The sequence below is a fragment of the Symphalangus syndactylus genome, chromosome 20 (assembly GCF_028878055.3).
Source record: "Symphalangus syndactylus isolate Jambi chromosome 20, NHGRI_mSymSyn1-v2.1_pri, whole genome shotgun sequence".
Lineage (NCBI taxonomy): Eukaryota > Metazoa > Chordata > Mammalia > Primates > Hylobatidae > Symphalangus > Symphalangus syndactylus.
In genome coordinates this window covers 15,205,264-15,256,242 of record NC_072442.2, presented here as the reverse complement: position 1 = coordinate 15,256,242, position 50,979 = coordinate 15,205,264, and the positions used below count along the sequence as shown (strand labels likewise).

General features: G+C 46.9%; 2 protein-coding genes across 5 annotated transcripts; one reads left to right on the top strand and one right to left on the bottom strand.

The window, feature by feature from the left end:
* Nucleotides 1-23,666: 23,666 nt before the first annotated feature.
* MKS1 (MKS transition zone complex subunit 1) lies at nt 23,667-36,881 on the top strand. 4 transcript variants are annotated; one of them, XM_055257029.2, is made up of 18 exons: nt 23,667-23,716; nt 24,451-24,560; nt 26,131-26,201; nt 26,626-26,781; nt 28,033-28,130; nt 28,484-28,612; nt 29,005-29,109; nt 29,823-29,931; nt 30,479-30,535; nt 31,892-31,934; nt 32,190-32,255; nt 33,742-33,812; nt 34,139-34,208; nt 34,312-34,419; nt 35,094-35,227; nt 35,770-35,852; nt 35,938-36,035; nt 36,148-36,881. In XM_055257029.2, the coding sequence occupies exons 1-18, from the start codon at nt 23,667-23,669 to the stop codon at nt 36,237-36,239; spliced, it is 1,650 nt and encodes a 549-aa protein (XP_055113004.2). In that variant the 3' UTR covers nt 36,240-36,881. The 4 variants fall into 4 exon arrangements, with proteins under 4 accessions (XP_055113004.2, XP_055113005.2, XP_055113000.2 ...); XM_055257027.2 differs by lacking the exon at nt 23,667-23,716 and adding an exon at nt 23,888-24,027; XM_055257025.2 differs by lacking the exons at nt 23,667-23,716; nt 35,770-35,852 and adding an exon at nt 23,883-24,027.
* Nucleotides 36,882-37,146: 265 nt separating this feature from the next.
* Nucleotides 37,147-49,272, bottom strand: EPX (eosinophil peroxidase). The gene is made up of 13 exons (XM_055257023.2): nt 49,076-49,272; nt 48,867-48,960; nt 48,422-48,597; nt 48,137-48,254; nt 47,872-48,001; nt 46,794-47,000; nt 44,716-45,034; nt 42,771-42,931; nt 42,194-42,449; nt 41,593-41,763; nt 38,674-38,911; nt 37,885-38,097; nt 37,147-37,585 (listed from the first exon to the last, which is right to left on the bottom strand). Exons 1-12 carry the CDS (start codon nt 49,149-49,151, stop codon nt 37,896-37,898), a joined length of 2,148 nt encoding a protein of 715 aa, XP_055112998.2. The 5' UTR covers nt 49,152-49,272; the 3' UTR covers nt 37,147-37,585; nt 37,885-37,895.
* Nucleotides 49,273-50,979: the final 1,707 nt, after the last annotated feature.

Sequence of the window (50,979 nt, the reverse complement as noted above, 5' to 3'; positions counted from 1 at the left end):
GCCTCCTTCACCCCTGCCCACCTCCAATTTTTCCCTCTGCCCTTTTGTGGTCCCCCTAATAATTTGTATCTTGTTGTACTTTTTGCCAGCTAACTCTAGAGAAAGGGCAAGGCATGAATAAATACCTCTCTGGCCAAGATTCTCTCTGTTACTTCCCCCCACCCCAAGATGAGTTCTCAAACAGCTTGACCTCTCAGTGGGCTCTTGTCCTTATACTTGTATGGCCCCAAGGAGGAAGAAATTCTGTGACCTCCTTCCCTCTGTCACCATATTTTGCAACTTCAGGGAACCCATTGCAGGGTTCATTGAGTTGGCAGAAATCTGCCCTTCAGACAAACAGAGATGATGGTTTTGGAGGAAAAGGTATCATTGGCTTTAAAAAACAAACTATGGTAAAAAACATGGCCAGGTGTGGTGGCTCATGCCTGTAATCCCAGCACTTTGGGAGGCCGAGGTGGGCAGATCACTTGAGGTCAGGGGTTGGAGACCAGCCTGGCCAACATGGTAAAACCCTGTCTCTACTAAAAATACAAGAATTAGCCGGGCATCGTGGCAGACACTGGCAATTCCAGCTACTCGGGAGACTGAGGCAGGAGAATCGCTTGAACCTGGGAGGTAGAGGTTGCAGTGAGCCAAGACTGCACCACTGCACTCCAGCCTGGGCGACAGAGTGAGACTCTGCCTCAAAAAAAAAAGAAAAGAAAAGAACAACAACAACAAAAATCCACATAGCATAAAATTTAGCATCCTAGTCATTTAAACTATACAGGACTGTAATGTGAGGCATATTCACATGTTGCACAATGGATCCTAGAACATCTTCATCCTGTAAAAGCTGAAACCCTATACCCATTGAACACAAACTCCCTATTTCCCCTTCCCCCCAGCTCCCGGCAACCACCATATCATTGATTTTTTTTTAAAGAGGGCTGTGGGCACAAGAATTCATTATATTGTTCTTTGAACAACTAATGCATTTCATAATAAATGACAAACACAAAGTAAAAAATTAGTCCATTTTTTAAAAAGACATCATCTGAGACAGCCTGAGGAAGACAAAATCATAGAAGAAGACGTGAAAGTTGAGAAATTTGAACGGGAAACAATACTTAAATACTCAATTCTCCTCTCCTCTTCTTTGGGACCCCCTTCATGCTCTCCTCACTGGAAAGTGGAGGAGGGGGGACTTCAAGGCCAGAAATAAATTATTTTCCCATGTCTTGGGCAATGTTCCTGGTGGGTGTGAAGGAAGGTTGTGAACAAAAATCAGAGCCAGGTAAATACAAGGTCATGTCACTGAAAACGGGGTGTGCAAAAAGATTCTAGAGGGACACTCTGCAGCCAGAACCACACAGGGCAAGAGGGCATGGGGCTTTCGAGTGTAAGAGGCCAACAAGAGGCTTCTGTGATGTGTAGATATTTATCCATATTCTTATCAACATGGTGAGTGCAGAAACCATTTCCCAAGCCCTTTGGTTTGCAGCAAAGCCTGGAGCCTTCCCTGGGACATGAAGCACTATCTGGAGACAGAGCCACAGCCTTTGCCCCTCAAATGCCAGGCTGGTCCACAATCCCATGCCTCTACTCATGCTCTTCCCTATACAATACCCTCTCTGTCTAATAAACTCCCATTCATTCTTCAAAACCCACACCAAATGCCACCTCCTCTGTGAAGTTTACCAGTTTTCTCCAGGAAAAGTTAAATCGTCCCTTTTTCTGTCCTCCCACGGTATTTCATCCATATCTCATATTACTGTCTTCACATCTGTTTCCCCTATCAGACCATGAACTCCTCAAGAGCTACATCTTATTTATTTGTTTTCCCAGGACCTAAGCATGTCAATACATAATAGGTGTTGGGTGCATGCTGAATGAATAAAACTCCTAGAGCAGAGAAGTTCAGCATCTGGAGGTGGCAGAGGGAGAGGGCAGAGATGCTCCCTTGGCAAGCCTCTCACACTGTAATGTGCCTACTAATCATGTAGGGATTGTGGTAAATGCAGATTCTGACTCAGAAGGTCACAGAAGGGGCCTGAAAGTCTGCACTTCCAGTAAGTTCCAGGTGATGATGATGTTGCTGGTCTGCAGACCACACTCTGAGTACCAAGGCCTTCCAGACTTTGGTTCTCAATGTCGCTGAGCAGTCACCAAGGAGATAGGGGGAAGGCCTGAGAAGGGATGAAGTCAGAGAGATTCTCTTCCATGACTGTAAAGAGCCCTGTGGAGGGTGGTGGAGCGAGCCAGTAGGAAAGCCATAATTCTTGCCCCATCCCCTGCGGGAACACTCTTTTGATCTTTTGAGTGACTCCAAGATCAGGATGAGAATGAAGAGATAGCTCTTATCAAGCCCTCTAGAGGAGAAATAATCTACTTCAACCAAAAGATTTGAGGCACACGATTGCATAAAAAACAAATATGATTTAACCACCCCATTCTCCCAAAATGAAGCCTGCCTACTACTGCTGCATTCGGGTCACACACCTGCTTGAGAGCCAAGTGTCCACAGGGCACTCAAGACAGCTAGGACTAGACATTGAGGGCAAACCAGACGGTTGGATCTGCTGCAGATGGCAGGCATGAGATGCTGGAAATGAGATGAAGACCTGACACCTCTGGCTTAGGGAACCCCTTAAAATACTGCAAAATCTCCACTATAGTGGAGAGGCCAGATTTCGTCACACTGTCTCAAGAACAGTACGGGGAGCACCATTCTGTCACTGTTTTCCCCCAAATTCCTGTGTGACTCTGGACACATTAAATTGCTTAGGTCTCAGTTCCTAAACAAGGTGGATAAGAGAGGTCTATGGTACCTTCCAGCCCTAAGAGTTCATGATTCTCTGACATAGTTTTCAGACACAGAAAAGCCTTTTTCCCCCACAGTGGTGGGGGGAGGCTTAATTACATTCTGTCTTATACCAAACAAGGGGAGTGTGCCATGGGGTGGCTAAAGCTGGCACCAGAAAGTGCCTGATAGAGACAAGTCCAAATCCAGTGTTAAGCTTTCTGAGAAGACGTTAGGAAATTTCATCATCAACTTTGCAGAAACCAGGAAAGATGAAAGTTGACGAGTCTTACCTGCCCAGTGCCTTGTCTTTTCACAGCAGCCAGGGAGTTGCTCTGCTTGGAGGAGCTGGTCTTTTATACCTTCCAGCAAGAATTTATTTCTGGGAAAGGCCCAGAAAGAAAGATTTTGATGTGGCTTGGAGGAGACGCTGAGGCTTAGCAGGAAAGACCGTGTGACTCCGGGCAGATGCACCAGGAAACTGCAGAATGGCAGGGATTGGTTGATGCAATACCACTGACTGTGGGTGAAGCAACTCCTCTTTCCACTTTCCAGCTTAAATGCATGATCCTGATCTAGTCCTGGAAGGCAAAACTGCGCGCCCTGAGCACATTTGTCCCTCTTAAGCTCCTAATGGGATCCGAATAGCTTTTAGAATTCTGGACAATTATTAGGTTGGTGCAAAAGTAATTGCAAAAACTGCAATTACTTTTGCACCTAGCTAAATGGTTCTCCTCCCCATTCATATATTCGCTGCCCTTTGATCCCTCTCTTACTTTCCACCCAATTTACTATGGAATCCAGTGGATTCATCTTTTGGATTTAAAATGATTAATAAACATTAATTTTTTTGGTCAAAATTTCAAAATACTTTTGGCCACCAAAGGGTGAGAAGAGCCCTAAGCTTGTCATTAGGATAGTGGGTTGCAGTCCCTGCCTCTGCCATTGTATGGCTCTAGGCAAGTCCCTTCACCTTCTGGTGTCTCAAATTTTCTAGTATTGAAATCAATGGTTGGTTCTGGTGATTATTAGATTCTATGACTTCATGCCTTCTAAAGGGTGACCCATTAAAAAAACTCCAGTATCTGGGAGGCCGAGGTGGGTGGATGACTAGAGGTCAGGAGTTCGAGACCAGCCTGGCCAACATGGTGAAACCCCGTCTCTACTAAAAACACAAAAATTAGCCAGGCATGGCGGTGCATGCCTGTTAATCCCAGCCACCTGGGAGGCTGAGGTGGGAGAATCACTTGAACCTGGGAGGCAAGGGTTGCAGTGAGCCAAGATTATCCCATTGTACTCCAGCCTGGGTGACAGGATGAGACTCTGTCTCAACAAAACAAAACAAAACAAAACCACCACTATCCTATAAATTATTGACCTAAAGCTCAAGTATAATGTTACATACCTTTCCTACCTCAATGGCTTTGGAAATTCAAGTTCATTAGATTCATACAAGAAGGAAAAAGGAAGATTCCAAGAAAACAAAATTTCATGAAAGTATATTTTACAGACAGACAATTTAAAACATAATAAGCCTCTTTATGAAATTATACTTTGAGTTGAAAATACTCTGGGAGCAACTGTCAGAAATTTATCAACCCCAAACCAGACTTCTTGGTTTGCCTTCAAAAAAGTGATGTTTCCTTTCTCTAGAAGATGGAATATTTCTAAAAACTACTTCTCTCGTGATGAATCCAGGCAAACGAGCTGGGCATCTCGGAAGAAGGCAGCTGTCCAGGAGAGGTGAATGAGACATCAGGCTCTTCTTGTTTTCTTTGAAACACACTTCAGCTCCTTAGCCAAGCATTGTTTTTCTTTGTCTGACCATTCCCTGAACTTTGGCACATGTTTCTCAAGGTTCTTGCCTCTGAGTTTTATGCTTAAGATGTTCAGGAAGCTGTGTTGTTAGGCAGATCTTGACCTAGTTGGTTCTGAATAATTTGAAGATGGAACTTCCTTTTAGAAGACCCTATGGGATAACATTGCTTCCTATGTACAAAATACGGTGAGTTACTGGTCAGGATAACAGCAAAATACAGGTCTGGTCATTCCTGGGTTTTATCATGTTATGACATGATATGATACGTCCTAGATTTGGTCTTTCTGTAATGGGTCAAATAGGATGGGGCAGTGTCAGCTCCAGCCCAGTAAGGTCCTTCCTTGATATTGGCCATGAAGCACACCTGGAGGCAGTCAATCTGAGAGTGACATGCCTATTGTTCTATAGCTAATTTTTATTTGAGAGCTTTGCTGACATGTGATGACATGTTTTCATGGGTTTAACTCAGTCTAGTCAAATCTGTAGCACAGGTAGACCGTCTTCCCATGTGGGAATGGCAAATTGGTCTGAGAAATGGAGAGTGGAAGGCAGAAAGTCCAGGAGAAAGCTAAAAAGGCCAATAGCTTCTCATATGTCAGTGCAGAGTCCAAGATATTTTAGCAAAAGCAGCAGCAGCAGGGAGTACCCAATGAAGATAAGGTCTATCGCTGGCACATGGCAGTACACACACCCACACACATACACAAACATGCACGCACACTTCCCAGGAACACACAGTTTATAAATGAGCTGATTTTGGACATAGCTGGCTCACCTCTGTCGCCTTCTAGAATTAGAATGCTGCATGCTGCATACACAACCTTTGGTTGATCCAAAGGATACTCATGGTCAGTAACACGGTGACCATTCTGTTTGTGTAAGGTGATTGTAGCTCTCACACTGGGCCCGTTTCAGGTGCTGTCTCCCATGGGCACATAGCTAGTCCCTTCCTTAGCTGTCTGTTTTCACCCTTGTCCGCTGGCTTGGCTGTCATTCATAGCTGGGCAGGGTTTTTTTTTTTTTTTCTTTCCTGGCTAAAATGCATTTCCTTTTGTTGGTTTCCCAGAACACCAAACAAACAGACTTCTTTTCCCAAGGATGGCTCTATACGCCCATGTTTACCCCTTTTGGGATTCATCCACTAGTTCTACCCCAGAGAAGGGAGGAACCCAGGCACTCTGGCTTAAGCTGTCCCTGGCCTCTGGAGGGGTGTACAGATGGCAGAGCTTCTCTGAATGGTGTCCCAGGGCGGCATGAGCTGTTGGAAGGGATGGGGACATTGCCAGGCAGCCCCCTTTGGAGAGAGGAGGGATTTGTAGATGAGAAAAAGAAATACTTGGGATGGGTTGTATGTCTCCCTAGCAGACAGGAGCAGGCTCCATTATCTTCTCCTAGCAACTTTGTTTTTTTTTTGAGACAAGATCTCACTCTGTCACCCAGGCTGGAGTGCAGTGGTGCGATCACCAGTCAGTGCAAGGGCTCAAGCCATCCTCCCACCTCATCCTCCCAAGTAGCTGGGACGACAGGTATGCACCACCGATCCCTACTAGCTTTTAATTTTTTGTAGAGACAGGGTTTCCCTATGTTGCCCAGACTAGTCTTGAACTCCTGAGCTCAAGTGATCCTCCTGCCTTGGCTTCCCAAAGTGCTAGGATTACAGGCATGAGCCACTGAGCCCGGCCTCCTAGTATTTTTTAGTGGGAGAACTGATCTGATGCTTGGTGGCTTCTGAGATTGGCATAACACAAAGGTTCCAACTGGAAAACCTATGATCAATGAATTTTTCCAATTAGCCACAGCATGCTGAGACTGAAGGGCTTCCCTGGGAACCGGCCTGGTGGGCGGGCAGAATGCTGTCTCTTCCTTCTCTTCATTAATGGAAATTTTTTTTTTTTTTTTTTTTTTTTCCAGTTAATGCCATTCACCCATTTCCCCTCGGTGTTGTCTTTCCTTTCCTCCCTCTTTCCCCGTTCCTCTTAAATATTCACTGAGCACCTAATAGTACGTGCTTCTGGTTTTTTCTTACTCCTAATCCTCTCTCTTCCTAATTAGTTGACAAATTATGAATTTTAATAAGTTTGCTTAAGCAAAAAATCTGTCAGATCGGTTCCCTGCCTTGGCAGGGTAATGTAGGCATAGGGCTGGGGAAGGAGACAGACCTCAATGGAGCAAGACAATCTTACCCTGAATAAATCCTGAGTTGCTCAGGGTACAGATGGGGCAATAAACCAACTCCCACTTAAGCCACAAATAAAGAAACACAGGATTTTAAACGAAAAACAATCTTGAATTGCTATTGTTATTCCGTGAGCAGTCTGATGATATGCTTTGTGATAAGTCCATAAAGAAAATATCATGCCAATAAAATGCCCTGTTTCTCAAGCAAGCAAGCATGTGTATGTGTGTGTGTATGTTTGCACATGCACATGCATACAGATGTGAAAAAGCAACTAGCGAAAATGCAAGGAGCACTGGATTATTAAAACTCAGCAAGCCAGGCTCTAGTCCTAGCTTGCTAGTCAGCAGCATGTGACATTGGGAAAATTACTCTTTATTCAGAGGTCTCAGTTTCCTTCTCTGGAAAGAGAAATGGGTCCACTAAGTCATTGTATTGGCTCCCTTGGGCTGTGATGTTTAGAATTCAATTGTGAATCAGTAGATCTTGTAGGTCCCAGTGCCAGTGAGCTTCTGCCTCATTGTACAGTCTTGTACACATTACATACCCTCAGGTTCTCTTTATATAAAAGGGGGATGAGAATCCTATGTTCTTACTCTTAGGACCAGCTGGGATGGGGTAGGGGGACAACTATCCCAAAGGCTGTTTCTCCTTAGTTCTGAGGGACAACCAGAAACAAAAGAACAGGAAGAATCTTGTTGAGAAAGAAGAAAAATTCTGCTGGGAATGTGATCATTCTCTGTCACTCAAGTTGGAAACCAGGGAGACACACTGAGCACTTTTCTTTTTTCTTCCCCTCTTTTCTCTTCCTCCCCTTCCTCCCATCTTCTTGGTCACCGAATCCTGTCCATTTGTCCTTCATAAATCTCTTACCTCTGTGGCTTCCTTGACTTCCCCATATTCTGGTTCTGTCCTGCCCTGAATTACCTCCCCCATTTTATTTTATTTTATTTTATTTTATTTTATTTTTTTTGAGACAGAGTCTCACTCTATTGCCCAGGCTGGAGTGCAGTGGAATTATCTTGGCTCACTGCAGCCTCTGCCTCCTGAGTTCAAGTGATTCTCCTGCCTCAGCCTCCCAAGTAGGTGGGACTACAGACTTGCACCACCATGCCTGGCTAATTTTTTCTATTTTCAGTAGAAACAGTGTTTTACCATGTTGGCCAGGCTGGTCTCGAATTCCTGACCTCAACTGACCCACCCACCTCAGCCTCCCAAAGTGCTCGGATTATAGGTGTGAGCCATTGCGCCCGGCCCCAGTTTCTGTAATTGCAAAAAAATTACAATTATTTTGCTCCAATGTCATAGCCTTCTCCCTGGTCTTCCTGACTCTGCCCCAAAACTGCATGCCCCTTTATGCTAAAGTTTTCTGTACACAGCACCCCACTACCCATAGGACAAGGTCTATACTGCCTAAGCCCGTATCTATCCCAGCCTATCACATATTGTGTCTTTACCCAAGCTCTTTGTTGCAGCCAAGTAAACTATTCATTCCCTGACATGCCATGCACATTCCTGATCCTCTGTTTGTTCGTCTGCCATTCTCCATACCTGACTCATTCTCTCCCTTCTTGTCCAAGTCCAATATCTAGCTCAAGCCTTGTCTTCTCCATGAAGCTATCCCTGTCTGCCAAGCTCCAGAAAGCATTGCACACTAATTCTTTTCCTCCCCTTTGATTTTCCTATTTATTGTCTCTTTATGCATCTTTCCTCTTGCCCAAATTAAATCAGAAACTTCTCAAGAGCTATAAATTACATTGTACAATCAATAAGATTTGCTTTGATGATAAAGATGATGACACTGGTGTAAAAATTACCTTGGCTTAATTCAGTCATTCAAGTCCAAGTTCTTGACTGTCAGTTCTAAAGCTGTCTCTGAAGACCATTTTCTAGCCTGAATGAAATACTGCACTAAAGTGTAGCTAGGCCTGGGTGTGGTGGCTCATACCTATAATCCCAGCACTTTCAGAGGCTGAGGCAGGAGGATCCCTTGAGGCCAGGAGTTCAAGGTTACAGTGGGCCATGATAGTGCCACTATACTCCAGCCTGGGTGACAGAATAATTCCCTGTCTCTTAAAAAACCTTGAAAATAAAATTTAAAAAAACGTAGCTAGAAGGAATAATTTCTGAAGTTTTCTCTTTTCTCTTCCATTTTCCTTGATTTAGAGCCCCCACTGCCCATCAGAAGCTGGAAAGAAACAGAGAGAGCAAGAGATTGTAATGAATGACTAAATCTTGGCTCATTTACAGTTGGGAGAAAATAGCAGTTCAAGCCTCCTTTTCCAGCCTTAAGACAGAACTTCAATGCCTATTTCCCAGATGCTGAAAGAATCTTTCAGAAGCAACAGAACCCATGCTTGCTTCGTGCCCAGGCTTGTGAAGCTGCCTTCTTCGGTGTCTATGCTGGAGGGAGGCTGGGGTCCTGAGTAGGTGCCCTGAGAAGGCGTCCTGCCCTGCTTGCTGACTAACCCACGGGGTGGGGCAGGGTGCAGGGTGTGTGCTCCCCAGGACTTACTGTAAATGGTTGAATTCTCACTACTTCCTTCCTGGGGCTCTGCCCTGATGATTTTGGGGTACATGAGGATAACAGATGCTCTGGAAGATTGTGCTGGAGGCCGGAATGGGGTGAAATGCTCAAATAGTCTGTCTGTGATGGAATCCCTTCCACTCTGGTGGGAACCTGGGGAGGGTGAAGTGGTTATTGCCTCTCACTTTTCTCACAGTGCTAAGAAGGGGACAGAGGCCGGGGAGAGGAAGTGAAAGAATCTTCATGTCCCACTCTCTTTTTCTTCTCTTAATGAATACAGGCTTTTCAAGAGGCTGTAAGCGTGCACTGTAGAATGTCCTTCTACTCAGCGAGGCCTCTGATATGGCTCTAACAAAAGATAATCATGACCAGGTACCCCTGAAGGAAACTGAGATTCTAAAATTTATTTGATATCTTACTTTTTTAAAGAGAAAAGTTTTTATTTGGGAACAATTTTAGATTTACCATATTATTACAAAGATAATACAGAGTTCCTGTACACTCCACACCCAGCTTTCATCATGATTATCTTATTTTACAATGATACATTTGTCACAGTTAATAAAGCAATATTGTTACATTATTATTAAGTAAAAGGTCAATATCTTACATTTTAACTTTCAAATTCATGCTTTTATGTCACACTCAAGAAATTATCTGTTTGTTTTTATATAAAAATTTAAAATTTACTTCACAGCAACCTACAATGGACACACCAGGAATGTGAGCCAAATGTAACCTGTGCTCTGTGTTTTCTGGGCCACTACAGTGTTCCCTGGGGGAGGTGCCCACCTTGGGCCTACGAGAGTGAGTTCAGAGCGGAGTCGGAAGGAAATCTCATAGGGCCCTGATGACCCTGCTCGGTGGCTGCGTAACCCCAAGGGTTACTCAGTCTCTGAGCCTCGGCTTCCTCTTCTGGCGAGTGGGAGTAGGAGCAGCAGCCTGCCTCACAGGGTGCCATGAGGATAAGCTCGGCTCAGGCATGCAGACATGTACAGCACGATTCACATGAAGTCAGTAGCATCAGGAGCATCCCTGAGACAGGAAGGTGAGCAGCGACTTCAGCAAGAGCTGGTTCTTGAGACGTCACGCTTTCACCCTCCCAGCCTCTGAATCTCCACTTCCAATCCTGAGGAGGGTCAGAAGCTGAAACTGAAAAAGGAAATGGCTTCAACCCCACGTCCTCATAGCTGGGTTGCATGCCGCAGACAGGGGAGACAGAAAGGGAAAGTTTCTTTTTTTGGCTTCTGCTGCTGGACATTCTCTCTGTCCTGGTGACCGTGTGGCTCTCCAATGAGCTGCTTGCTATCTGATGGGAAGAAAAAAGGAGAAGATGGGGGCCATGGCACCACCCTGTCCCCAAGAAGCCAGCTCTAGTTTTGCCCTCTTTTGGTCACATGGATGTGAAACAGTCCATCTTCAGCCTGAGGACAGCAGCTGGCCCAGGCAGGGTTTCTGCTCTTGAACTCGGCAACCTAGGCTAGTTGCTCCCACCTCTCTGAAGTCCCTGTGGACCTGGATACTGCATAGCTGATGAAGTCTGTCTGCTGAAATAAAGACTAGCAGAATTTCCCAGCCTAACAGCTGAAAACCGGCCTGCATTGCTTATAGTAACTCGTGTTTTCTCTTTTCCCTTCTTGCTACAGATTTCAGGAGGCCCATTTTGACTTCAGTACCTGGCCCCCCATGAGGTGATGGACCCACTGTTAGCTTTCCATGTCTAAACTCTGAAATTTTGCCCTGAATTTCGATCCAGTACCCGAGATGCTGCCACTCCTGGCAATTTAATCCTGGTCCTTACTGGATTTCACATCCTACAAATTCAACTGGCCCTTCTAACCCCTGCAATGGGGTAAAAGTCCAGCCTCTCCCTCCAGCCCCAAGTTCTAAAACCTGGCGCCGGCCCACCTTCATGAACCCTCCCATTTGTGGCCATGTCAAAAGAGAAAATGATGAATGAGAAAGAAAAACAGAAATTGATCAAATCAGTCTGAGATTCTGCCCTCCTAGAACTTATCAAATCTGTAGCAATAAAACTTTACAGCCTCAGATTAGGGATCTGCAATTCCCTGCTCACAGCTGCAATGAGAGCAAGAGACCATGACCTAACAGACTCAATTGGGACGATTCCCGTTTGTGGGATGTTTTCAATGTGTCACACAATTCTAGATTTCCTTGCTATTTTTATCTTTTGAAACATTCTCCAAGAAACCTAATGTGGAAGTTCTCTTTTTTAACATAATTATGTTGTTTCACTACAAGTTGATGGGGTTCAAGAAATCATTAATTGGGCTACTTTAAGAGCACAACGTAATTCCAATCTGCAAAAATATAGGAAATGTGATATTCTCTAGAAATGGAGTTAAGCATAGATCTAGGACTCATAAATAACAGGGCAGTGTTTTGACCCTGGTGATATTTGCCAAGTAAATACAGCAAGGGGATTTTAGTCAGCCTGGCTTTGCCTCATCCTGATTTATATTTGTCTGATTCTTTTAAAAAGTAAGCTTAGAGTTTGAACAACATTTAACAAAGCCTCTGGTTCAGTGATTCCCAAAGGTTGCATCTGAATCAGTGGAAAGCTTGGGAAAAATACAGGCATCCAGACTGCTCCTGGTCTACAGAATTCCAGCTATGGCATTGGAGTTGGAGAACCTTTATTTCTAATAAACCTCCTGGGTGAGTCTGACATACAGGCAGATTTGGAAACTACTAATCTAGCTGAACTTTCTACCCTCTGTAGGATTCCCCACTACATCCTTGCTCCTCAAGGTATGATCCAAAGTCTTACAGCATTGGAATCTTCTGGGAGCTACTCAGAAATACAGAATCTCAGGCCCCATCCAGATGTACCAAATCAGAATCTGCATTTTCACAAAATCCCCAGGTCATATTTATTTACATTAAAGCTGACAGATGGTCATCAAGTCACTGCTTGAACACTTCTGGGGTTGGGGAGCTCAGTATTTACATGGCAACCTGCTTCATTGCTGGGAGGCTCTAATTGTCTAGCTCTTTCTTATAGCAAGTTCACTCACTCATTCATGCATTCATTCTACAAATATGGGCAGACTCTAAAAAGTTGACCAAGATGACATAGTCACGTGATCACATTTCAGCCATTTTTAAATTGCAGTTCATAAGCAGAGAGAACCTCGTTTTTTTTTTTTTTTTTTTGATGGAGTCTCACTCTGTCACCCAGGCTGGAGTGCAGTGGCGCAACCTTGGCTCACTGCAACCTCCGCCCCTGGGTTCAAGCAATTCCCCTGCCTCAGCCTCCCGAGTAGCTGGGATTATAGGCACCTGCCACCATGTCCAGCTAATATTTGTATTTTTAGTAGAGACGGGGTTTCACCATCTTGGACAGGCTGGTCTTGAACTCCTGACCTTGTGATTCACCTGCCTCGGCCTCCCAAAGTGCTGGCATGAGCCACCGTGCCCCGCCAAGAGAGAACCTCTCTTAACAGAGATGTATTTTCTTGTCTTCACATAGGCCAGTGTGAAACTAAGGGCCTGTCTCTTGTAGAACCTTACTGAGGGCTGTAAGAAGTTGGTAACACAATCCAACATCCTGAATTTTCCCCACCACCCTCCTAATGCAACAGCCTGCATAGTATGTGGTCCCCATTCCCAGACACATCAGTGTAACTCCTTCCTATCCAAAGTGTTGTCCATGGCTCAGCAGCAGTGGCATCACCTGGGAGCTTGTTAGGAATGCAGACTCTCAGTTCCCACCAAATCAGGATCTTCATTTGAACAAGATCCCCAGGTGATTTTTTTTTTTGCACATTAAACTTCAACACGCAGAGAAACCAGTTCTATTTCACAATCCCTTAAATAGGATTCCTAACTTTCTAGCTCAGGATCGAGCCCTATCTCTTCAGCCAATTCCATCAAGTATAAGCCTGTTAATTGCAGCATGCCTACTTCCAGGCACACATTCTGTATTACTTAGCATGCGTTTGCTGGGTCCAGGTCACCAACAAACTAGCTCAAATTGGCTTAACTAACAAGGCAAATTTCAAATTGAATGCTGGGCACATGGATGGTGATTATACGATTTGTTCCATATTTGTGTTGCTGTTGTTGGTGTAATTTTTTTTAGTTGTGGTAAAATACACATAATATAAAATTTACCATCTTAACCATGTTTAAGTGTACTGTTCAGTTTTGTCAAGTATTCACATTGCTATGCAACCAATAATTGTTCCATATTTTTTGATCATTTGGAAAAAAAAAACCTCTAACAAGAATCCAGGGATAGGGCTGACTTCAGGGTTGACTTACTTCAGTGGGCCTGGCTTCCTTCACCCTGCAGTTCTCCTGGCTTTGCCTCCTCTCAGCTTCAACTCCATCCTTCTCTTGCAGGCAAAATGGCACACAGTCCCCTGCAGGGGAAGGCAGAGAATCTCACAGGAGAGAAAGAATAGCTTTCCCAGAAATCCTGGCAAGCCTTTTCTTACATCTCACTGGCTTGAATTGGAACATGTGCCTGTTCCTTAATTGGCAAAGACATTTTAAGGGTCATCAGATTATTGCTCTAGAAAGATCACTTGGCTTTAGGGTGGGGAAGAGGTGGAGGGTAGGACTGGAGAGAGGAAGGTCAGGAGGCACCCTATGGCAATGATGAAGGTAGGAACTAACGGTATCCTGGAAAGAGGTAGTGCCTGGTGGTCCTGGAGGTGGAGAGCTGGGAAAGGATTCCAGAGATGTTAATGCGATTGAAATCTTAATTTTCTTCTGTTCAAAGCCTAAAAATACCTTTCCCTTCACCCTCTCTCAAGAGAGCAATTAAAGCTTTGTGTCCTGGAGGGCAGAATTTTCTTTGGGAAGATTAACAAGCCTTTGTTGTGAAAAAACAAAATAAACAACAAGCAAATAAACAATAGACCAAACTAACCAAACAAATAACAACAAACAAAAACACAAGTGACAAACAAACATAGCTCACAGGGCTAGGGAGCTCAATTGAGGTATGGTGGGGGGCGGTGGGGGGGAGGAGGGAGAATGGAGAGGAAACTGGTAGGTGGCTGAAGCCTACAGGGTTGGAGGGATTGGTAGTTACCTTGGAGATGCAGGACCAAGAAACAGGGAATTTCAGCTCTCTTGCAGCATTCCTGCATGGGGCAGGACCTCTGACAGGGTGGCACATGGATATCTGGGACTGGACTCTATAGGCTTTGGTCTTTGGAGGCCAAGTTAGTCACAAGGAGGAAGATGGACATGGTAAGCAGAGAGCAGCCTGCTCAGCTGGGAGCTTGGGGCATGACCACCCCAGCACTGACCAGCATGGATTGGAGGCCCCTTTCTGGGACATAGGAACTCTGCACTGAGTCCAGGAAGTGGAAGGGGCCACAATAACAACATTGAACATCGCATCAGCTCTGCTGAGGGGGAGCTTGGAGACAGGTTTAATTTAACAATATAAACTATTCTAATTATGCATATATAATGATAGTGACAGGAGGTAGCCAAATGCCTGCCAGACAGGGTTGGGTACCCACCTCCAAATCAAAGACAATTTAAAGCCTGAAAGCCAAGCTACAAGTTAAATCCTTGGACTGGATTGAGAAGTTGTCCTCCTGTTTGATGTGCTTTCCTCTGATTGATCCCCATCCTTCACCTATTTCACATATATCTAGCTTTTCCTAATTGGTTTTCTACACAGTCATGCCCACCTTTGAGTGGTGTTTTCACTTTAACTTTTTTTGCATACCCACAAACCAATCAGCACGCACTCCCCATCTTGTGCCTATAAAGACCCCAGGCTCAGTTGGTAGAAGAGGAGACTCCTGACTTTGTGAAGAGACAACCTGACTTTGGGGAAGATGACCTGCCCTTCTCATTGCCTCTCCTGTTCCCCTCTCCACTGAGCCATTTTTTTTTTTTTTTTTTTTTTTTTTTTTTTTTTGAGACGGAGTCTCGCTCTGTCGCCCAGGCTAGAGTGCAGTGGCGCAATCTCGGCTCACTGCAAGCTCCGCCTCCCGGGTTCACGCCATTCTCCTGCCTCAGCCTCTCCGAGTAGCTGGGACTACAGGCGCCCACCACCGCGCCCGGCTAATTTTTTGTATTTTTAGTAGAGACGGGGTTTCACCGTGGTCTCGATCTCCTGACCTCGTGATCCGCCCGCCTCGGCCTCCCAAAGTGCTGGGATTACAAGCGTGAGCCACCGCGCCCGGCCTCCACTGAGCCATTTTTATCACTCACTAAAATTCTCCACCTTTGCCATCCTTCAACTGTCCACGTGACTTCATTTTTCTTGGACTTGGGACACTTTACCCGGAAAGGTTGTCACACTGGCCCTTTGCCCTCGCTGGTGGAGGGCAGCTGCCCCATGTGATGAGGCAAGGGGCCAACTGAACTGTTAACACACCGCTATTCGTGGACAATGGAACTAAAGGAGCACTGTAACAACCCCTCTGGGCCTTTGGGATTTCGGGCACCCTTAGCTGGGTGCCTCTGCAGGCCCTGCATGGAGCTTGCTCCTGTGTTGGCACTAGGAGTGGCTGGTTGGACCCCACACTCATTCGCTCATGTGCTCCCTCCTGCAAGGGGTTGAGCATGGTGGGCTGAGTAGAGGGGGTACCCCTGCTGTGAGTCCAGTGAAGGGGCTGAGAAAAATCTTGCATCAGTTGTAAGACAGTTGAGACAAAATACACCCATGCCCCAGCACCCAGCTTTGCATTCGCTGTTTCATCCGCCTGGAATGCTCATTCTCCAGATATCCACATGGCTCATTTCCTCACCATCTTTGAGTACTTGCTTAAATATCAGTCTTAGTGTTTCCAGATTTCCCTTTTAAAAAATGTCAAACTCTTCTTTTTCTACAATTCTTTTTTTTGCTTTTTTGAGACAGGGTCTTGCTCTGTTGTGCATGCTGGAGTGCAGTGGCACGATCACAGCTCACTGCAGCCTTAAACTCCCGGGCTTAAGCAATACTCCCACCTCAGCCTCCTGAGTAGCTACAACTATAGGCATGCACCACCATGCCTGGCTAATTTTTTTTTATTTAATTTGTGTAGAGACAAGATCTTGCCATGTTGCCTAGGCTGGTCTTGGCCTCAAGCAGTCCTCTTGCCTGGGCCTTCCAAAGTGCTGGGATTATAGGCGTGAGCTACTGTGTCTGGCCTTCCTCCTGTAATTCTTATTACCTTTGTTTTCTGTTGCTTATAACAGAATGCATGAAACTGGGTATCCCTATAAAGAAAAAGAGTTTCTTTCTCACAGTTCTAGAGGCCGAGAAGTCTAAGGTTGAGGGGTCACTCTGGGGAGGGCCTTCTTCCCGGAGAGGACTCTCCTTAGAGTGGTGCAGGGTATCACACGGCGAGGGGCTGAGTGTGCATGTGCCAGCTCAGGTCCTCACCAGTTCCCCTCCCATGATAACCCATTAATCTATCAGCTCATTAATTCATTAATCCACATTGGGGATTAAGTTTCAACATGAGTTTTGGAAGAGACATTCAAACCATAGCATTATTCTTTCTTGCTTTATTTTTCTTCATGGAACTGACCACCATATATTGTACTATGTTTTACTTTTTCGTTTGTTTACTGTCTACCTACCCCAACCATAATGTAAATTTCATGAGGTCAGAGACTGTTTAGTATACTACATATTCCAAGACCATCAAAACACAAATTTTTTTAATAAATTAAGTGAATTAATTAATGAATTATGGCACAAACTCTTAACTACCATATCTTGTAGTCTCTGACAGGATTGCTGAGAATTCTTGTTCAAAGCAATTTCAAGGAACTATCTAATTTCAGTTCTAATAGCTGGAGCCAAATGATTCTTTTGAGACAAGAGCCAAAATCTTGACTTAAAATTATTGGGTAAATATGAATGCATACTTTCAAAAGCTCACTGATAATTTGGAAAAAGTCAGTGGGCTATAATGAGATCAAACTTGAAAGAATCTTATAGTTGGTGGAAAGTTCTGGAAAAAGAAAAGGAGAAGACTGGCTTATTAGAATTTGCTGAAGAGATTAATTTCTTTGTGATTTCCAGGAGAATACCAAGAATGGGAGGAGCATGGAAGGTGGACTGTAAAGTCCCTGTATTTCTAAAAAATTGAATCCTCTTCTTGGAGGAGGAGGAGCCATAGGAGCCAATATTATCAGTGTCCTACTGTTTAGAATACTCCTATTGCCCCAAGTCTTGACATGTCACTGGAGACCTGAGCTAACCTGTTGGACACTGTAGGGAAAACAGGGCTGCTCAGGATAAAGCAATTAGTTGTCAGAAGCTTAGTATGTCTCTTTGGAAAAGACATTTAAGATCTGGCTAGGATATACAAGCGACCTGCTTCAGAGGCTCAGCTCCTGGGTAATGCTGAACTATTTTATTCTCCTACTGACTCTGGTAATATCAACATGGTAATACTCATGTAGTCTCACTTGTTCTACCTGTTGGCACACTGCCTGGAAGGGGCCTGGGAAGAGGCGGGGATACTCATGATTTTGGTGCCCTAAGTAAGTTGGCCTGAGTTTAGCCCCACTCCCATCCAATGTTCCCTGGGGTCACCTCCCCAAAACGTACTTGTAGCAGATGCTGTTGGTGTCCTACCAAGATCTTCTTTGCCAGCTGCTAAGTATGTTGACTGTTAACAGCACATACCTATACCCATATCAGGATTGTTCTTGGCTGATGGGAGTTACCCAGCTAAGAAGTGTCTAAGAAGTTTCATTTTGCTGCTTCTCTGGGAATCAATCAATTCTCCAAGGAGCCCTGATTCCTTTGTAGTGGAGAATGGTCTTTAGAAACCAAGGTCTGGGTACTAGGTATGCTCATTTCTGTTGAGGAGTGACTGCTTCTGGGCTCTCTCAGTAGACAGAGCTAGAAGTTACATGTGTGGATACTAACTCATGCATACACACACACACACACACACTTCTGACTCTTTTACATATATTTTTAAAATTCCTTTTTCTTTTTTTTTTGTGATGGAGTCTTGCTCTGTTGCCCAGGTTGGAGTGCAGTGGTGTGATCTTGGCTCACTGCAACCTCCACCTCCTGGGTTCAAGTGATTCTTGTGCCTCAGCCTCCCCAGTAGCTGGGATTCAGGCATGTACCCCACACCTGGCTAATTTTTGTATTTTTAGTAGAGATGGGGTTTCGCCATGTTGGCCAAGCTGGTCTTGAACTCCTGATCTCAGGTGATCCACCTGCCTCAGCTTCCCAAAGTGCTGGGATTACAGGCATGAGCCACCATGCCTGGTCTATTTATTATTATTATTTTTTATTTCTTAAAAAAAAGACTCAACCAAGTGGTATTTATACATATGTTTTTAAACACCCATGAATTTTTACTGCTACCTCCAACTCTGATCCAGCATCACAGGGTCCATTCTTGCCTTCACCCCTTTCCTTATTTATAACTTCCTTCTCAGACATGGAAGTGGTACTCATTATCTACCACATATTTACTTATTTGTTTAGTGATAGTACATACATAAAGTAGCTTTAGAATTGCTAACTCAACTCCTCTGAGGAACAAATTTACCAACTAGAGTATAGTGTCTGTGGACAGATCTCTCTGTCTTCATCCTTCAGCTTTCAGCCAAAATAGTTTTCCAAAGTTACTTAGGTTGGCTCTTTGCTTCCTCACCCCCTTCAGTGTGGTTAGGTGAGTCATCTATAACAGAGTCATTTGTCATAGTTTGCATTCCATTTTAAGTACCCCTCACAACCTGGTAAATAGCTTAAAATTTACATACAGTAAAATTCGCTCACTGATACACTTCTGTAGGTTTTTAACAAATGCAACAAGTTGTTTAGCATCACCACAGATTTAGAACGGTCTCATCACCCCTAAAATTCCCTCACACTGACTGCCCTTTATACTCAATCCCTATCCCCACACCCAATCCTTGGCAACCACTGATCTATTTTCCATCTCTATAATTTTTCCTTTTTAAAGAATGCCATATCAAATATATTGTACAGTATATAGTCTTTTGTGTCTGGTTTCTTTCACTGAGCATAATGATTTTGAGATTCATCCATGTGGTTTTATGTATCAGTAGTTACTTTGTTTTTATTATGGAGTAGTATTTCATTGTATAAATATTATACAAATTACACAATTTATTTAAACATTTACACATTGATGGACATTTGGACTGTTTCCCATTTTTGCTATTATAAGTTGTTATGCACATTTACATACAGGCCTTTTTGTGGACACATACTGTCATTTTTCTTGAGTAAATACTTAGGAGTGAGATTGCTGGATCATATGGTATGTAAATGTTTCACTTCATAAGAAATTTCCAGTTTCCCAAAGTGGCTGTATTATTTTGCATTCTGATAAGTAATTATGAGAGTTCCAGTTGCTCCACGTCCTCACTAGCATTTAGTATGATCTAACTTTTAAATCTTAGCCATTGTAATAGGTGTGCTGTGGTATCTTTGTGTTTTTAATATGTAATGTTCTGATGATTAATGATATCAAGTATCTTTTCCTGGGTTAATGTCATTCATATATATTCTCCGGTAAGTTGTTCAAATCTTTTGACTATTTAAAGAATAAGATTGTTTGTATTATTATTACTGAGGTGTAAGACTATATATTCCAGATATAAGCCCTTTATCAGATAGGTGTTTTGCAAATATTTTTCAGTGTGTCTTGTCTTTTTATTTTCTTGACAGTGTCATTCAAAGAAAAGATGTTTGCATTTTGATGACAATTGATTTTTTCTTCTATAGTTTGTACATTTTGAGGCCTAAGAAAATATTTACCCAACTCAGGATCTCAACGATCTGTCCCTATGTTTCTGTCTAGAAGTTTTATTGTTGTAACTATTATTTTTTAGGTCTATAATTCATTTTGCTTCAGTTCATTAAATTGTGTAGGGTAAGGAGTTGAATTTTGTTCATCTTTGTATTTGTTTCGCTTATGGATTTATTATTCCAGCATTATTTGTTGAAAATGCTGTCCTTTCTCCATTGAATTACCTTGGGACCTTTGTCAAAAATTGATAGACCATCTATGTACAGATCTATTTTGGACCCTTTTTTTTTGTTTTTTTCTTTGAGACAGAGTCTTGCTGTGTCGCCAGGCTGGTGTACAGTGGTGTGATCTCGGCTCACTGCAACCTCCGCCTCCCGGGTTCAAGCGAGTCTCCTGCCTCAGCCTCTGGAGTAGCTGGGACTACAGGTGCATGCCGCCAGGCCCAGTTAATTTTTGTATTTTTAGTAGAGACAGGGTTTCACCATGTTGGCAAGGATGGTCTCGATCTCCTAATCTCTTGATCTGCCCACCTCAGCCTCCCAAAGTGCTGGGATTACAGGCGTGATCTTTTTCAAAATTATTTTAACCATGTAACTCCTTTGCATTTCCATATAGATGTTAAGAGTCAGCTTGTCAATTCTACAAAGAAACCTGGTGGGATTTTTACTGAGATTTAGATAATCTTGAGGATAATTTCCTTAATGATAATAGACTCATCCAATCCATGGACATGTTATAGTACTCTACTTTATCCAGGTCTTCATCTTACCAATGTTTTGACATTTTAAGTGTACAAGGCTTGCACATATTTTGTTAATTTTATATTTTGTGCTTTTTGATGTTATTTTAAATGGCTGTGATTTTTAAAATTCAAGTTCAAATGGTTTGTTCCTAGTATATAGAAATATCATTGATTTTTGTATATTGACCTTGCATTCTGTAACCCTATTAGTTCTGCTGGCATTTTTGTAGATTCTTTAGGATTGTTTAGGTTCATATTGTATGTAGATAAACACAATTTTACTCCTTCCTTTTAAATTATGTTCACTGCTGCCTCGACCTCCTGGGCCCACGTGATCCTCCCACCTCAGCCTCCCAAGTAGCTGGGACCACAGGCATGCACCACAAACCTGGCTAATTTTTTTATTTTTTATTTTTAGAGACAGGGTCTCCCTATGTTGCCCTAGTGGGTCTAAACTCCTGGGTCTAAACTCCACTGTGTCTGGCCCAAGCCATTCTTGATATCAGGGTACAAACTCCTTTGAGAATCTGATAAAAGCTATGAACTTTTTCTAGAAAAATCCCCCATTCAGAATTCTAGGGAAAGGATTCATAGACTTCTTGAATCCCACCCATGGATCTCAGGTTTAAGAATCCTGGTTCATGCAAATCAAGACCACAATGCGATACCATCTCACACCAGTCAGAATGGCAATTACTAAAACGTCAGGAAACAATAGATGCTGGCGAGGCTGTGGAGAAATAGGAACAGTTTTACACTGTTGGTGGGAATATAAAGTAGTTCAACCATTATAGAAGTCGGTGTGGGGATTCCTCAAGGATCTAGAACCAGAAATACCATTTGACCCAGCAATCTCATTACTGGGTATATACCCAAAGAAATATAAGCCATTCTGCTATAAAGACACATGCACACGTATGTTTATTGGAGCACTAATTACAATGTCAAAGACATGGAACCAACCCAAATGCCCATCAATGATAGACTGGATAAAGAAAATGTGGTACATATACACCATGTAATACTATGCAGCCATAAAAAGGAATGAGATCATGTCCTTTGGAGGGACATGGATGAAGCTGGAAGCCATCATCTTCAGCAAACTAACACAGGAACAGAAAACCAAACACTGCATGTTGTCATTCATAAGTGGGAGTTGAACAATGAGAACACATGGATGCAGGGAGGGGAACACCACACACTGGGGCCTGTTGCAGAGTCTGGGGCAAGGGGAGGGAGAGCATTAGGACAAATAACTAACGCATTCAGGGCTTAAAATCTAGGTGATGGGTTGATAGGTGCAGCAAACCACCATGGCACATGTATACCTATGTAACAAACTTGCATGTTCTGTACATGTATTCCGGAACTTAAAGTAAAAAAAAAAAAAAAAAAAAGATATCCTGACACATGCTACAATATGGATTAGGTATCTAAAATAGTCAAATTTCATAGAGAGAAAATGTAGAATGGTAGTTGCCAGGGGCTGGAAGAGGGGAATGAGGAGTTGCTATTTAATGGGAACAGAGTTTCAATTTTCAAAAATAAGAAAGTAGTGGCGATGGATGGTGATGATGGTTGCAAAACAACGTAAATGTACTTAAGACCAATAAGCTGAATATTTAAACATAAAAGGATCCTGATTCACAGAAATCAATAAACAAAACATGAAAACTTAGTTTACCTATATAAAAATTATACTAATTATGGTTGCTTACACAAATAGCTTATATTTCCATAACATGTGGTATAGAAACTATTTTGCATATAATTATGTCAGATTAACTTTGTTATAAGTTGGATTTCATTATAAAATTAAACTATAATCAGGCTCCTCTTTATCAGCTGTTGTGCATGTGGCACAGATTGCCTACTCACAATTTTAAAAGGAAACATTAGACCATTTCTTAGGAGCTGGAAAGGTGCCTTTTGTTTTATCTGTTAAAATTATTATTTCCCAGGTTGGAAATGTGTGCGTTTATGGAATAAATTGGTAGGTGAGAGGCTGTGAGGCAGAGTGGAAGGTGGTTAGGCTTCAAAAGACAGAACTTGGGCTGGAATCCCAGTACTTTTACCACTTGCAAGCTTAGCAAGTCCTTTAAACCCTGGCCTTCACGAACTTCACTCTTAAAGTGAATAAAAATACCTTTTTGAGAGGCTTCTACAAGGATTTGGGACAATGCAAACAAAGTGCTCAAGCCGCACTAGATCCTAAATAAATGGTGCTATTTATGGTGAGTCGGTGTTACACAACTACTGGCTATGGCACCCAGAGCTTCCAATGCCAAATCATCAAACTGGCATGAGATTCTCGAGTTCAGGGGACAATTGCTTACTTTGTTGGAGGAGGACCAGATGTGAACAAGGCTGATAAATGTTGACATTCCCAAAGCGCTGGGACGCCAGACGTGAGGTTACAGCATGTCGTTCCTTTGCTAGTCCAACGAAGCATGACTTGTGAATGTCACTTTTTTGGCTTTTCAGGGAGCCAGTGCAGTAACAAAGTGGCTTAATGATCCAAAACTAACACACACAAGGTAAGAACCAGTTCGATAATAACATCGTTTCCTTCCTTACTGTTGACTTCCTTGTTTTTTCTTTCTTTGCTCAGTGAATATCAACACAAAGACTAATAAATCTTCTGACACTTTTTTCGTCTTCCAAGAATATATTTTCCTGTCTGGCTAAGGGCCATCACCTTCCCTGACTCCTTTGGGAATAATGGGTGCATTTCTTACAGTCACATCCACCGATTTTCAGGACAAAGTTTTCACGCGTTCAGTGGAAGGCAGTGTGGCATGGTGGAAAAGGTAGAGGGCGAAGACTCAGGTCACCTGGTCCCCATCATCATTTCTGCATCTGTCTGTCTGTATGAGGTGGGCTGATGGCTGTGCCAGTTTCCTCATTTGCACAGCGCACGAGGTCCCGCTTTGGGTGAGCTTTATTCGCATACATGGTAAGCGGTGATCGGCAGGACCCTGGAGCCCTCTTGAGCGTTCGGCTTGGGTTGCACTTGCACTGGGTGACCGACCGCGACTGTGGCACCGTGACGAGAACGGCGGGTTGCGCGCGCAGCACCTCCGTCGCCTCCCGATCCAGCGTCTCCGTTGCCAGGAAAACGGAGCGGCGCGCTTTCCGGCGCAGTCGCGGCGCGTCGCAGCTGTCATGGCGGAGACCGTCTGGAGCACTGACACCGGGGAGGCAGTGTATCGCTCCCGGGACCCCGTGCGCAACTTGCGCCTCCGGTAGTCGCACCGCCTCAGCCCCGAGGCCCCATGCTTTTATATCCTTAGATCATTCCAACCTGAACTCGGTGTTCTGAAGTCCCCACTTCTGCTTACACTCCCGACCGCTTCTTCTCCGGGCTCCCCACTTCTTTCACTATCCGTACCCCCATCCACTCACAGCCTCCAAGAACCCCTTACAGGCCCACCCAAGTCCATTCATGTCCTTGTTGCTCCCAGTTTCTCAGAGCCCTGTGTCCCCAGTGCACCCTCTCACCCTCACTCTTCCCCGTAGGACCGCGCACCCACCCACCCCCTCTCCGTTGTCTGCACCCAGCACACCTTGGCAACCCTACCTCCTCTGTTTTGTTTCCCCCATCCTTGCTTTGTGTTCATCTCCCGGTTGCATGTCTGGTAACGAATATTTTGGGCTTTTCTTGACAGAGTCCACCTGCAAAGAATCACATCAAGCAACTTTCTTCATTATCAGCCTGCTGCCGAGCTCGGGAAGGACCTCATAGACTTGGCCACTTTTAGGCCTCAGCCAACTGCCAGTGGGTGTTATGGTGGTGATGTGCCATCTAATACTAATTCTGATACTAATCAGAATTGTGACCAAATGTAGTGAGATAACAAATACCGTACTTCTGATGTGTTATAGATTTGCCCGGAAACCTACATTCTATTTGTGGCCTTTTTAAAAGAGAAAACGTGCCCCAAACTCTAAACACACATATAAACACTTTTAAAAACAATTTTTAAACTGGGGACTGCTTGAAAAATATGCATATGATGTGCATATGAAGATCAACTGTGTTCTTGTGGTTTTCCTTATCTGGGAAACCAAAAGAATGAGAAGGAGAGGACAGAGTGGTTATTGTCAGCAGTCTGTCTGCTTTTATTGTTTCTCTTTCTGTTCAGAGCTGTTCCTGGGCAAGAGTGTGGGCTCGCAGGTTGTGAAACATGTCTCTGAAAAAGGCATACTCAGCCAGCCAAGAGTGTATTAGATTAGATTTGTTTTCTTTGTTTTTGTTTTTGTTTTGTTTTGAGACAGAATCTCATTCTGTTGCTCAGGCTGGAGTGCAGTGGTATGATCATAGCTCACTGTAAACTGTGGTTTCCCAGGCACAAGCCATCCTCCTGCCTCAGCCTCCCAACAAGCTGGGACTACAGCCTACACCATCACACTCGGTTGATCTTTTTAAAGTTTTAGTAGAGAAAAGGTCTTGCTATGTTGTCCAGGCTGGTCTGAAATTCCTGGGCCCAAGTGATCCTCCCACCTTAGCCTCCCAAAATTTTGGGATTACAGGTGTGAGTCACTGCATTCAGCCAGATTTGGTTCTGTTAAAAAATCATTTATTTGCCTTCACTGTCCTCTCCTGACACTTGGTCTCCTAAATTTCAGTGTTTGTGATTCTACATATATGGCTTCAGAAATAGTAAAGATAAAAATGCCAGGGTTATTTTCTAGCAAACGCAGACAGTTGGGACTGAGAAAGGGCTGGCTATTCAGCTTATATCTAAATTTCAGTTTCTTTTATCCAGTTAGATTAGATATTTCCTGGAGCAGGCTGAGCGCCGTGGCCCACACCTGTAATCCCAGCACTTTGGGAGGCCAAGGCAGGTGGATCACCTGAGGTCAGGAGTTCAAGATCAGCCTGGCTAACATGGCAAAACCCCATCTCTACTGAAAATACAAAAACTAGCTGGGTTGGTGGTGTGTGCCTGTAATCCCAGCTAGTTGGGAGGCTGAGGCAGGAGAATCGCTTGAACCCAGGAAAAGGAGGTTGCAGTGAGCTGAAACAGTGCCACTGCACTCCAGCCTGGGTGACAGAGTGAGACTCCATCCCCCACCCCCCAAAAAAATTACTGGGGGGTATTTTCTTTTATTCAAATTAGAGTCATGATTAAGACTTCTTGGGTCCTAATCTTGGCTTCTACTCATACTAACTCTCATATACAGCCTCTCTAGCATTTCTCTAGGTTGAGTGCTTACTAAATTGCTGAATTCCAGCTGGTTTTTGTGGCAAATTTAAGAATAGGGACTTTGGTTGTAATCAACCACAGAGCAAGAAGTGGTGCTGGTTTGGCTCAAGCATTTGATTCACTCTGTTGTCTTTGGAGGTGGAAACCGCCCAGAGAAAGACGAAGAGGAGGAGATTGTGATTGGGTGGCAAGAGAAGCTCTTTAGCCAGGTGAGCCAGTGTCTCTTGTCTTCTCTGTCTATTCCATCTGGTCTACCTCCACATGGCTGGTGATACATATTGCCAAAGTGATTTCCAGACAGGTTGTAACAGTTTATACTTTCCCCTGTTGTGTTTAAAGGGCAGTGTAACATAGGGGTTGCCACTACTCAGTTTTATGATTCTGGGTGAGGCACTTTTCATCTCTGGGCTATATGCCATCTGTAAAATAGCAGACTTGGATTAGACTATCAGTCTGGTTCCTTTTAGCTCTAATGTTCTTGGTTCCCCTACCATTCATTAGTTTAGTGTTGGTTATGAAAACGTGTCAGATAGCATCAGCTCTGTAGAACTGATTTGATTAAACAGTTACAGAAGCAAAAGTTTGATGTATTATAATGATGTATACATCTCTGTTTCCTTATGGTAACCTCAGTTTGAAGTAGATCTGTACCAAAATGAAGCAGCCTGTCAGAGTCCTTTGGATTATCAGTACCGTCAGGAGATCCTGAAGCTGGAGAATTCGGGTGGCAAGAAGAACCGACGAATCTTTACCTACACTGACTCTGATAGATACACCAATTTGGAGGAGGTATTGTTCTTTCCATCTTTGGTAGCTTCCATCTTTGCTTCCTCTAGCTTTTTTGCCTCACTGAGTTCTGTGTGTTATGTCAGGAGCCTAGTAAGGGGAAACAAGTAGCCTGTCTAGGAACCGCTGTGAGCTGCTGCTGCTGGCAGCCAGCCTGGAATAGAATGGGCATAGTCTGCAGGTGGTAAGGCTGTTGATCCCTTCTCTGCCTGCTTGAGGGCCTGGGGGAGCTGCCAGTATCTCTTATTATATGCTTGCAGAGTGCATACTTGGAGAAGTAACCACTGGGCTTGACTTCCTCCATGCATCATGAAAAAAGACAGGTGGTGGAGTCTGGAACAATCTAGATAAAATTCATCAGGGGATTCAGCCCAAACTCTGAGTATATGGGTTTGAAGAGGAATTCAGTAGAGCTATGGAAAATGGCTTATGTCCTCAATTTCCCTATGACAAAAATACTCTTGTAACCTTGTTTTACGTTTTCTTTAGTCACTGCATTTCAGTTGCTTCTGTCTTCTCGGTAAGATTTTAAGCTCCTCGAGGGTAGAGCCTATATTTTTTTTATTTTTGTCTATGACTCTGTAGGTCTCTGCAAGGAACAGGTATTAATAAATGTTTTTGAAAGATTGACGTGCTTTCATTATTAGAGCTGTGGATTGATAACATTAGCTGGGAATGGTGGCATGTACCTGTAGTCCTGGCTACTTGGGAAGCTGAGGCGGGAGGATTACTTGAGCCAAGGAGTTCAAGGTTGTAGTGAACTATGATAGCACCACTGCACCGCAGCCTGGGTGAGACCCTGTCTCTTAAAAAAATAATATAAATGAAATAAAATTTGGGTTGTCTGTTTTGGAAAAGCAAATGAAAATGCAGTTGGTGCTCAGTTACCATGTGAGGATTTCCCACAAAATACTTATATCCCATTTGGCATTTTTCTAACCACCTTGTTAACTTCAACATCTACCAAGCAAACTAACCCAACTTTTTGTTGGTTTGTGCTCAGAGAATGCAGGCTGATTTTAATATTAACATAAATAACTCCTTTTTAAAATCCGAAGGCAAACCACGATGTGGTAGAAATCTTCCTTGGGTTGTTTGGCCACTGCTCCCTCTGTTAGCATGTATCATTGTGAGGTGGTGGAACCTGCGGGATCCAGGTCCTGGATGAGGTTTCAGGAGGAATACTTCCCTTCAGGTACTTGGCCCATGTGGCCCTGACCAGATGGCTTACACAGGGCTGCTTGCTTTTCCCAGCACTGTCAGAGAATGACCACTGCAGCCAGCGAGGTGCCTTCATTCTTGGTCGAGCGAATGGCAAATGTTAGGCGGCGCCGGCAGGACAGGCGAGGGATGTAAGTGTGGGCATGGGATGGGGGGCAAGCTTTTACTTTTTATTTCCTAACGTTGGGTAGTTTTGCATTTTTATCAGTGGTTATATATAGTATTCAAGTATTACTTTGTAATTAATTTAAAAAATAAATATAAAAATATAAAATATCTTCCTCACTCTTCATGTGGACATTTTTCCAAAGTGCCTCAGAGCGAGGGAAAGGATGTCATTTCTGTTTGTCAAATATTTTGGCTCTTAAAAAACAAAACAAAACAGTGTGTCCACCAGCTCTAACTTCCCATTCTGAAGTGGCTCTCCACTGGGGTGCTCCATTGGGGTGTGCCAGGGAAGTGACCTTTCTGTGGTGTCTCCCAGGGAGGGCGGCATCCTCAAGTCATGCGTCGTCACCTGGGAACCCTCAGAAGAGTTCATCAGGAACAACCATGTCATTAACACTCCTCTTCAGACAATGCACATCATGGCAGACCTGGGGCCCTGTAAAATGTGAGTGGCGCTTCTCACCGCCAGCTCAGAGCTTCATCCTTTTGTCCTCTCACCAGCTCTTCCCTTCCTGTTATTACCATCCTGGGTTATAGCGGAAGGAGGGACGGACCTTTTCTTCCTTTTTTTCTTAGTTATGAGTGAAGCTTCTCACTGCCAGCTCAGATCCTCATCCTCTTCTCCTCTCACCAGCTATCCCCTTCCTGTTATCATCCTGGGTTATAGGAGAGGGAGGGACTTTTTCTTCCTTTTTTTCTTAGTTGTACTTGGAAGAAAGTTTTACCTTGACAGCTCTCCCTGTAGCCTCTGTTCTCTGTCCTGAAGTGGGCTCAGTATCTCTTCCTGTTTCCCTGGAGGACCACTGACCTGAACCTTGGTGTTTTCCTGATTTCTAGGCTTGGCTATAAGAAGTATGAACATGTCCTGTGTACTCTGAAGGTGGATAGCAATGGTGTGATCACAGTAAAGCCTGACTTCACAGGCCTCAAAGGACCCTACCGGTGAGGAGAGGAAGGAAGGGGTAGTGGAGACTGGCATTCCGGTGAGGAGAGGAAGGAAGGGGTAGTGGAGACTGGCATTCCTTCCCTTGGTTGCACTTTTTGTCCCTAGTCAACTAGACTGTCAGAAAGTCCTTCATCTGTTCTAACTTTTACATTCCCAGGCAATGGTTCGCATTCTGTTCCAGGTCATAGGGCCTTAGAAAACCGGGGACTCCTTTCTCAGAAAATGTGCAACTGCACCAATTTGAAAGGGATCACTTCAGTGGTACAGTTAAATGACAGTGATTCTCTGTGCTGCTGAATGTAGGACCTGACCAGAACGGAGTGGGGTGAACTCAGCCAGGCTTTTCCTGTGGGCTGACTGTTCCTCATCTCTGTATCTTGGAAATGACAGAAATGTAAATTAGAAATTATCTGGACCAACTGTCCATTTTTCAGGTGAGAGAACTGGGTGGCAGGAATGTTGTGCCTTACAGTTTGACTGTAACTTCAAGCCAGAAATGGGCCCAGAACCTATACTTTCTGAGTCTAGTCTGGTGCCTTCTCTGCTTTACCGTTTTGTTTCTCTCTCCTGGTCGTCAATACAGCCACTTTTATCATCATATACTTCAGTGAGGTGTATGGCCCCGATCGCTCATCCCTGGGCTGGGAGCTATCCCAGGGCCCATCTCTCATTATTAGAGTTGCTCCTTTCTGTGGTTTTGACCTTACAGGATTGAGACGGAGGGGGAGAAGCAGGAGCTGTGGAAATATACGATCGACAATGTTTCTCCCCTCGCACAGCCAGAGGAGGAGGAGCGGGAACGGCGAGTGTTCAAGGATGTAAGCGCGAGTTCATTCCAAGTATCGAAGGGATGAGCCTCAGTGCCTGGAGCTGAGACCATTTCTGAACTTGATGTCAGCAGTTGCTCGGGAAAAGCCTTGCCCTTCATAGCCCCTTCTGACTTAGGCAGCATTGCTGACACATCAGACAGAAGTTTTTGATCATATTATAATAATAACAATAACCATTTATTTGAGCATTTACCATGTTCTGTGCTAGGTACTTTACATACCTTATTTCCTTTAGTCCTTACAACAGCCCTTTGAGGTGAACACTTATTACCGCCTTATAAGTGGGGAAACTGAGATTGAGGAGCTAAGTAGTCTGCCCAAGGTGGCATAGCTTGTAAGCGCGAGAGTCAGGATTCCGCCACAGACCAGCTGACTCCAGGGCCTCTGCTTCACAGTAAAATGGCGGTGGGTCACGTGCTTACGCCTCCAGCTCTTGCTGACCCTTCCCACTATTGCTTTTCTTCTTGCCGTGCAGAACTGAACTTTGGTCTAGCTTGGGTTGCATCTTGAGTTTTGGTTTGGTTTGTTTCCTCAGCTTTATGGCCGGCACAAGGAGTATCTCAGCAGCCTCGTAGGCACTGATTTTGAGATGGTGAGTAGCTTGGCTTCCTGCAGCACTGTGAGCTGTGTTTAGCCGGAGCATTCTGACTGTGGATGAGTTACAGCACCTCTCTTAAAGGCCCAAAGGTATACTCTACGGTGTAAAAAGGAAGTCAAAGAATAGCACGTATAGTCCTTGTTATGTGTTTTGCAACATTGCATGTTGATAGAGAACTGTTAATGCCGAGAAAAAGGTCTGAAAGGCTACGCACATTCTGTGGGTGGCTTTGTTTGGAGAGGGTGGGATTAGATATGGTAGGTGGGTAGTGGGTGGTGAGAGGGATATATCAGGGATTTTTGCTTTTTATTCCCTAAACTTAGGTAGTTTTGAATTTTTATCAGTGGTAATATATTTATGTATTACTTTATAATTAATTTAAAAAATAAATACAAGGATGAAAAATGTCTTCTTCACCTTTCATGTGGATATTTTTTCAAAATACCCCATAGAGAGGCAGGGGTGCCATTTCTGTATGTCACATATTTTGGCTCTTAAAAAATATAGGCCCGATGTGGTGGCTCATGACTATAATCCCAGCACTTTGTGAGGCTGAGGTGGGAGGATCACTTGAGGCCAGGGGTTTGAGACCAGCCTGGGCAGCATAGTGAGACCACATCCCTACAAAAATAAAAAAAAATTAGCAAGGCATGGTGATACATACCTGTAGTCCCAGCTACTCATGATGCTGAGGCAGCAGGATTGCTTGAGCCTAGAAGTTTGAGTTTGCATTGAGCTATGATCACACCACTGCATTCCAGCCTGGACAACAGATCAAGGCCCTGTCTGAAAAAAAAAAAAAAGTGGTTTAGTTCAGCTATTCTGTTGTGCTGTTCTTTGTCTTTTCTCATTCTAAGAGTTCCATCTCTAGACTTGGAAACAAGGATAGAATTACTTCCTGGTCTCCCTCTCTTTCTCTGAAAAATTAACCTTCACTATTTCCATATTGCATAAGCAACAAATACTCAGTATTTAAAAGTTAGATAAGACAGATGCACAAATAATTAAAAAAGAAAATTCCCTGGTTTCTTGACCTCAGCCATCTAAAGGGATCAGGGCATTCTGGCTTCCCATTGCATACCACAGGACAGTTGCTGTTGCTTGAATAATTTCCCATAGTGCATTGTCCTCACTGCCATTTAAATTATGTACTTTCCCCCTACATTGTGAATCTTAGGAATGAAGGAAACAGATCTGTGGAGGAGTGTCAGGGTGGGGAGAAAGTGCAGTAGTGACACCCAGGGCCTGACCCCCAGTGTCAGGTCGTCTGCAGATTTGTAGATGGGGCTGGAGGAGAAGTGCCAATTCCCTCCAGGCCTGCTGATCCTTTCCCACTTCTCTTCACCTTAGACTGTCCCGGGTGCCCTCCGGCTCTTTGTAAATGGAGAGGTAGGTAAGTGTCTTGCTAGCATAGATCTCTTGATGCTTAGGCACGTGCCTAGATGGAGCTGTGAATAGTCTCCTCCACTCTGGTAGAGGCCTTGTTTGCTGTACTTGGGAAACTCAGTGGTGAGTCTTTCTTGGAAACACAGAGGGTTCCTGGCCCTCAAAAGAATTGCTCTCAGGGTGTGTAGGCCCCTCAGGATTGGGTTGGGTGCTAAGGGTAGTAGGAGAAAAAGCTAAAATAGCTTCCTGTTTTCTCTCGTAGTTTCAGCCCAAGGCTATGAGTATGACAATCTCTATGTCCACTTCTTTGTAGAATTGCCAACTACTCGTAAGTAATATTCTTAAGTCTCTCCTTTTATACCCATTCAGACAGATCTAGAGGCATTTGGTCAGGCTTCCTTTCCCACTCCTCTGCTGAAACTGTTACTGTCCTTTTCAAGGTCATAGATCACATCCACTTTACCAAACCCAGTGGGGACTTCCCTGCTTTCACCTCGCTTGACCTTCCTGAAGCATTTGCCAGAGCCCACTGTGCTGCATGACACACTCCTCTGGCTTCTGGCTCCACACTTCTCTCTCCTGTCTCGCTGGTGGCCCCTCAGCCTCCTTGGGTGATGCTTTCCCTTCTGTTGATCTTCAACTGTGAGAGTACCCACGGCTAAGCCAAGGCCTTCTGTTACTCTCTGTCCGCAGTCTTTCTGGGCGACCTCATCCATCCTATGGCTTAAATACCATCGATACGTCTCAGACTCCCAGGTTTCTGCCTCTAGCTTTAACCTTTTCCCTGGACTCCAGACTCATATCCAGTTACCTCTTTGTCATTTCTGTCTAACATGACCAAAAAGAACTTTTGATTCCTCCTCTTCCCTCAAACCTCTCCTCCCTGGTCTTCCCCATCCTAACAGAATGGCAGTGTCATCTACTGAGTTGTGGATGCCAAAAACCTAGGGGACATCCTTCATCCCTCACTTTCCCTAGCTCCCTATAGCCAGCCAATCTGTCAACAGTTCCTGTCTGTTCTGTCTTCAAAAGCTGTTGTGAACCTGTTTGTTCTCTCCAGCACCCTACACCAAGCCACCACCCTACACCAAGCCACCACCATCTCTTGTCTAGGCCAGTGCATTGAACTTCTGACTTATCCCCCTGCTTCCTGCCTTGCTCCCATTTGCAGTTCATTTGCCACAGACACCAAAGCCAAGCTGAGCTTTAAAAAGTGTAAACAAGTTATGTCCCTTTTGAGCTGAAAACCCCAACAGCTTCCCCTCCCACTTAGAGTAAAATGTAAACTTCATACCCTGAGTGAGCTGGCCCCTGCCTATCTCTTCCATACAACATTCCAGTCATTCTTCCTAGCCAGGTTCAGTCCCACCTTAGAGCCTTTTAAGGGCCGTTTCCTTCGTCTGAAACCCTTTCTTCCATATCTTAGCATGGCTGGTTCTTTCTGAGTTTAGATCTCAGCCTGTGTCGCCTCTGAGACGCCTTCTCTTACCACCCAGTCTAAATGAGCCTCCCAATCATTCAGTCCCTTCCCCATTTTGTTTTTAGTATAGCACTCATCACTACCCAATAGTCTCTTGTTGGTTTGTTTTTTGTCTGTCTCCCTGCTTCCCCCAGAATGTCAGCTCCATGAGAGATGGGGATCTTTTCTATCTAGTTACCAAGATACCCCTAAGATATGCTAGCACATAGCAGGCACTCAGTAAATGGTAAATGAATGATTGATTGTGTGAATAAATGAAAAAAGAAACTGTCTTTTTCTGAACGACTTGCTTTCCTCCCAGGTGAGCTTACTATATTTGGTCTTTGGCTTTCAGACTGGTCAAGCCCAGCATTCCAGCAGCTCTCAGGAGTAACACAGACCTGCGCCACCAAGTCCCTGGGAATGGTATGGAGAATGAGAGCGGGAGTGAGATCTGCTCCTGGGATGGCATTTGAGGTTTTATCAGGCCAAGTGCTGTGCGCCCTGGGGAGGATTCCAGAGTTGGGTGACTTGTGTGTGGGTTCTGCAGGGCTACCGGGTCCAGAGATCCTCTCTGTCTTTTTGAGCATGGCAGCAGCTTGTATTTGGGTGTCCCTTTGCATCTCAGACTCCTATTTCCCACCTGGGTGATCATTTTTCTTTTTCCCTTGTGAAGATAACCTTGTCATTGGCCACAAGGAGAACAGATTCCAAGGGAGGCCTTGCCCACCCTATGACACTCCTTTTTATAGGACAAGGTGGCTCACTTCTCCTACCCATTCACGTTTGAAGCCTTCTTCCTCCAGGAGGATGAATCTTCTGGTGAGTAGCTCAGCAGTTGATCCTGGGCCTTGGTTCCCCTCAAGCAGTGCTGTCTCTTGGTGAAGGCTGCCTGTGACCTGGCCGCTTCTCTCATTGCTCCCAGATGCACTCCCAGAGTGGCCTGTGCTCTACTGTGAGGTCCTCTCGCTGGACTTCTGGCAGAGGTACCGTGTGGAAGGCTATGGGGCTGTGGTGCTGCCTGCCACTCCAGGTAACCGCTTGTCTCCGCCCTTCTGTGGCCCACATGCCCTAGGCCCTAAGAACAAGACTAACCCTCGAATGCTTCTGGTGAGGGGTGAGGATAATTGGGAATTGGAAGTGTTTGGCTTGAAAGAGTTCCTGTTCCTCTGAGGACTTTCTGCCCCCCTCCATTAGAGACAATGACATGGCCTTGGCACTGACTTCCTGACAGTCTCTCCATGTGCTTCGTGCTCCTCTGATTGGACTCAGGGTGAGAAGCTGTATGGCAAAATTGGCTCGTAGCATATGTGTATTGAATGAATCAGCATTCAGTTTGGAATAAAAGCATCTGTCTTTTACTGTATGCCAGGCATTGTGCCATACTTCTCACTTAATTCTCACAGCCACTCTGTGAGGTGCAGGTGGTATCATTTCCATTTTACTAGGTGAGGAGAATGAGCTTCCGAAAGGTTAAGAAACCTGTCCTGGGTATGCAGGTAATAACTGGCAGAGCGGAAATTTGAATTTCTCCCGGATTGATTCCACACAGGTGCTATGGGTAACCATGATAACCTTCACCAGAGGCCAGGTCATCACCAGACCAGGTGTTGTAGCTGAGTCTAGGCCTGTGTCATTGCTGGGGAGTCAGTGAGGGGCCACATGCCCTTTCTGGACCTGGCCCCAGTCTTCTCTTCCCTTGCGCAGGCTCACACACCCTGACGATCTCCACGTGGAGACCTGTGGAGCTTGGCACGGTGGCTGAGCTGAGGAGGTTTTTCATTGGCGGTTCTCTGGAACTGGAGGACCTCTCCTACGTGTGGATACCAGGATCCTTCAAGGTGACTTTTGTCTTTGGAGTGACTTCATGCTGAGAACTTATGGTCCTGTCCTTCTGTTCTGTAGGAGGTGGGATCTGGGTCAAGACCCCTTAGTTGTGCATTGCTTCAGTATTAGCCCCTTCCTTCCTGTGGCTTAAGCTGGAAGTCATGACCACACTTTGAACCAGGTTCCAATATCTACACTGCTATCATAGCAGGTCTCTGGAAAATAGTATAGTTAGAGATTTCCCCTGGTTCCCATCAGAATAACTGGCTCTTTCCCCCATCACTGAAGGCCTCAGTAATCAGATGTGGGGAGGATTCACAGTAAGCATATAAGACCGCTGCTTCTCAAATGAGGTTGGAATGTTCCCTGGTTTAGTTGGGGGAGCCCAATAGCCCAGTATTATCGTTGAGGTAATAGAGTCTGGGTGACGGAATAAGGTTTCGCCAACAGAACTGTGCTTCCCAAGAATGGGAATAAGAATGGGGGCGAGGCCAGCATGGTGCGGGGGTGTCTAGAGACAGCAGAAACCTGATGCTGTCCCAATGGCATGCCACAGGGGGAACGCCTGAGCCGCTTTGGACTCCGCACAGAGACCACAGGCACTGTCACCTTCCGCTTGCACTGTCTGCAGCAGTCCAGGTGAGTGACCTGGCCCTCTGCCTCAGGGTACCTTACCCCTGAGGGGTGGAGAACAGCTGTAACCATGTGGCTGACCTCCCTGCAGGGCCTTCATGGAATCGAGCTCCCTTCGGAAAAGGATGCGGAGTGTGTTGGACCATCTGGAAGGGTTCAGCCAGCAGAGTTCCATTCACAATGTGCTAGGTATGTCCCCTCCCCAAGCTGGCCACCCCAGGTCAGCATGGGCCTGTTTCTCTCTGCAGTGCAGAGAGAAATACCATATGGCAGCCAAATACCATATCTCCTTTCCTTACAGAGGCCTTCCGTCGAGCCCGGCGCCGCATGCAGGAGGCCCGGGAAAGCCTCCCGCAGGACCTAGTGAGCCCCTCTGGAACCCTGGTCTCCTAGCTCACAGCAGCCCTGGCCCACAGTGCAAGAGGACAAGATGGGGGATATCTGAGGCCAGTGCTGTCCTGCCTCTTCGTCTTTCTGATTAGAGACCACGTTGGTCTGCTGAGAACCAGAAGAGCTGGGAAATTCCCAGCTGGCCCCTCTGCCTAGCCTTCTGCAGAGTCTTCTCCCTACCCTCTGGAAATAAAGCCAGAGACCGTGTGGCCCCCCCTTTATATTTGCAGCCACTATAAATGGGCATCACAGCAAGGCAGGCTTTTTGATCTGAGGCTGTTTGGGGTGACCCCATAGTGAGTCTGGCCTTGACTCACTTTTCTGGCTTGTCTCACAGTAGCAGGGGGATGCAGGGATCTGCTGTTCTCCACCGTTTAAAAATGGAGCTTTTCGTCTTCCAAGACCAAAGAAGGAAGGAAGGTGGACGATGAGAGGGGTCTTAAATCCCCAGCCTGTGAGTCTCAGCCTCTTTCTAGGGAAGCCTCATTCTGCTGCTTGGGGCTTGCCGAGGTTGAGATGTGAGTTATTTCTGAGTAAGTGAAGGCTGAAGGCAGTGCCGAGTCCTTTCTGCTAGCTGGGTGGTATCTTTTACTGTGTTTTTTTGTTTGTTTGTTTGTTTTGTTACATAAACCCCTTTTATTTTGACTGATGTTCTGTTGGCTGTTTGTCTGCTCAGGTTGCTGGTATGGCTAGGGTGTTCTTAGTGTCGGGGCCCCTACCATGTCTGCCCTTCCCCTTTTCTGCCTTTCCCTACTCCACAGTGTTTATTTGGGCTCTCTAATTCAGCCCCCAGGAGAGGCTTAGATGGTTGTGCCAGCTTGCGTGTTAGCAGCACTTCTCTTAAACATCTGGAGCAAAGCATGGAACCGAGGCCATGTCCTCCCTAGCCCAACACAGAAACAGCAGCCCCTGCCCTTATCAGTGCTTTATTGGTAGAAGCAGAGCATGCTGCCCAGCCCCAGGCTCAGAGGAGTATTGTGGGGTGTCTGGAGGCTAGGACTGAGTGGTCTCTTAGTCATGGTGAGGGAGGGGAGGGAGGGCTGGGAAACAGTAGAAAGTGCTGTAAACCCTCCAGCTGACTTTTCTTGCCTGGGGTGCAAGACCACATGGCTTGGCTCCCAAGCCTTTGCACGTGGCACTGATTCATAGCCTAATACCTAAGGGGCTCCCAAGGCGGGAAGGTCCATTGCTGATAGGAGCCCCCAGCTCTCACTCCCGGCTGGGGAACCCAGCTCTGAGCTATAGCCAGCAGAAGCATCAGCAGCCTGCAGTTGCTCCAGGGAGACAAGGCAGCCTCATGGTCCTCCCCTTCCCCTTGTCTCCAAAAGTTGGAGGCTTGGGATAGACTCCTGTGGAAGTAACAGAACTGGATAAGTGAGGAATTTACTGGGCGTTTAGAAATGGAGCTGTTTTCAGGTATTAGTGACCAAGCTGAGGATAGTTGGATGCTCCTAATTTCCCCCCAAGTCCTAGGGCCTGGAATTGACTGTCAGCCCAGAAACTAGCACATTGGGAGGCCACTTGGAAAGAGTACCTAGTGACAAGTTCTGTTTCTCTGCTTAGAGACCTAAGAGGACCCAGCCATCCATCTAGGGAAGGATGTGTGGGCTTAACCCAGCCCAGGGTGCTGGAGGCGGCCTCCCCTTACCTGCAGAAGCCTCATGTCCCTCGCCAGGCTGACAGATTCAACCTGGGGATACGGCTGCAGCTCACAAAGCCCCGGGGGTAGATGTTGGCTCTGAAGATGTCCCTTGAAACCATGGTGATACCAGTATTGTCACATATAATTCGAGACAAGGAAATTCTCCTCAGGGCCTTGCGCTGTCTTTTGGTGAAAACACCTCGTTTCTGCCACCAGAACCTACCAGGCAGTCAAGAGATGTGGGTGAAGGTTGGGGAGGAATTACCTTATAATGAGCACCTGTTGTGTGCCAGGTACTTTACATATATTATTCCATTCAGTTCTCACAAAATTCCTGCAAGATTGGAATTTCAGAAATGAAACAAATTCAGTGGCCAAATAAATTGCCCAGTATTAAGTGCACAGTAATTTAAGTGGCCAGGGCTGGATTTGAACTCAGGCAATACCAACTCCAAATAAGGAGTCAGGTCGTAAATCACAAACGTATTGGAGGGAAACCAGATTTAGCCCTTTCTGCCCATGTTTTCTGGGATCCACCAACCCAGAACAGTGAGGCTGCCAGGCAACCTCCTGGGTTTAAGATGACTCCAGCTCAGTCAATATGGGCCTTGCCTGGGTCAGTGTCTCTCTTCCTTTGACCCAGCTTTCCAGAGAGGAGCCTCCTGATTTCAGATCCTGTGAACTTGGAAGAAATGATACTAAAAAGAGCAGTGTTCTTCATTGTTCAGTCTTGAAATGCTAGTGTTTTTCTGCTCTGCCTCTGGTGCTGATGTCTTTTATGATAGGGTCACTTACCTGTCTCCGTCTCGGGCTCTTCTGAACTGGTTCTCGAACAGACAAGCCAGAAGAGGCCCCACTCGAGCCCCCGGCAAAAGAGGCTCAGCGATGGCCCCAATCCAGATGTCAATGTTATCAGGTGTTCCATACAGATTCAGGAACTTCCTTGCCAAGTCCTGGTTTTTCAGCACCCGGCTAAGCTGTGCCAAATTCCGGGGCTGGGAGAGCCCACAGAAGCGCCTCCAAGCATTGTACCCTGCAGAGGAACGGGGAGAAGCAGCTTCAGTCTTGCTGACGTCCCATGAGCTTCTGTTTCTCTCCACCAGTCCTCTGGCGGGAAGCTGTGGCCAGTCAGTATTGGGCAGAACCAGAAGATCCTGCTGGCAGAAGAGTCCCTAAACCTTCCAAAGACCAGGTTTCTGTCCTCTGATTGAAAATGTGAGTGGACAACCATGCTCAGTGTGCATCAGACTGAGGAGCGTGTCCTAACCCAAAAAGCTGTTTTAACCCAAAACTCATAACCACAAATCCGACACTTAGTGATACTATTACTGGGCTCGACTGCATTCATTAGACACAAGTAAGACAGTACCCAGAATATCAAAGACTCTCCAGGTTTGTAGAATGAATGAATGAGCGAATGAATAAATAAATGAACAAGCCAACAAATGGAGAGCATGGATAAAATTCATCTACTCAGAAAAGGACGGCACACTATGATTCCGTTGATATGAGAGGTCCTGCATAGGCCAATATAGAGACACAAAGTATATTAGAGGTGATTGGGGCTGGGGTGGGGATGGGGATTGACTGTTCTTACAGGGTTTCTTTGGGGAGTGATGAAAATGGTGTGATACTAGATCATGGTGATGGTTGCATAACTCTAAATACACTAAAATCATTGAATTGTCTATTTCATATGGGTGAATTTTATGGTATATCTCAATAAAGCAGTTTTTAAAAAGTTTTCAGAAACTTCCAAAGACCAGCCATACCAATTTGTCAGCCATCAGGCTCCCACACAGGGCCAAGCCACATCATAAGATGTGACAATCAAGGTAGGAGATAGCTTTGCCATGTCCCGAAGGGACACCAGCCCAACGTCATCCATTGAACTACAGCTCACACACACCATCCCCCAGCGGAACACATGAAAACCACACAGTATTTTACCATTACTGAGCATTATTGGGTGAATCATATCTCAGGACCCTCACAGCACCTTTGTGAGGTGCTTTTATGGCATGCTAACTATATCTGGTATATTTACTAAAGTTGAGCAACCATAGGCTTCAGGGTCACTTTACTGTTAAGTGGAGCTCAAACCAGGTTGTCCAGTTCCCAGTTTGATGTTGCACTTGGGAAGGGATTAGAGGAGATTGCAAGAGCTAGTGTCAGGATAATATTTCTGGAGGGCACAAGTATTGCAGGGAGCAGAAACTCACAATGTGGAAACTTGGGTGGCTAGCGACCTCAGCTCTCCAGCTCTTCCTTTTATACCAAAGTAGAAGGCAAGAATGTTAGTCCAAACTGCACCATTTTGTAAGCCCCCCACCATTTCCCAGACCTTGGTCAAAGTGAAACGTTCCACAGGAGGTCGGGCCATGAAAGACATAACATACCCTAATGGGCAAAGGCCCAACTGAAGGAACATCCCTATCATATCCTGCTGGGCAAAGGTCCAAGGAACATCTTACCACATCCCACTGAAAAAAGGGCCTGATCATAGGTACATCTTATCAATAACCTGCCGGGCAGCAAGCCATACGGCCCAGACCCCTCCTGCCCATACCCATACCCAGTACCCCAGCTGTAGGCAGCGGCGGGCTCTGGCAATAAGCTGGTCCACCACCTCTGTAGGTTTTATGCTGGAAATAAATACCTGCATTGGCTGTTGAGCCGCCCTCTCTCTTTGTGTCTTTCCTTAACCCTTGCCTTCCCTTCAAAACCTAATAGAAACTTGGGTGGCTAGCGATCTCAGCTCTCCAGCAGGGGCGCCCACAGCTCCTTAGCTGCCAGGAGGGCCCAAGTTTAAGAAAGGAAAGAAGCTCAGGTTTCTGGAGTGCCTGCTGTGCTCTACCAGGTGCTGTGTGAAGTGGGGTGGGCAGTAGGAGGTACCACCACTGCTTCATACATGGGCAGATGGGCCTTCAGGTTCTTTCTAGACAGGGAGGTAGGAGGTGGGAAGGAGAGAGGAGCAAGGCAGTGGCCAAAGCCTTCCCCTACTGGGGTTGAACGGGGAAGAAAGGAGAAATAGTAAATTTAAATTCAGATTTCAAGACTTCTTATTTATGTGATCTTGGGCAAATTACTAGCTGTCTCTGAACATAGTTCCTCATCTATAAAATGGCTGTAATCATTTGCTTCTCAAGGTGATTGGGAGGACAAAATAAATTAATATACGTGAAAGTGACTAACAAAGTGCCTACATTTTCTTCTTTCCTGGGATAAAGTCATTTGTGCCCTCACCAAACAGCCACTGCAGCCTTAGTTTTATTCCACCTATTCCCTGCCTCTAAGGCGCTTTGCCTTTCTCCACTTAGAGCAAGGAGCGTTTCTGTAGCTCTGGAATTGTAGCCTTCCTCCTTGGAACTTGCCAGCGTGTTGGGAATGGAGCAGTTCTTCCCTGCCTTTTAAGCCTATTGCTTTTTTTCTACTTGGAAAGTTCGAGCCTCCCTTTTTCAGCTCCTGGGCCTAAGTCCTGGTCCTGTGGTGAACCTAAAGCTGGAGCCCCTACAGTGGATGGGGGAGCCATGGCAGGACAGCAAGCGGTGTTCCAGGAGTGCTTTGGGACATCAACCTTGGCCTTGCATGCCTCTGCACTCCTGCACATCCTGTAGACAGTCCCAGTCAGAAAGGAGGTACCAGGGTCTTCCCAGAACCCCTTGAGCAGCCTGGCCTGAGCAAAGCTGGGAGAAGAGGCGGACAGCCCCTCACCTGGAAGGCCGTGGTCCCGGCTTCGTTGCATGTTGAGAGCTGCCAGGTCCAGCCCAATCCTCCTCACTTGCCGAAACAGTCGGTCCCGGAGCTCATCCACTAACATGGCATCCTGACGGTTCAGCTTGGCAGGGGTGGCCATGAGGCCCCGGAGGATGGGGTCGATGCCCCCTGGTGGCAGGGAATGTGAGCAGCACAGATTGGACCAGCCTCTGGGAAGCTACTTGGGTTATCACATGATGCCAAGCTAGCCCAGAGCTGGACAAGCCAGTCGGGTATGTTAGTAACATTTGTCAGGAAACAGAGTTCTGGAGAGATATGAAGCAGCTGGAGCTGGGAGGCACTTCTTAAGGAGTGGAAGGTGAGCTCCCCATCAATCTGACATTAGTCTCCACCCCTTTAAAAAATCCTCTCATTCCACAGAGGATGGGAGGCCCGTGACTGAGGGTCTTGCTGACACCTGCCTCGTTTCCACTGTCTTGGGGAAATGTTAGCAGTGGCCTCTGCAGCAGCCTGGCTTCCTGGCAGTAAGCTTGGCCCACCTAGGGGAGGGCATGCTCCCCACCCTCACCCCCATTTGCCCCCTGGAAAAACTGGTCACCTTCATACACGATCCGCCAGCTGGCAAAGAAGGCAGAGCTAAGTGGGACGTGCGAGTTGGGTGCGGAGGCCCGGTACTGACTGTCCAAGCGGAACATGAAGGGCTGGAGCATTGTGTGGCCAAAGCGGAAGGCCAGGGTGAAGACATTGGCCACCCGTGGGTCCACATTGGAGCAGTACCCCCTGTAGGGCCCCAGGGTTCTCCTGGCCCGGACCTCACCCAGAACCAGGGGCAGAAAGTCTCGGTAGGTGATGATCTGGAAGGGAAGACAGGAGGAACATTCCCCAGAGGCCACTCACCCACACCCTTGCCCTTTCAAAGGGTGGCTCAGACGTATTCTTTATTGTCATCACGTCAAACGTGACAACATTAATTTCCTATTGGTGGGTGGAGATACAAAGCCCAGAGAGGGTGAGTGACACGGACAGGGTCACACAGGGAGTTAGAGGACAGGTCCAGGTGCTCCGCCGGTTGCCCAGACCCAGCTGGTTTTAGGCACATCCGCAAGGATGTGTTAAGGACTGCTCCTCATGCCAAGCTTGTCATCTGGGGGATGCCGGGATGCAGAGCTCCTTACCTGGACCATGGCCCCCATGATCTTCCGAGCCTCATTGTACAGTTTGTCTCCATTCCAGCGGGGATTCAGGTGTCTCAGCTCGGTGGCCAGCCGGTTGTGCTCTCGCATAAAGAGGGTGTGCATGGCTGCCAGTTTGGGGGTTTCCGTTGATCGGGTGTCACCTTGAAAACCCCAAGCTCAGATTTACTGCAGCCTTTCCCAGAAAAATGTCTTTCTACCAGGGTAGACCCAGGGCTGGGGATGGGAGAGATGGGGTGGGCCAAACTCCTGGCCCTCACTGGACCTCCATCTCTTCAGCTGTGCTGAGGCTCCTCATCACCACCCTCCTCCCTAACACAACAGGCCAGGAGCGGGAGGACCAGGGGTTCCTAGCAGGCTTGGGTTAGGTGGGAAAGCACAGGGCAGCTGCTGGTCTCAGGCAGGGGCATCTTTGCCTAAGGATTCTACTCTAAAAAACAACCAGATCCATAGCCCGGACCAGCTATGGGCAAGGGCACCTTGACTTTGGGACTGCGAGCCCACCTGTCCATGAGCTGTATCTGCCTGTATGTTCTCTGCCAAGGGCTGGTATACCTTTCCCCACCTTTGGGCTTGGTATAATACTGCTCTCCCCCATGAGCCAGAGGGAAAGAGGAAGAGAGGGAGGATTGGGCAGAGACTGTTCTTAGGAACAGACCTACTACAGGAAGGGAAGGAAAGTTAATTCCATCATTTGCTTGGTTTTAACCCTTTTGCACAAGATCTTAGTTCAGTTGACCTCTCCCGAAGGCACACGCTGCCCTTTCCAGGACACACAAATGTACAATCTTTCAAAAGAGGGGTTGGGGCCAACTCCCTGTGAGGAAAACAGTGGAATACAGTGGACTGGGCAGAGACCTTGATACTACACTGACTGTGTTCTCAAGTGGACTCTGCCATTTGAAACTAACTCTGTGCTCTTGGGCACATGATTCACCTTCCCTGAGTCTCAGTTTCTCATCATAAGATGAGAACAATAATAATTCCCTCCCTTCAGGGCTGTTGCAAGGTAGGTTTAGAGATGGTACATTTAAATATCTCAGTAAGGTTAATAAGGTTGGGCATGGTGGCTCACGCCTGTAATCCCAACACTTTGGGAGGCCAAGGCAGGTGAATCACCTGAGGTCAGGAGTTCAAGACCAGCCTGGCCAACATGGTGAAACTCTATCTCCACTAAAAATACAAAAATTAGCCAGACATGGTGGCAGGCACCTGTAATTCCAGCTATTTGGGAGATTGAGGCAGGGGAATCACTTGAACCCAGGAGGCGGAGATGGCAGTGAGCTGAGATCATGCCACTGCACTCCAGCCTGGGAAACAGAGTGAGACTCCATCTTAAAATAATAATAATAAATATCTTAATGAGAAATGACTACCATTATTATTGTAACCATGTACACGGGACAAAAGACCCTGAGGAAAGTTCAAATTATGCTTCCAGAAGAAGGTATTGACTGTCTAGCAACAGCTGGGGACAGGGAGGAACTACGGAAATTTATCCCAGAGAAGAGAAAAAAAAATGGAGATGGAGTTAACAGCTACTTTGAGGTATTCCTGTGTGAAAAAGAGACAGTGTCTTTTCTGAGGTTCCAGAAGCATGATTAAGGGGAATAGGTGAATATTTGATCAAAATAAGGAGACCTTTCTAACAGTCAGAGCTGCCTGTGGCTGAGCTGGGGTGCCATATAGGCGGTGAGAGCCTTCTCACTGGAGATGGTTAAGCAGTTATCTCTGGCCACACACAGGGAGCTTGCAAAAGGACTCCAACGTTCTGATTCTATGATGACTGTGCACAGATCTATGCTTATGGTGTGCCTAATACTGAGGTCCCAAACCATGTACTTCACCACATCCCACCATGGCTTCCCAGTTGGGAACCCAGGGATGGCTGTTTCCTGGGAAGACACCACCTTCCTCCCAGTCTGACCTGCCAGGAAGCAGGGGATGCGCGCCGAACGGTTGGTGAGGAGACAGGGGTCATCGTGCAGGTTGTCGAAGGGCAGCAGGGCCCGGCCATTGTCTTGGAAGCGCTGGTTGATGGCCAGCAGCCCCAGGTTGTTGGTCCGGTTGCGGAGCCGCAGCGAGAGGGAGACCTCGCTGCCGTACACCATGCTGGCATCCACAAAGGAGGTGAGCGCGTTGATCTGGTTGCGGACTCTGTTCTTGTTTTGGGGGCATGAGGGTGCCGAGCGGAAGAAGGGGATGCAGTCACGCTGGTTCTTGATGCGGGGGTCATTGGGTGGGATCTGAGATGGAAGAGGAGCCAGTGACACGGGGCCCCCTCAGTAGCAGACTCACTCCTCTCCCTCATCTCCCACCTCCTGAAAACCTTGCTTAAAACTCCCTTCCTCCAGGAAGCCCTCCTTGACTCACTCAGGCCCATGCTGCTCACCTCTTCAGTCTGAGTGTCCTTAGCATTTCGTTTCATAGTGTCTCAAAAGGTTAGGAATGAATGAGGCTTTTGAAACAATCTCGATCCTCATTTTACAGCAAGGAAAACAGCCTCAGAGAGGGGAAGTGACAACCAGTTAGCAGGAAGGGTGGGATTAGAACTTAGTTCTCTTGACTCTTAGGCCTGAGCTTCTTTAATTCAGACCTTTTCGAAGCCCCTTTCTTGCTTGGTGCTTTGGAGACTATGAAGGTTAAAATTCACAGGAAAGTTTGCAGGAAGCTGGCAGTTCAGTGGAAAAAGACACACACACATAGAGTTAAGAAACTAGGCTGAAGTGGCATCTGCTGTGCTTGATAGAAAAGCCATATGTGGGCTGGGTGTGGTGGCTCATGCCTGTAATCCTAGCACTTTGGGAGGCCGAGGCAGGTGGATTACATGAGGCCAGAAGTTTGAGATCAGCCTTGTCGACATGGTGAAACCCCATCTCTACTAAAAATACAAAAATTAGCCAGGCGTGGTGGCCCATGCCTGTAATCCCAGCTACTCGGGAGGCTGAGGCATGAGAATTGCTTGAACCCAGGAGACAGAGGTTGCAGTGAGCTGAGATTGCCCCTCTGTACTCCAGTCTGGACAACAGAGTGAGATTCTGTCTCAAAACAATAATAATAATAATAAAGAAGAAAGAAAAAGAAAGAGAGAGAAAGAAAGAGAAAGAAAGAAAGAAGAAGAAAGAAAGAGGAAGGAAGGAGAGAGGAGAGGGGAGGGGAAGCCATATGTTAAAAGTGTAATAGGAAGATCTGAGAGGGCTCCCCAGAGGAAGTGCCCCTAAGCCAGGGATTGAGGAATAGATAAGGTTGCAACAGGGAGAGGCCATCCAGAGGCCCTAACATGTCATCCCTCATGAATGTGGCCCCACCTATTAAGGGTGACTGTGCGTGTACGTGTATGTGTGAGAGGGAGAGAGTGTGTGTGTGCACGTGTGTGTGTGTGCACGTGTGTGTGTGCGCACGTGTGTGTGAGAGTGTGTGCACGTGTGTGAGAAAGTGTGTGTGCACGTGTGTGTGCGAGAGAGTGTGTGTGCACGTGTGTGTGTGAGTGTGTGTGCACGTGTGTCAACCCTATGTTCCTAGCAGAGACCCTGCTCCCTGGATTCTATCTTTTCTTCCCTAGTGCCCCACGCTGTCCTGGCCTTCTAGCCTGAAGGTTAGGACCCTACTCACAGCCCAAGCCCAGGAAGTTGGCAAGAGCTGCAGGGCCCTTGGACTACTCTGGGAAGGAGAGAAGGACAAGAGCTAAGAGGCCCTTAGGTTGCCAAAAGCAGGGGCCCAGAGGCTTTCCCTGTTGGATTCAGACCCATGGGTCAAGGTCTGTCTCAAGGGCTTCCCACCCCATGAAGCCTGACCTGAGCCTCCTGGCAGATTGCCCTACCCCCACCTCTCAAACACTCACGGCGAGGGGGTCTCTGCTTAGCTGTGTTTCTTGTGTCTCTGTCTCGTACCCCAGCTCCACAGGCAGCTCCTTAAGGATGGTGCTCCAGTCTTCCAGATCCCCACCCCCAGCACCTTGCCTTTGGGGGAGGCCACACAAAGACGTGGGGGATTGGCTGAGGGTACCTTGATGGGAAAGCAGGGGGGCAGCTGGGCGCAGGTCCTCTCACAGTCGACACCCGCAGTGAAGGCCACTCTGGCTGGGGACTCCGGGGAGAAGTCCAGGTCATGGTCAATGAACTGGCCCCACTGCATGAACATGAGGGCCCGGCCGCGGTCGGAGGTCAGTCTCTCGCTAGGGAAGCGCACAATCTGGTTGGAGACAGCCCGGACCTGGTGGGGAAATAACGTCAGCACGGGACATGGGCTCCCTGACCCCACAAGGTATTAGAGCCAACCCAGCACTCAGGGAGCAGCAGCTCCCCTGCTGGAATTGACAGCCTCTCCTCTTCTGCCCTCCATGCCCCTTTTGTCCCTGGAGGCGTAGCCACCTCCTGCTCTCATTCCTAGAAGGATGGTTTCTGGCTGGGCTCCTGAGGATTCCGGTGGTAAAGAGAAGGAGAGGGGCTAGGTTGACTGGCTCAGACCTCACCAGCTCTTCCAGAGGGGAAGGCAGATCAAATAGATAGATCAATTTATAGACTAATAGCTAACCAGATGATAGCACTGATTCACAGGTGCATGGGCTGGTTGCCAGGTGATGGATAACACATGTAGGGAGTACTGGGTCAGCAGATGGAAGGGTGGATAGAAGAAAATTAATTAATAGATGTTGATAGATGGGTAGACGATAGACTGCTATATCGATATATCAATAGAAAACTGATAAGTTGATAAATGTGAAATAGATCAATAGATAAAGCCAGATTAAGGTATAGAGCGGTTTATATTTAGCAAGACTTTGACACGAATTTTCTCAGAAAAAACCCTACAACACCGTAATGGTTAGCATGAATAGAGCATGTCCTATAAAGCTATTTATACCAAGGACTTCAATATTCACATAGGCTCTACAAGGTAGGTTTTAGGGCCATTTTACAGATGAGGAAACTAAGCCTCAGAAAGCTGTGTTATTTGCCACAAGTCACTGCACTGGTCAGTGGAAGGGCCTGGGTTCAAGCCCTGCCTGGGTGCCTCTGGGCTGTGTTTTACTCCCCGCATTTAAGAGATCAAGCAACCTCCCAGGCCCTCAGCCCCAACTCACAAGAGGGAGGAGGAAGCCATTGCGCCTCCTGCCAGGGGTCCAGCCGAAGGGGAGCGACAGCCCATCCTCATACTCGGCGGGCAGCCAGCGAGCCAGAGCCTGGTTGGAGGCCCCTAGCCAGGGTCTCCTCCTGCAGCCGTGGGTGGGATAGGTTAGCAGGGAGCAGGGCCTGGAGATGGCTCAGCATGGAGGGAGAGGGTGGGTGCAGGAAGAGAGGAGTTCCCCAGGCAGGGGCAGCCCCCGCCCCCCGCCGCCCCGCACACACTTGTTGTTGCATCGTCCAGTGATGGTGCGGTACTTATTGCTGCAGCGCTCGGCCTGGTCCCGGAGAGCACAGCCACTGGCCTGGGACAGCAGCAGCAGCTGTGGTTCTGTTAGCACATCTGTGGGAAGGCAGGTGGGCAGACCTGAGCTGGCCTGCTCTCTACCTCCCATCCCTTTACCCTCTCTCCTCCCAGCACCCCAAGCCTGTGTACCCTGCCTCCCTCTCCTGGATTCCTTCTACTCCAGGCCAGGGCAGGCCCAGGGGGCTCAGTGGGGATCAGAGTACCAGTGACATTGAAGGGTCCGGACCGCTGGGGCTGTAACTTCTCTTCAAGCAGCCCCAAGGCCACGTGCATATAATCTGCGGCCCTAACAACTGTCCTGGTGGCCGCTACCGGTTGTTTGAAGTAGGACAGGAGGTCCATGGGGCTGGCTGAACCGCTGCGAAGCCGCTGCTTGATGCTGCCCAGGAGAGGAGGAGTGAGGGCTGGAGAGAGGGTGCAGACCCACCCAGCAGAGACCCAGTCCTGGGGGACAGTCAGGACAGGGCAAGCGGACAGAAGGATGGTTGGAAGGGAGGCTCTACCAACAGGAGAGGTTCATGGGGTCCAGAGGTGGGTGATGAGTGAGACGAACTTGGCTGACTCATCACCCCTCACTGATCCTCCCAGCCCCTCCCATGCCCCTCACTGATCCTCCCAGCCCCATGCAGCCCGCAGACCCAAGTCTACCTCTTCTGGGTCCAATTGTAGGCAGCATCCACCAGCAACTTGGCCTCTGCTATGCAGTCTCGCAGGACGGAGGTCTCCACTGCCCCAGGGGAGGCTGTTCAAAGAGATGGGGACTCAGGGTTCAGCAAGCCACAAGACCCCCTCCAAGACCCAAGTGCTTCCCCTTCCATTTCCCTTCCCTCCTCCTCGCCTGTCTAGGGGGCTATTACCTGGGTCAGTGCCCTCACAGGGCTGGGCAAGGATGAGTGTGGCCAGGACCCCTGCCAGGGCTGGAAGCAGATACATCTCTGCAGTGAGGCTTTACCAGCTGGGATGTGAGTGACATCCACAGCCTGCACGGGAGGGTCCTCTGCTCCCCTCTCACTTTGAGGACCCCCAGCCGACCTCTCACCTCCTCCAGCTCTTCTCTGGACGTAGCTGGGAAGGGACTTTTATAGCCCATTCTAGGGTGGGGGAGGGCAGATCTTGGCCCCAGAAACCCAGCCTCTTGGGTGGAGTTCTGAAACTTCCCTCTGGTTTTCATGGGAGTTTTGAGACTGAAACCCCCCACCCCACCCCCTGCCAACCTGGGGACATTCTTCCTGCCTACCCTTCACTCTGTCCCTACCCTCTACTACCAAGCCCTCTGATGCACTTCTCCCAGGACCCAGAGCAGCACCTGGGACATGGGTGTCGCTCAATGGATATTTGTTGGCTGACAGGAGCAGTGCACCTCAGTCACCACCGCTTGGCTGCATGGCCTTGGGCAAGCCACTTTCCCTCTCCAGGCCTGTTTTCACATCCCTAGAATGAGAGTTGGGCCAGATGATTGGAAAGGTGCCTCTCCTCCCGCAACAGGGCAGAAACTGAATCTGCCTTACTGTTATACACACTCCCCATACCCAGCTCAAAGCCCAGCATTTAGTATATGCTTAGCAGGTGTTTGTTGAGTGAACGAATGATCTGTGATGAATGATTTGGCCCCTCTCCTTATCCCCTAGCCCTACTCACTCCCTCCAAGGTGCCAGGGAGAGTGTGAGGCTGTGACTGAGGCAGGGCCTGGCAGTGAAATCCCTCATGGGGCCATTCTGGGGACATGCCGAGATGTCATAAGTAAAACACCCAGCCCAGTGAGCTGCTGCAGAGCCTAAAAGTAAGCGCCCGCCATGGGCTTTATTCTCTTGGAGTTTCTTAGGTGCCAATCAGTAGTAGGTTTACTCTGAGAAGTAGATTTCAATTATGAGTTCCTATTGGGCTTGGTGAGAAGTAGCTTCTTTTTTTTTTTTTTTTGAGACAGAGTCTCGCTCCGTCACCCAGACTGGAGTGCAGTGGCGCAGTCTCGGCTCACTGCAAACTCCGCCTCCCGGGTTCACGCCATTCTCCTGCCTCAGCCTCTCCGAGTAGCTGGGACTACAGGCGCCCGCCAACACGCCCGGCTAATTTTTTTGTATTTTTAGTAGAGACGGGGTTTCACCGTGGTCTCGATCTCCTGACCTCGTGATCCGCCCGCCTCGGCCTCCCAAAGTGCTGGGATTACAAGCGTGAGCCACCGCGCCCGGCCTGAGAAGTAGCTTCTTTAGAGGCAGTGTGCTGCACCAGTGTCTGATTGGCCTGGATTGAATCCAGCCCTGTCACTAGCTTCGTGACCTTGGGTGAGCCTCTGTTTCCACCTTAAGTGCGCCTCCATTTCCACCTTAGGTGCAGAATGCATCCCAGTCAGCCTTCCACCAGGGCCCGTCCTCTCTGCACTAAGCCTTCCTCCTGCGGTTCCCTGCCCTGGATGAGCCAGGTTCATCCTTTGCCTCTGACCTCATCCCAGCTGCCTGGAGAGCGCGTGCTCGTCCCTGGGGCAGTTCCAGAGTCACCACCACTGTGGCCAGCAGCCTGCGTGTCTTCGCCCCTTCTTCAGGAGGACGTGTCCATTCCCTCCTCAGTGTGGACCCCATGCCTGCTGCAGACTCCCAGGGAGGCTGTTCCAAGTGTCCTTTCTCCTCCCCCACCCCCACACCCTACTGAAACCCTGCCCAGTGCCCTCCACAGCCTCCTCCTCCCACAGCAACGCTACCAGCCTGACAGTTGCTCTTGAAACAACCACTTCTCTTCGGCAACCCCTTTCACAAGCTCCAGTTGATGG

Coding starts and splice junctions, on each gene's coding strand:
- MKS1 (XM_055257025.2), top strand. CDS start 23,948: ATGGCGGAGACCGTCTGGAGCACTGACACCGGGGAGGCAGTGTATCGC. Junction 34,209..34,311: donor CCAGGAGGATGAATCTTCTG/GTGAGTAGCTCA, acceptor CATTGCTCCCAG/ATGCACTCCCAGAGTGGCCT. Junction 35,228..35,937: donor GGATACCAGGATCCTTCAAG/GTGACTTTTGTC, acceptor ACCTCCCTGCAG/GGCCTTCATGGAATCGAGCT.
- EPX (XM_055257023.2), bottom strand. CDS start 49,151: ATGTATCTGCTTCCAGCCCTGGCAGGGGTCCTGGCCACACTCATCCTT. Junction 48,255..48,421: donor CGGACCCTTCAATGTCACTG/GTACTCTGATCC, acceptor GCCTTCCCACAG/ATGTGCTAACAGAACCACAG. Junction 42,450..42,770: donor TCATGGGGGCCATGGTCCAG/GTAAGGAGCTCT, acceptor CTTCCCTTCCAG/ATCATCACCTACCGAGACTT.